Source organism: Apium graveolens, chromosome 4 (assembly GCF_009905375.1).
Source record: "Apium graveolens cultivar Ventura chromosome 4, ASM990537v1, whole genome shotgun sequence".
In the NCBI taxonomy this organism is placed as follows: Eukaryota; Viridiplantae; Streptophyta; class Magnoliopsida; order Apiales; family Apiaceae; genus Apium; species Apium graveolens.
In genome coordinates, this window is record NC_133650.1 from 256,873,664 (window position 1) to 256,944,973 (window position 71,310).

The 71,310-nt window shown below is 36.0% G+C and overlaps 6 protein-coding genes and 1 non-coding gene across 11 annotated transcripts; 2 read left to right on the top strand and 5 right to left on the bottom strand.

The window, feature by feature from the left end:
• The first annotated feature begins 27,819 nt into the window (after positions 1-27,819).
• Positions 27,820-29,965, top strand: LOC141720847 (UPF0496 protein At1g20180-like). 3 transcript variants are annotated; one of them, XM_074523489.1, is made up of 3 exons: positions 27,823-28,252; positions 28,447-28,548; positions 28,700-29,965. In XM_074523489.1, the coding sequence occupies exon 3, from the start codon at positions 28,702-28,704 to the stop codon at positions 29,815-29,817; it is 1,116 nt and encodes a 371-aa protein (XP_074379590.1). In that variant the 5' UTR covers positions 27,823-28,252; positions 28,447-28,548; positions 28,700-28,701; the 3' UTR covers positions 29,818-29,965. The 3 variants fall into 3 exon arrangements, with proteins under 3 accessions (XP_074379591.1, XP_074379590.1, XP_074379589.1); XM_074523490.1 differs by lacking the exon at positions 28,447-28,548 and having other exon boundaries at positions 27,820-28,252; positions 28,710-29,965; XM_074523488.1 differs by lacking the exon at positions 28,447-28,548 and having other exon boundaries at positions 27,827-28,252.
• Positions 29,966-30,157: 192 nt separating this feature from the next.
• LOC141720848 (uncharacterized) lies at positions 30,158-33,408 on the bottom strand. Its single transcript, XM_074523492.1, has 6 exons — positions 33,177-33,408; positions 33,022-33,070; positions 31,910-32,036; positions 31,675-31,748; positions 31,463-31,535; positions 30,158-30,594 (listed from the first exon to the last, which is right to left on the bottom strand). The coding sequence occupies exons 1-6, from the start codon at positions 33,313-33,315 to the stop codon at positions 30,457-30,459; spliced, it is 600 nt and encodes a 199-aa protein (XP_074379593.1). The 5' UTR covers positions 33,316-33,408; the 3' UTR covers positions 30,158-30,456.
• Positions 33,409-33,712: 304 nt separating this feature from the next.
• LOC141717110 (peroxidase 64) lies at positions 33,713-35,327 on the bottom strand. The gene is made up of 4 exons (XM_074519223.1): positions 35,065-35,327; positions 34,793-34,981; positions 34,445-34,607; positions 33,713-34,332 (listed from the first exon to the last, which is right to left on the bottom strand). Exons 1-4 carry the CDS (start codon positions 35,266-35,268, stop codon positions 33,938-33,940), a joined length of 951 nt encoding a protein of 316 aa, XP_074375324.1. The 5' UTR covers positions 35,269-35,327; the 3' UTR covers positions 33,713-33,937.
• Positions 35,328-35,974: 647 nt separating this feature from the next.
• LOC141720850 (expansin-A11-like) lies at positions 35,975-41,194 on the bottom strand. Its single transcript, XM_074523495.1, has 4 exons — positions 39,152-41,194; positions 37,224-37,382; positions 36,797-37,118; positions 35,975-36,689 (listed from the first exon to the last, which is right to left on the bottom strand). The coding sequence occupies exons 2-4, from the start codon at positions 37,360-37,362 to the stop codon at positions 36,383-36,385; spliced, it is 768 nt and encodes a 255-aa protein (XP_074379596.1). The 5' UTR covers positions 37,363-37,382; positions 39,152-41,194; the 3' UTR covers positions 35,975-36,382.
• A 139-nt stretch (positions 41,195-41,333) lies between these two features.
• On the bottom strand, positions 41,334-44,493 carry LOC141720849 (monooxygenase 2-like). Of its 2 annotated transcripts, none has more exons than XM_074523493.1 (6): positions 44,243-44,493; positions 43,338-43,484; positions 43,182-43,250; positions 42,787-42,952; positions 42,349-42,580; positions 41,334-42,257 (listed from the first exon to the last, which is right to left on the bottom strand). In XM_074523493.1, exons 1-6 carry the CDS (start codon positions 44,320-44,322, stop codon positions 41,692-41,694), a joined length of 1,260 nt encoding a protein of 419 aa, XP_074379594.1. In that variant the 5' UTR covers positions 44,323-44,493; the 3' UTR covers positions 41,334-41,691. The 2 variants fall into 2 exon arrangements, with proteins under 2 accessions (XP_074379594.1, XP_074379595.1); XM_074523494.1 differs by having other exon boundaries at positions 44,139-44,276.
• A 1,178-nt stretch (positions 44,494-45,671) lies between these two features.
• LOC141720851 (uncharacterized) lies at positions 45,672-50,806 on the bottom strand. 2 transcript variants are annotated; one of them, XM_074523496.1, is made up of 9 exons: positions 50,642-50,806; positions 50,373-50,498; positions 49,927-50,007; positions 49,731-49,819; positions 49,493-49,567; positions 48,998-49,059; positions 48,850-48,918; positions 47,833-48,138; positions 45,672-46,073 (listed from the first exon to the last, which is right to left on the bottom strand). In XM_074523496.1, the coding sequence occupies exons 2-9, from the start codon at positions 50,496-50,498 to the stop codon at positions 45,982-45,984; spliced, it is 900 nt and encodes a 299-aa protein (XP_074379597.1). In that variant the 5' UTR covers positions 50,642-50,806; the 3' UTR covers positions 45,672-45,981. The 2 variants fall into 2 exon arrangements, with proteins under 2 accessions (XP_074379597.1, XP_074379598.1); XM_074523497.1 differs by having other exon boundaries at positions 47,833-48,123; positions 50,642-50,802.
• Positions 50,807-68,072: 17,266 nt separating this feature from the next.
• Positions 68,073-68,183, top strand: LOC141722007 (small nucleolar RNA R71). The gene has a single exon (XR_012575045.1). It is a non-coding gene; the product is annotated as a small nucleolar RNA R71 (small nucleolar RNA).
• The last annotated feature ends 3,127 nt before the right edge of the window (positions 68,184-71,310 follow it).

A 71,310-nucleotide genomic window follows, 5' to 3' on the forward strand; every position in this document is an offset into this window, starting at 1 on the left:
TACATTTCGCTGTAATTACTCTGATTATGCATATTCTTTTATTCTTGTTCCTATAATTCGATTGCTCTCTTGAGCAAATACCCATACTTTCGGGTTATTTGCGAACCCTGAATTGGGATGTTTTGAATTCAAAATGATTTGACATCAAAACACTCTACGGGCTGGATAGTGATATTTTGGGGATTGAGTTTTACTTAATCCTGAGGACCGGGATGACTGGTGCCTCGAGATGGGTCGTAATGCCTGGGGACCCGACTAGATCTATATATTGAGATATAGATCTGCATTATATTCTGACTGATCAGCAGAATATAGATGCGAACTAATGTCCAGTCTAATTTGTTGTTGATCGCCATTAACGGCATTCTCTCTCGAATGGTTTTATGATTCCAAAATCGGACAAAACCCTAATTCAGGAGATGAATCGGGGAATCGCTTGTCATTTTTGGATTTTAGTTAAAGGCTGGTGACAGCCAACATTTATTCGCTCAAATTACTCGGATAAATAGAAGTGTTTTAAGATTTTGTCCGGAAGTTTTTCTTTTGATATTAATGCTTTAAACTCAAATTATATACTTGCTGGGCATTTTTGGCTCACTCTTGCTTTGTAAATTCTTATTTCTGCCAGAAACAGATAACGATAAAAGTGAATAGCTTTGATAGACAGCAAAAGTTAGAGAAAGTTCCGCTGCGAGAGGTTGAAGGTGTTAGAAGAATGCAACAAGAGCATTAGTCCAAAGGTATCTACACTTGTATTTTAGTTATTGTAAGGTGTAAAGGGTTAGATTCTTGTTTCATACCATAACCTGTAAACGATCCGGATTAAAGGGTTTAATTGAATATTCTTTTGTTTTATGTAAAGATTGTTTTCGTGACACCAAATCTTGACCCCGGATTTGGGTTGTTACAAGTTGGTATCAGAGTTGCAGGTTATTGGTCACTGAAATAAGAATAGGTGAGAGTAAGATAGGAATGATAGGTCATACAGGATAGGAAAAACCCTAGGCATACTCAGGTTAAGTTGAGTTGAGTGTGAATTAGGGTTAGCAGATCTGGTCTGGAGTTGGTAAGATAAGATTGCTGAGAAAGTGTAAGGCGAATGTCGCAACGCTATAGGTATATTGAATTCTTAGATCCAACAGTATGAAGGATCGACAGATCGACGAAGATTGGGTATGCTACCCAACTTTTCATGCGGTTTTGAGAAAAATGCGATTGATTCTTGTGAGAACTTGTGAAAGGCATGTTAGGTGAATTTTGGTATGATCTAACTTAGAATTAGGTAGTAGGATGAGCTTCACGCCGAAGGCAACCAGTTGATGGAAGCTGATGAAGCACCAACGTTGCATATTTTGAAGGCATCATCATTACATGAAGATTTTTATCACATACCGGACGCTGAGCGAGGAATTATATCTACCTTTCTAGATAAAGGTAAGATTAGCAAGAAGATGCGACCATATTTATAGACAGAACATCGAATCACGTGCATGGTTGTAAGCATAACGTCAAGGACGACGACAAGAATATGAAAGACAATGGCAGACGTCAGCGTTGGGTCCGAGTTAGGAATAAAATGGCATATAACAGTGAATGGAGTTTCGTCGGCTAATAAGTGCATGTATAATCCAAGGAAAAGTGGAAGAAGTACCAAAGTGGAGAGACCTTATATGGGCATTCTTTTAATTAGACATTTTATTGGTAAACCATAAAAATAGCAAGTAATGTATATAGTAATGACGATCAAATATTTGATTTCCAAAACTTTAAAATGAGATTTCGGAAAAGATTTTCTTAATCAAGTTTCAGAAGATTTTTGCATGAAATGAGTTTTACAAATTGATTGTCAAATTACTATTTATGTTCTTATTATTATAAACAGAAAATGATCTAAAAAGAAGAATGGAATTAGACTCAGTGTTGTTATTCGAAGGGCCAAGTAGACCCACCCGCAGGGAGAAGGTTTAAAGTTTTCTGTGAAAAAATAAAAGTAAATGTTGTTTAATAAAATCAATAATTGAATCAACATATTATTTACCCAATTTATAAAATTATTAAAATTTAATGAAATTCGTGATTCGAATGGACGAAGGATGATTGAAGGAAATGGCAGAATCTTCTAGATGGTAGAAGAGGAATCATATTTTATCGACGGAATTGAGGCGTTGCGTAGTCGATGGATATTTTACACGACATAAATGAAATCTGAAGTCATGATTTTAAATTTCGGAACGACGCGATTAAGATCAAATTATTGAAGCATTTGGTGTGAAGGTATTTCCAGGCATCATTTCGAAGCAATAAGGTAACCTAAATCGTGAACCTGTATCCGAACGATCCTGAAGGCAGATGTAGGCGAAGCATGGAAGGTGATCGACACTGACATCCTTTCTTCTAATACGATAGTATACGTTTTTCTTGATTCTTAAATGCGACTGGAAGCAATGATTGTAAATTTTATAAGGACGCGATATGATCGAATTGTTAAAGCTTTGGATATGGAGGCATTCCCAGAAGACATTCCGAAGTTATAACGTGACCTAAACGGTGAATCTCTCATCCGAATGGTCCCTAGAGGCATACGTAAATGGAGCGTGGATGGTGACCAATGGTGATCTACAATGTTATTCTTTTTCAAATACGATAGCATATGTTCTTCTGGATTCTTGAATACGTATGAGGTTCTTCTGTTGATAAATCATATGAGGCGAAAACGGAAGAAAAATTCTTGTATTCCATCTGAATTATTTCTCTTCTCAAAATTTTGATTCCTGATTGAGACAACAGTGTTATGATATGACGCTTTGTCGAAATGACGAAGAGTCGGGTGGGACGCCACCTAATCATATGTGTTGTATACTATATAGTATGAAAGACTGGCCATCTTGAGTACGAATATGGTTGTCTCATTCTTCACTAATTTTTATTCCTTCAATTTATTAACTTACAGATTTTTCCAACTGTTTGTTGTATTTTTATTCCCTATCCTTCTTTTCATTCAAAATTATATTCATAAACTCTCTTCTTGCATCGAGTCTGTTCTCTGATGATTACGAAAGAAATAGAATAGTCCCGTGCGACAGGTAGAATTATGTGTCGAAGAAGAATATGATTGCAAGCCGATAAATGGGGGACATTTGCAAGCAAAGAAGAATGGATACCCCGACAACGCGGTCGTGGCAAGGACATCAAATCTGACAGTTGTTCGTGTTATGAGGATCTCATAAGTACAGTAGAGTACGTTAACGTGATGCACTTCAAATCAGAAGATTTTGACGAAAAATAAAATTGTTAGTGAATCGTAATGAATAAATTAGTTGTAAAAATAAGGAAGCAAAGTTGTGTGCATCAGACGAAGTAAACGAGTATCGGGACGACGATCAAAGATCAAGGAAATTCTGAAAGATGACTCAGGCAGGCGGTTAATACACGAGGCATCCCTTCGTCATGAAAAGATATTAGTCGTGAAAAATTCAAGATGGAAGAAATCTTAAATGAAATTGAACTTCGAACGTGTTCTTCAAGAAGTTGTGAAGTTCTCTAACTTGCGTAAATAAGTGATGGTGAATGTAATGCTCATACCCGGGTCAGTGATGAAAGTTTGATACGGAAATATAAGTGGAAATGAAGAAATGGTTATTCGACTATGGAGTCTTTTAAGAAATAACGAGATAACGATTAAGTTTCCATCAGATTACGACGATAATAATGAAAATCGTGCGTGGTTATTAAAAGATGAACATATTAGTTAATAAAATTGAATGTGTATTGTCCAAGATAGATGATTGTTGTGATTGGTTGGCGGATGCGGCATAATTCTTAAAATTAATTGTACCCAATTGGTAATGACAAGAAATAAGTTAAAAGAATCGCAAAGTAAAATCCTTGAAAAACAACAAAATAAATTTTAAAGTTCACTAATAACATTTTGTAATATCCTGAAAGAACTGAGAAAGGTATGGTTATATTAGTCATTGTTGATGTAAAACCCAATTATAATTAAAAGATATATGTTATGCCAATTAATAGTACATATGCCGATCAAAACGATATAACCTGAATTGTGTTGAATGGATGAATTGGTTGATGGAAATGGACGGATATGATTGTGGATGATTTGGTTGATTGATGGTGTCGGCTTGAGTCCGACTGGTAGTCAATGGTGTAGGGGGAAGTGCTTCCCAAATTTTCAGAAATTACCCTATAGTTAAAGACAAAGAAGTATATTGTCGTTCTCGTCAGTACTCCAAATAATTGCAATCTTGGTTCTTGAGAAAGTTGTTATGACCAAACCGACTTTATATAATTGGTCTTTGATTCCAGATAGCTAGTCAGCATTTGGTTTAAGTGATCAGCTAAAGGAGTTAATTGATCAACTTTACCAACTAATGGTTAGTTAAATGGAGATCGATTCCAATTAGATTGAGTCAAGCTCTAACATAATTTCCAGCTCCGAAATCAAAGCAATAAGAAATTTGGAAATAGTAATGGCGTTAACGTAAATTGAAGGCTTAGTTCAATTAGTGTGATGTTACTGTGATCAGGTGCAAGGTGTGATCCAAAAGAATACGCTCTTGTCGATGAGTAAGAGGAACAGGAAGTTACTGGTACACGCTAGTAGGAAGAACATTTTTAAGAACTGAAGGTTCAAAATAAAGTAAAGGGATTATATCATCTGCAATAGCGTTCCAGGAAGAACTTGGATGTATACCCATATCGAATGATGAATTAATGAAAGATTTGAATATACACTTCTTTTGAACGGCGATTGAATGGAAGTTGCTATAGAATAATGGAAAGCTCGCAAATTCAAGCACCCAATAAAAGACGGAGATTGATGAAGTCCGCATGTGAACTCAGGAAAAAGAGATGATGGTCAATGAAGAGAAGTCAAACACACGATATGTGATACGTCAATCAAGGCTAAGGAAATATCTACCGAGGAAATTCGATAACTCTGTTAGTAAGAATTTAAATAGTACAAATAAAAGCCTTCATTCCAGTGTGAACTTCAGAAATGACCTATCCAATAATAAACAGAGTAATATTACTAAGAAAAAGAAATTCGTTATGTATGAAAAAGATAATGAATAATGAGAATGAAGAACTAATCAAGACAAGAAGTGGAATCAAAAGGATGATAAAGAAATTTTATAAAATAATCCAGAAAATATGCAAGTTGGGAACGTCGGTTGTGCCAGGACTATTAGGAGAATGAGGTGAAACGTCGATAGTTGGAGATAGGAATTCATTCCAAAAATGCGTGTAAACAGGGATGATTAAACAAAGGTATTGATGGAGAACTACTAGAGAAGAACGTTGTAATGAATCTCATGTCAGAATTCTTTAAAATTAAAATAAAGTCTCGGGGGTTCGAACGAATGATTTACCAAGGGTACCTCAGGGAATGAGGTAAGAATTTCTCGTCGGTTACTGCACAGAGTCAAGCTAGTGTGAAAAGCCCTGTATCGTCTAACTTAATAGGGATGAAATAATAAGTGAAGGAAAACTTCAGAAATGTGGAATGAAAGAATAATGAAATAAAGAATATTTTGCACTGTGCACAAAAGCGATTATGGAAAAAAAAAGAGAATGGAGGTAGGAAGTTATGCTTCGATTATCAGAAATTGTAAGTCTGAAGATTAAGTGAACACAATGTACCAGGAGTATTGGGATAGTGTGATTGTATTTATTGATAACATCCTCGCTAATTCAAGGACTAAGGAAGACCAAGTTGAACGCCTGAAGATATGCTTGCGAAGAATTGAAAAATAGCAGCTGCATTTTCAGCTTCAAAGATATGAATTCTGGTTATAATTGATAATGAGCTCCAGTGTATGGTTAAATACCAAACCGGAAAGGTCCATTTAGGAACAGATGTTTCAAATAGAAAGAAAAGAATGAATACCATTAAGATTGTGGGGAAATGGCTAAAATAATTGAAAAAGTTGGAAATTGAAGAATAGGTTTTGATCCGTCTTCTGGGTTATGCTGATACTTACTTTGTTGTTGAATATCAAAGGTGGTATTAATACAGATGATTGATGTTGACTTCAGTATGGGATGTTGTGAGCATCAAAGTTCGTATTGATATCTAATTTGATATGACAACAAAATGAGTATTAATACCAAAAGACCGGGTTTTGAATAAAGTTCTAATTCATTCCTTTCCAAATTAATGTACTTTCTTTCAGATAGTAAGAGATTCTCGCTCAATGAATATATTTGATAGTGATTGAAGGAAATTGGAGTAAACCACAAAGTGGTAAGTTAAATGCAATTGTCGAGATTTTTATTTCTAGACGTAGAACATTCTGAAGCATCAGACGTTATGAGCTCGGGATATCAGGCACGGACGGATAGAAAATACAAGGGACCGATTAAAGATTCTCGAATCTGATTAGAAAATGAGTATAGGCCAGACTAACCAAACAGAAGAGGACATGAGTAGTAGAGTAGAACAGTCAATGAAAATAGAAAGTTCATGAACACGAATCATTGGAATTAGATAGAAAAGAAGATTAGTGTGAATTAAGTTAGTCCTTTGAGGCAATGAGATAAATAGAATGATGGTAAATGAGTTGGTCTTGTGGTCACAGGTATAGCAAGATCATAAAACATTCATGTGTGTATGACCATGAAAAATAATTTAGCCCTATAGATATATACGGAATGGAAATTTGAATTAGGTTGCATGAGCAACTGATGGATGTTGATATTGGCAGAAGACTGTTGAGTAGTGGTGAAAATGATGAGTTTTGGAAAATTTTAAGTAAGAAACTCGAGATGTATCAGTGTATGTTCCTCAGCGTGATTCTGAGGACAGAATCCTTTTAAGGGGGGGAGGATGTAACGCCTGGGAAATATTATGTATTTATTTTTATCAATAAATAATTATTATGTGATTTATGTGAATTTTTGTGTATTATTTGATAATTGATATTAATATTTGGATGTTTATTTCTGATAAAAATAAGATATTTTAATTTTTAATTATCCAGAATTAAATGTAGATAATTTCAGTATTTTTCTGGTAATTTTTGGATTACCACATGATTTTATAAGGATTTATAAAATTAATAATGATTATTTTACATAATTATAAAATTAATTTTTAGAATTAGAAATCGTCCCACTTCAATCGTTTTTACGTTTTTACAACCCGAACCTCTTCCGAAAACTCCTTCCAAACCTAATTTGATAATTCTGAACACTTTCCGTGTTTTGGCTTTTTCGATCCGGGGTACGGTTTGACCTGTACGAGTCTCGGTGTAAATTTTCCATACCCAAATCATTTTATATATCGATAAGAATCCATACTCTCAAAAGACGAGACATTATTATCTTATTTTCGTATAAATTATTTTATAGGAAGCTTTGTTTTGATAATTATCTAAATTTGGTATTAAAATTATATCATCTTTTCAGTTACTTAGCGGCTAAGTAACCTATTTTCGGATCTGAAATGTTCATATAATTATTGAATTATTAAACAAATAAAATATGTAACGATTCTGTCAGCTATGTGTCGATGTGATATTAATTATTTGTGATTTGTTGAACGCGAAGATTAATTTTATAATTAATTATCGAGCTGTATGAATTTAATTCATTTTTTAGTGATTTTATTGAATATTTATTCTTAAAATGCTAAAATTGTTTCTAAAATTATTTTTATTATTTTACAATTTTATTTATTATTTTTAGGGGTTTATAAATTTAAAAATCAATATTTTAGTCATTATTTATCTCTAAGCAATTTTCTGATTTTATTGTAAAAATCAATTCCAGAATGCTTCAAAAATGATGTTAAAACTTTAAAATTTTTACGATAATTAGTTTGAATTATCTCGGGAATTTTGAATTTGTTCTGACAAATTTTGGGCAGGTGTTACTCGTAAATTAATCTATTGGAACCGTAAATGGCAGTACGAATCGGGATAATAACGAAAAGAAAAAAAAATAATAAATAAAATCCTAAATCTACCCCTGCACCCCCCCCACCTCATTCGGCCTCACCCCTCTTCTAAATCTCTCTTCTCTCTCGGCTCCCATCCCTCCCTCTCTCTCACATCCCTCGAATTCGTCTCTCTCTCTCTCTCTTTAATTCTCACATCTCTCTAATTTCTTTTCTCTCACTCTGTATATCTCCTTCGCTCGTTTCTCTTCCCACTTCCGGTTTTCTTCCTTTCCGGCGAGTGGCGCCGCCTGTCCTTTCCGGGACGCTATATTTTCCGGTGATAACTCCATCCTGGTTTCTATTGTCCATATATATATACATATATATAAGTTTGTATATCTGTGTGATGTGTGTGGGTTACTGTGTGTGTGAACTGTGTGTGCGTGTGTGCGATGTGTGTAGTGGCGCGTGAGGCGCGTGGAAGCTGTGCCCTGTGTTGTTCAGTTGCTGTGTTGCTTGGTTCTGTTAATTCTTATTCGAACTTTTGATTATTTTGCAGGAAAAATTATTTGATTAATATTTGTGAAAATAAAATAAAAAAAATTCGTGCGGCACATTTTTATAATTAATCGGTGAGATTCGTGTTGGACGCCCGTTGTAAACGGGAACCCGCGAATTTTACCGCCGTCGGCGATGAGCCTCAGCGAGCCGACGGGGGACGGTGATGATTTTTATCTGAGTCCTACGAATAAAAATATAAAAATACGAATAAAAAAAATTAATAACTGAATTGTATCGGTGATTGGGATTGCGAATGGTGGTTGGTTGTTGTTTGATTGGATTGTTGTTGTGGATTTGACGTCGGGATGTTCGACGGGTAGGCCGATAAATAAAGGAGACGCTGCCCGATTTTTGAGAAATTAATTCCGTAAAATACGGGAACGTAACATATAATTATCGAAGACATCAAATAACTATATATATAGTTATAATATACGAACTTAATTACAGTTGAGACATAAAAATTTATAAATAATCGATTACCAGTTTTTCAAAACAACAAGTATGCGTATTTTCCGAAAATTAATACCGAACCGAGTTTCGAGGATGTGAACCATAATTGCTATGTGTGTTTCAATAATACATATAAATATAAGTTGAATTATGAAATCGTATGGGTAGAATAGGATTGTGGTGTTATGTTAAGCAAGATGATTATCTGAATTAGGGTATTTCAACCCTGTAGGTCTTATTCGGAAGACCCGAGACGTGACGTTGGACTAGGAATGATCTAGTGATTAGACGTTGGGATCAATGAAGTTCCAATCGAAGAACCTGAGTGTCGGGATCGAATCCAGAATGGAATAGTAGTTTGACGATAAAGCCAAACGTTCAAGTCGAACCAAAGTCAACTAGTAATAGCGATAAAAGCTTATTGAGACAAGTATTCTGGATTTTTCTTTTAAATACTGCAAGTATTCTTGAATTTTCTTTTCAATACTGCAAATATTTATTCGCTCCTATTCTAAGTTCAAAATAGTTAACTGTTTTACATTTCGCTGTAATTACTCTGATTATGCATGTTCTTTTATTCTTGTTCCTATAATTTGATTGCTCTCTTGAGCAAATACCCATTCCTTCGGGTTATTTGCGAACCCTGAATTGGGATGTTTTGAATTCAAAATGATTTGACATCAAAACACTCTACGGGCTGGATAGTGATATTTTGGGGATTGAATTTTACTTAATCCTGAGGACCGGGATGACTGGTGCCTCGAGATGGGCCGTAATGCCTGGGGACCCGACTAGATCTATATATTGATATATAGATTTACATTATATTCTAAATGATCAGCAGAATATAGATGTGAACTAGTGTCCAGTCTAATTTGTTGTTGATCGCCTATTAGGAATATGTGTTTTAGTTTGATGATAAGTTAAACAAAACACTTAAGTAGAACTCTAGTGTTTGTAGCCTCAACGGATAAGACCATCTTGGCTATCCGTTGAAGGAGTAGCTTTACTTAGCAATAAGTTTAGTATTGTAGCACATTTCATTCTCTGGATTCAAGTTGTAATTCTTAGATGTTGTAGGAAATTATCAGTCATGTTGACTACTAGTGGATATGCAAATAGGAGGGCTAATTGTAAATATTTCATGCCTTGTAATTTTGTATAAGTGAAGAAGCATCAACTGATATTGAAGACCTTCAACGGATAAGAAACAAAGCTTCAACAGATGTCTCTAAAGCTTCAACGGATAATATCCATCAACGGATAAGTGCTTCAACGGATAAAGACTTCAACTGCTAATGCATCAACAGATAAAGCTTCAACGGATTAAGCCTCAACGGATAAGGCATCAATAGATGAAAGCTTCAACGGATGCTTAGTTCAATAGCAGTTAATAGTGACAATTCATAAGCTGACAGAGGCACATGGGTTAACAGAGACAAACTGGAATGTGGCAGCCTCTAGGAGGAATCAAGAAAATGCAGCATTTCCATTCTGGTGCAAACAAGGGAGTATTCAAAGATTAACAGCTAAACCTAAATTGCATTGGATAGAGAAATGAAGAAGAAACATGTGAAGAGCCTTTTAATTGTATTTTACAGTTTTGTCTTCACTTGTAAACTTGGTGATATATAAACCAAGTAGCAACTAGTAATTATATGTGAATTTTCTAGAGCTGTTTAGAAAAATCCAGAGAGAAAATTATCTAGTTTGTACTAGGAAGCAGCTGTGGTTTAATTCTTTGAATCACAGATTTTCTGAAATAACACATCTCTGGTGGAACAACAAATCCACCAGAAAAGTTTTTAAGTTCTCTGTGTTCTTTACATTTGTGTTTGAATATATATATGTCTGCATTAGCTTCAAGCAATTCACACATATTTGCTCACTAAAACACTTAGCATTAGAAACTGCTCAAAACTTGAAAAAGTTTTGAGATTTACATTCAACCCCCCTTCTGTAAATCTCATTGTTAGTCCACTGGGAATAACAATTGGTATCAGAGCAAGCTCTTTACATACAAAGAGTTTAAAGATCTATTATGCTAACATCATGAGTGCACAGAAGAATCCTCCTACTAGGAAGGATATTGGAATAAAGATTCCAGTCCTGGAAAAAGATAACTATCATCACTGGAAAGTGAAGATGCATTTACATCTTCTTTCTCAAGATGAAAGCTACATCAACTCTATTGAAAATGGTCCTCACATCCCTTACAAAGTGGCCACAGCTGCTACTGCAACAGTTGTTGTTGGACAGTCCATTCACAAGCCAAAAGCAGAATGAACTATTGAAGACATAGAAGAAATCCGCAAGGACAAGAAAGCCATGAACATTTTGTTTAATGGCTTAGATCAAGATATGTTTGATAATGTCATCAATAGTCAAATTGCAAATGAAGTTTGGGATACTGTACAAATCATATGTGAAGGTACTGAGCAGGTTAGAGAGAACAAGATGCAGCTTCTTATTCAACAGTATGAATATTTTCACTTTGAAGAAGGAGAATCATTAAATAATACCTTTAACAGATTTCAGAAACTGTTAAATGGATTGAAGCTGTATGGTAGAGTGTACCAAGTCAAGGATTCCAACTTAAAATTTCTGAGGTCTCTACCAAAGGAATGGAAGCCTATGACTGTCTCTCTAAGAAATTCTCAAGATTATAAGAACTTCACACTTGAAAGATTATATGGAATTTTGAAGACTTATGAACTTGAAATGGAGCAGGATGAGTTGCTGGAAAAGGGAAAGAGAAAAGGAGGAACAGTTGCACTTGTAGCTAACAGTGAGAAAATTGAAGCCAGGAATGAGGAGAAGACAATGAAACACAAGCAAATCAGAATCAAGCAAGGGTAAAGAGCAAGTAGCTGAGGATGAAGACAATTCCAGTCAGGATGACTCTGATGATGTTGATGAACATCAGGCTTTTCTGTCCAGGAGGTTTGCAAAGATGAAGTTTAGGAAAAATACAAAATTCACTAAGCCAAACAAAAACATGGTGGACAAATCCAAGTTCAAATGTTATAACTGTGGCATTAGTGGACACTTTGCAAGTGAGTGTAGGAAGCTAACCTCTGATAAGAAGAAATTTAAGCAAGTCGATTACAAAAAGAAGTATTTTGATTTGCTCAAACAAAAGGAAAGAGCTTTTCTCACTCAAGATGATTGGGCAGCAGATGGAGTCAATGAAGATGATGATATGGAATACGTCAACCTAGCCCTGATGGCTAATTCTGATGAAAATGAAACTAGTTCATCAAGCAACCAGGTAATTACTACTGATCTCTCTCAGCTTTCTAAAAATGAATGTAATGAAGCCATAAATGATATGTTCAATGAATTATATCATTTGCGAGTTTCCCTTAAATCACTAGCCAAAGAAAACACTAGGATCAAAGAGAATAATGTGTTTTTAAGTGATAGGAATGCTGTGTTAGTGGACCAGGTAATTGAGCTTGAAAAGATTAAACTTAAATGCTTGACTGTTGAGAGTGAACTAGAAGAAGCTGTTAAGAAAGTAGAAATTCTTTCTAAACACTTAGAGAGTGAGCAAGAGGTAATCAAGGCCTGGAAAACATCTAGGGATGTTAGTGTTTAGATTTCCAAGGTTCAGGGAATTGAATCATTCTGTGAGGATGCCTAGAAGAAAAACAAAAAGGAGTTAGAATTAATTGATGGATTGTCAACAGATGTGGAATCAACGGATGATGAAAGTTATCCGTTGAAGGAAGAAAAAGAGCATCCGTTGAAGGCTCATCAATTAAAATAGGCAAGTAATTTTAAAAATAAAAATCTCAATAAGAAGGATGGTTCAACTTTTAAGAACTTTGTCAAAGAAGGAGCTAGCACATCCAAAGATGCCAGTAAGGTGAATATAGGACACATGACTTTAGATCAGCTGAAAAATAGGCTTAAGTTGGTTGAGGATAAAAAGGAAACTAAAAGAAAATCTAAAAGAAATGGGAAGGTAGGGATTAATAAATATAACAATTACACACCTGATAGGTATGCTCCTAGAAAAAGCTGTGTGCATTGTAAAAGTGTTAATCATCTATCTGATAATTGCAAATCTGTTAAGAATGCTCCCATGCCTTCAAATCCCTCCATGCCTAACATGTCTATGTCACCTCTGCATGCCATGCCTGTTATGTCTCATCAGAATCCCCATGCACATTTTGCAAACATGCCATATATTAACAATCCTTATTTTACTGCATTCAGTATGCCTCAAATGCCATACAATATGCCTATGTGGAATAACATGTTTGCACAATCTATGCCTTATCAAATTCAGTCAAATGTGCTAAATGATTCTGTGACTAACCCTACACTTCAACCAACTACATCTGAGACCAAGGTTGACCCAAAGTTACCTAAGTCAAAAGATGCAGGAGGAATGAAGTCTAGGAAAAAGACTAACAAGGCTGGACCCAAGGAAACTTGGGTACCAAAATCAACTTGATTGATTTTGTTGTGTGCAGGGAAAAAGAAGGAATCTATGGTACTTGGACAGTGGCTGTTCAAGACACATGACAGGAGATTTCACCCTGCTCACAGAGTTTAAGGAGAGAGCTGGCCCTAGCATAACCTTTGAAGATGACAGCAAAGGATTCACTATGGGATATGGCTTGATTTCAAAAGAAAATGTCATCATTGATGAAGTTGCATTGGTTGATGGTCTCAAATACAAATTATTGAGCATCAGTCAACTATGTGACAGAGGGAATATTGTTTCCTTCAATTCTGAAGCCTGTATTGTCACAAGTAAGAAGGACAATAAAGTGGTTCTAACTGGAGTTAAAAAAGGGAATGTGTATTTAGCTGACTTCAACTCTACAGATGCAGAATCTATCACTTGTCTTTTCAGCAAAGCAAGTCCAGTTGAAAGTTGGCTATGGCACAAGAAGCTGTCCCACTTGAATTTCAAGACAATGAATGATCTAGTCAAAAAGGACTTAGTTAGAGGAATGCCTCTAGTAGAATTCACAAGGGATGGACTGTGTGATGCTTGTCAGAAAGGAAAGCAAAAGAAAGTATCATTCAGTAAGAAGCTTGAATCTGCAATTAATGAACCATTACAACTGCTACATATGGATCTTTTTGGACCAGTCAATGTATTGTCAATTTCAAGGAAAAGATATTGCCTAGTGATTGTAGATGATTTCTTAAAGTTTTCATTGGTTTATTTTCTTGGATCAAAGGATGAAGCTAGTGAAATCATTATCAATCATATCAAGCAAGTCAACAATCATCCTGATTTCAAAGTAAGGAATATTAGGAGTGACAATGGAACTGAGTTCAAGAATTCAACCATGAAGTTGTTCTGTGAAGAAAATGGGATCATGCATGAGTTCTCAGCTCCAAGGACCCCACAACAAAATGGTGTGGTGGAAAGGAAGAACAGATCACTAATTGAAGCTGCAAGGACAATGCTTGAAGAGTCAAAACTCCCAACTTACTTTTGGGATGAGGCTGTTAATTGTGCATGTTACACTCAGAATATTTCTCTAATCAATCAGGCAAAAGGCATGACTCCCTATCAATTATTCAAGAGAAGAAAACCAACTTTAAACTTTTTGCATGTCTTTGGTTGCAAATGTTACATCTTAAGGAATCAATATGATCATAAAGGGAAGTTTGATGCAAAGGCTGATGAAGGAATATTTGTTGGTTATTCTGCTGGAAAATCATATAGGGTCTACAATCTAAGAACCAACATTGTCATGGAATTTGTGCATGTTGTGTTTGATGATAAAAAGATTGATGGACTAACAAATGAGGGACATCATGATGGACTCAAATTTGACAATATTGAGATATATTGTGATGATAGTGAAGATGAGAATGATGAAGAAGGCATCTCAAGAAGAATTCAAAATCTGCCTTTGGATAATGCACAGAATGCTGCATCCGTTGAAAGTCATAATTCAGCTTCCGTTGAAAGAAGCAATGCAGCATCCGTTGAAAGACAAAGCGCATCATCTGTTGAAGTTCATAATGAAGCATCCGTTGATCACAGTCTGTCAACGGATAATCAATTCACTTCATCAGTTGATAGAGCTCCCAATTCCTTTCAAAAGATCAGCAACTCAGGGGGAGTTTCAACCAATCAACATTCTATCACACATCATGACAATACTGAGGCAACCTCATCTAGAGCTAACCTACCACCTCAAAGGAAATGGACCAAGAATCACCCTTTTGAACTGATCATTGGTGATGCTACATCTAAAGTGCAAACTAGAAGGGCTACTCAAGATGAATGTCTGTATAGTAGCTTTCTATCACAGGAGGAACCTAAGAGAGTAGAAGAAGCTCTATTGGATCCAGATTGGATTTTAGCAATGCAAGAGGAGCTAAACCAATTTGAGAGGAACAAAGTATGGAAGCTGGTACCCAAGCCAAAGAACAAGAGTTCTATTGACACAAAATGGGTATTCAGAAACAAGATGGATGAAAATGGCATTGTCATAAGGAATAAAGCCAGATTGGTTGCTAAAGGCTATTCTCAACAAGAGGGAATAGATTTTGATGAGACATTTGCTCCAGTTGCCAGACTTGAAGCCATCAGAATCTTTCTAGCCTATGCAGCCCATGCCAATTTCAAAGTCTATCAAATGGATGTCAAGAGTGCATTTCTAAATGGGGAATTGGAGGAAGGAGTTTATGTAAACCAGTGTTCCAGAAATCGCTAAGCGTGCCAGGGCGGTGAGGGTATCTTCGAGAGATTAATCGGCAAGTCGGAGATTAATCGGACCGATTAATCGGAACATTAATCGGAAGAATATAAATATTATTTTTAATTTTTATAATTATATAATGATCAATATGTCAAATATTTGTTTGAAAAAAGAAATTAGAATGATATTAAATAATATCTACACATTTGACATGCGTTATGTACTAATTATTGAGTTTACAATATTAACTATATTTTAATTCACACTTTTAAATTAATTATAATATGTTAATTTTATATTTTAAGTGAGAAAGTAAATATATTTGATTACTTGTTACTTATTACCAATACTTTATATTAGAAATCGACATGATATTGTGTGAAATTATGAAATTAATGAATTAAATTATTAAAAGGTAAAAAAATATTTTTTTTAATTATTTTCCGCCTAGACCGCCTAGGACCGATTTTTGACCGCCTAGCCCGCCTAATCCCGATTTTGACCCGATTTTTTGAAAAAACACCTAAATCACCGCCTAGGTCCGAGTCGGGGCGTTTTACCACCGCCTAGACCGATTTTTAGAACACTGATGTAAACCAACCTCCAGGATTTGAAGATCCAAACTTTCCAGACTATGTGTATTATCTGTTGAAAGCACTCTATGGACTAAAGCAAGCACCTAGAGCCTGGTATGAGACTTTGTCAAAATTTCTTCTAGATAATCACTTCACAAGAGGTACTGTTGACAAAACTCTTTTCTTTAGAAATGTTAATGGCTCTAAAATACTTGTTCAAATTTATGTAGATGATATTATATTTGGATCTACAGATGATAAGCTTTGTAAAAAGTTTGCTAAGTTAATGCAAAGTAAATATGAAATGAGCACGATGGGAGAGCTAACTTATTTTCTTGGTTTACAAGTTAAACAAGTTAGTGGTGGAATTTTCATTAGACAAACTAAATACATTTATGATCTTTTAAAGAAGTTTGACTTAATGGACTGTTCACCTGCAAAAACCCCCATGGCCACTGCCACCAAGCTTGAACTAAACAAGGCTGAAAAGTCTGTGGACATTTTAAGTTATAGAGGCATGGTTGGCTCACTTTTATATTTAACTGCTAGTAGACCTGATATAATGTTTTCTACATGTCTCTGTGCTAGATTTCAAGCTGACCCTAAAGAATCTCACTTAGTGGTTATTAAAAGAATCTTCAGATATCTCAAAGGGACTCCAAATCTAGGAATTTGGTACCCTAGAGAGTCTGGTTTTGATCTAATTGGCTACTCAGATGCAGATTATGCAGGCTGCAAAATAGACAGGAAAATCACAACTGGCACCTGTCAATTTCTAGGGAACAAGCTTGTGTCATGGTTCAGCAAGAAGCAAAATTCTGTTTCTACATCAACAGCTGAAGCTGAGTACATTGCTGCTGGTAGTTGCTGTGCACAGATGCTATGGATGAGGAATCAACTATTTGACTATGGACTAACTGTTGAGAAAATTCCTATATTCTGTGACAACACAAGTGCCATTACCATTACTGAAAATCCAGTGCAGCACTCAAGAACCAAGTACATTGACATCAAGTACCACTTCATTAGGGAGCATGTGATGAAAGGTACAGTGGAACTTCATTTTGTTCCAAGTGAAAAGCAGATTGCAGACATATTTACCAAGCCACTTGATGAATCAACATTCACAAGATTAGTAAGTGAGATAGGTATGCTTAATTATTCATAAATTTATGTCCTCTTTATAATCTGCCCTGAAGCCTGAAATGAATTTGCTGCAAGAACAAAGTTGGCTTTAAGTAAAAATTATTCTATCAATGGATATTCCCTATCCGTTGAAAGCCAAAATTGTTCTATCAACGGATATTCATTATCCGTTGAAAGACAAATACATTTCTGGTAATTTTATCCCTCAACGGATAAAATAGTGTTGATCATCAACGGATAACTATTTACCTTATCCGTTGAAGTGTCACATCAGTTACTTTAACTGAGTCACAGCCGTTGATTCTTTTACTCAACCGTTGATACAGATATACACTGTTGTATATATTTGTATTAAAGGCAGTTTTCAGAATTTCTATAGTTTTCTTTATTCTTAAACGGCTGTAATTTATTTAAAAGTATCATTTAATCATTTTATTTACGTTTTAATTCAAGAAAGTATAAAAGCCCATTGAATTTTTATTTTCACTTTACGCTTTCTTGCAATTTTTATTCTCCTTCTCTCCCAAAACTCTCAAGTTTTTCTCTGCAACCTCTACTCACAACAATGGCACCAGTAGTCAAAATTATGTCTCAGTCTAGATTTGTTTATGAAAAGAACAATTTTGTAGCCTTGGTTGAAAAGAATGAAGCCCATACTGACTATCACAAGATGATGGACTTCATCAAAAACTGCAAACTAAGCTATGCAATGCTAGACAACTGCAGAGTTCAACTCCACAGATATGACTATTGCCTTCTCTCTCAAAGGTAAGGATTATTGCATTAACTATGATGATATACAGTCTTGCTTTAAGTTGCCTGAGAATAATGCCATGACACCACACACTGATCAAGATGTATCTGCTAGGTTAGATTCCATAGGCTATGCTTTTGATTTTGCTAGCTTAGGTAGTATTAGAAGGAAGGGCCTTAGAAAAGAATGGAGTTTTCTTGGAGATGCCTTTATCAAGGTTTTCTCTGGGAAGATTAGCAATTTTGATGCCATAACTTCATCTCTTGTTAATATGCTCTATATGCTAGTTTCTGATAGGTACTTTAATTTTAGCAACTATGTCATGCTAGAATTAGGTTCCAAGTTAGGTAACAAAGCTAATAGACCACATAACATCTACTATGCTAGATTCTTTATGTTATTGGCTAACCATGTTGCTGAAGGACTGGTTATATCTAATGAGAGCAATAAACTCAAATGCTGGGCACAAGAGAAAAGGGTCCTTGCAGACCTTTTGAGAATCAACCTCAACAGCCAGGTGCCATTGGTATATTTGCCAATCATGAATGCACCACAGGTAAGTGAGGTAACCACTTCAATAACTCCTACTGTTTCCAACCCCACTGTTTCTTTGCCTTCTAGTGTGGCAATGGAATTTGTGTCTCTGTCCAAACAGGTTCCTACCAAAGCCACCAAAACTAAAATTTCAAAACACAAGTCAAAGAAAACCACCTCTGTTGTTTCTCAAAAGACAACAGTTGTAACAACTACCATAAACCCTGAAGGGAGTGAACAGGGTGTGAGTGGTGAGGGGAGGGGTGAACATCAAGAAACCCCCCAGGATAAGGTGGGAGAGGTGAGTGGTACCCCAGTCAGCCAAGCCACAGTCTCTCAAAAGACTGTGATGGTTCAAAAGGAGACAAACACATCCCTAGTTGCATCCTCCCAAAAGGATGCAGCTATTGAAAATAGTCCCCAACCAGGGACACAGAACAAAAGAGGGAGGGACACTGAAGCCACACATTCACCAATCAAAGCCTTTTCAAGGAAGAAGAAGGCCAATACCCTAGTTTCCACACAGGGGGCACACACAGCACAGATACATCCACATGTATCTTTGCCTTCTCAAATTCAGCTTGATGTGACTCCAGCAAATGTGGAGTCACAACCCCATTCTCTCATAATAGAAACACATCAATCATCAAACTCTCCATCACCCTCTCTGGATGTGGATATGATATTCACATCAATTCCTGATTCTCCCTCCTTAAAACTCAGGGAGGAGCCCCACTCAAAACCTGATGATCATCATCTTTTAGATGATTTGTTGGATCATCAGCCAATTCTTTCAGATATAGTTGAAGAATTTGTGTCACCTCACTTAAAATCAATTCACACAGATTCAACAATTATGTCACTTTCAATATCTACATCTTTTCCTTCTTCAACGGATATCTCTCATCCGTTGACAAGTGGTTGTTCTTCGACGGATAAGCTTAACAGCAGTTATCCGTTGATATCATCAGTTTCCACTTCAACGGATACTCCCTATCCGTTGATGGTCTCTACTCAAATAACAGAAACAATTCCAACTGTAGAGGACATGGTTACTGTACAATCACTTTTAGGTTTGAGGGAAGGGAGTGATAATTTGAGTGAGAGGCTGGGTTGCTCCCAGGCAAAAGGAGAGGTTGAGAATCACCATATGCATGCTATTTCTTCCAGCATGGCAAAAGTGAGTGAGGGGAGTGCCACCTTAGAAGGTGAGGGTGAGGGTGTGAGGGTGTGTGTGAGCTAGGGGGAGCCCCTGATGCAAGAAAATAGAGAAAATGAGAGAAAGGCAGGTACAGAAGCTATAAGGGTGGATCCAGCCATTGCTAGTGAGTCAATGATAGTGGATGATGCTGAAAAGGAAAGACAATTTCAGCAACATTACAAAGCTGTAATTGATAACATTTCCTTGGATGCTGACACTTTTACTCACCCTATTCCAGCCTATCAATTGTTGGCTGCTCATGGCAATGTGGAGGCAGAATAGACTTTGAACATTGTACACACTTCAGAATCTCTTCTCAAAGACAAAGCTGCTGTTGACAGGCTGCCTTCTCAAGCTGGTGAGCCATCTGAAGAATTTGGAGTAAATTCTAATGATGATGACTCTAATTCTTTGGATGAGAGCATGAACTTAGGGGGAGTAGCAGGCCCAAGTTCTGTTCCAGATCTACCTGATTGGGCATGGGCAAAGGCATCTACACCAGGAGAATTTGGTGTAACTTTGGTCAGGCAAGTAATGACTATTCAGAAGGCCCTTCAGGAGACTACACATGCTGGTACCAAGGCATTTCTTCAAGCTCATCTGGAGTCTCTGCATCTCTTGCAGTTGCAGCATTTCTAACAGAATCTAAGTATGGATGAACTCAAGCAGGACATTGCTGATCTGAAATCCTACAATGCTGAGAAGTTGGATTCAGTCATGCCTTATGGTACTATGCAAGATTTGTTGGGGAGACTGAGGAAAGAATCTAATGCTGACAAGAGGCTGGCCAGATTGGAAAACAGAGTTCAGATCATTGAAGACTCTATGGTCACCATTCTTTAGAATCAACAAACTCAGACAAATCTACTAATGCAGCTGGCAAAAGCACAAGGCTTGACCCCTACCCTTGATGATAACAAAAAGGGGGAGAATAAAAGGGAAGGGGAAGGAGAGCCATCAACAACAGTTCAAATATCTCAAGTGCTAGTTCCTGCCATCACCACTTCTCCACCTATTCAAATCAAAGGAAAGCTTGATGGAATTGATCTAATCCAGATAGCAGCAGCTGAATTGCAAGTCAAAGAGCAAAGGAGGAAAATTGATGAAAAGGTGCAACACATTTTTGGTTCTACAGCTTCTAAATCACAATCTGTGAAGCATAGCACAAAGGTGGAATCAATTATTATGGAGCTCAAGCCAGTAAGGAGGAATAAGGTTGGAGAGACTTCTGCCAAGAATATGAAACCTATGGTTCTCAAGCCCAATAACAGATCCAATAAGGACTCTACAAAGAATCCTTTAAGTCTTGCTCAGATGAAAGAAGTGGATTTTCCTCTTCCAAAGCCTGATGAAGACAAGGTTTTGGGTGGAAGTATCATAAAGCACAAAGAGACCATGGATGTGGTAGAAAGGATGAACATGGCTATTATCTTTAGAGAGGGAAAGAGCATTTGTGTGATGCAAGGACATCCCAAATTCTCTATAGCCAAGAGGGAAGAAGCCAGAAGGTTGAAGGAAGAAGCCAAAAAGCTAAAGGCTGACAAAAGAGCACAAGCAAAGCTTGAAAAACAGCTAAAATCAAGTCAAGCTGAAGAAAAGAAAGAAATTGAAGACAAGAGTGAAGATGTAGGTATGGGGGACATGTTTAGTGATGATGAGGGAGAAAGAAGTAAGGAAAGAGAGGAATGGCAGAAAGGGAACAGAAAGAAGGCCAATACAAAAAGAAAGATGGTAGATGAGACTGAAGAAACCCAATCAAAATCCAAACCACTACCTTCTATTCCTGAACCCATTGTGCCTGACCCCTTCATTAATATTCATGGTAAAACAATCACTCCTAAGGAGGAACCAATTGATTGGGACACCATCAAATTGCCCACCTTCTTAACCACTTCTCCACCCTCAAAGAAACTAGAAAAGAAAAATCAAATCAACACCTCCTCCAACCTCAATCAAATTCACTCAGAAGCCTAAGCCACAAGCCTCTAAGGATGATTATGTTCACATTTGTGACATAAAGGAATTTTCAGACATTGAACTCTATCTGGATGAGCTGGAGGAAGTAAGGGGAATAGATTCCTACAGACAGCTACCAGAAAGACTAATGTTCAATTACAAAGGAAGTGGGGAAAGAACTTGGCCTCTCTACAGGATTCTGAATGAAGGCTACTCTACCTTGGTTAGAGTCTACTCAGCCATAAAAAGGGATTCTGGCTTTACCAGGACTGCCAAGACTGAGATTCTCAACAAGATTGCCAACATAAGGAAGACTTGGTGGGAGCCCAATGCCTTGCCTAGAACATTACTCATTCAAGAAAGAGGAATTACAATTCATAAATCACCTCATTGGTTGATGGAGTTCAGAGACAACAAAGGAGTCAGAAGATTTTTCAGACTTGAAGATCAGCTCAAGATTGCCAGTAATGAAACTCTCAAGGATATGCAATCTAAGTTGGACATCAATGAAGAAGATGAAGCTGAGTTCTACAGACAACTTCAACTTCAAATAGAGGAGAATGACAGGAGGCTAGGAAAGAAAACAAGGGATCAAAGGAAAAGAAATTAATCTGCTCAGGCTAAAGGAGCACCCTTGGAAATAATGTAATTCTTCAATTCCATCTCAGCATACACATTTTTGCAGCACTTTTGAATTTCTGCTTTATTACAGTTAATATGTTTGTCAAGTGTTTTGTTATCATCAAGCTAAACCCAAATTTATGCCTACAGTTCTAGTAGACATAAATAGGGGGAGATTGTTAGGAATATGTGTATTAGTTTGATGATAAGTTAAACAAAACACTTAAGTAGAAATCTAGTTTTTGTAGCCTCATCGGATAAGACCATCTTGGCTATCCGTTGAAGGAGTAGCTTTACTTAGCAATAAGTTTAGTATTGTAGCACATTTCATTCTCTGGATTCAAGTTATAATTCTTAAATGTTGTAGGAAATTATCAGTCATGTTGACTACTAGTGGATATGCAAATAGGAGGGCTAATTATAAATATTTCATGCCTTGTAATTTTGTATAAGTGAAGAAGTATCAACTGATATTGAAGACCTTCAACGGATAAGAAACAAAGCTTCAACAGATGTCTCTAAAGCTTCAACAGAGAATATCCATCAACGGATAAGTGCTTCAACGGATAAAGACTTCAACTGCTAATGCATCAACGGATAAAGCTTCAACGGATAAAGCATCAACGGATAAGGCATCAACGGATGAAAGCTTCAATGGATGCTTAGTTCAATAGCAGTTGATAGTGACAATTCATAAGCTGACAGAGGCACATGGGTTGACAGAGACAAACTGGAATGTGGCAGCCTCTAGGAGGAATCAAGAAAATGCAGCATTTCCATTCTGGTGCAAACAAGGGAGTATTCAAAGATTAACAGCTAAACCTAAATTGCATTGGATAGAGAAATGAAGAAGAAACATGTGAAGAGCCTTTTAATTGTATTTTACAGTTTTGTCTTCACTTATAAACTTGGTGATATATAAACCAAGTAGCAACTAGTAATTATATGTAAATTTTCTAGAGCTGTTTAGAAAAATCCAGAGAGAAAATCATCTAGTTTGTACTAGGAAGCAGCTGTGATTTAATTCTTTGAATCATAGATTTTCTGAAATAACACATCTCTGGTGGAACAACAAATCCACCAGAAAAGTTTTTAAGTTCTCTGTGTTCTTTACATTTGTGTTTGAATATATATCTGTCTGCATTAGCTTCAAATAATTCACACACATTTGCTCACTAAAACACTTAACCTTAAAAACTGCTCAAAACTTGAAAAAGTTTTGAGATTTACATTCAACCCCCCTTCTGTAAATCTCATTGTTAGTCCACTGGGAATAACATCACCATTAATGGCATTCTCTCTCGAATGGTTTTATGATTCCAAAACCGGACAAAACCCTAATTCAGGAGATGAATCGGGGAATCGCTTGTCATTTTTGGATTTTAGTTAAAGGCTGGTGACAGCCAACGTTTATTCGCTCAACTTACTCAGATAAATATAAGTGTTTTAAGATTTTGTCCGGAAGTTTTTCTTTTGATATTAATGCTTTAAACTCAAATTATATACTTGCTGGGCATTTTTGGCTCACTCTTGCTTTGTAAATTCTTATTTCTGCCAGAAACAGATAACGATAAAAGTGAATAGCTTTGATAGACAGCAAAAGTTAGAGAAAGTTCCGCTGCGAGAGGTTGAAGGTGTTAGAAGAATGCAACAAGAGCATTAGTCCAAAGGTATCTACACTTGTATTTTAGTTATTGTGAGGTGTAAAGGGTTAGTTCTTGTTTCATACCAAAACCTGTAAACGATCCGGATTAAAGGGGTTAATTGAATATTCTTTTGTTTTATGTAAAGATTGTTTTCGTGACACCAAATATTGACCCCAGATTTGGGTTGTTACATTTGGCCACCTGTGTTTTTCCGGTGACTATTGTGATATGATTGTTGTGTTGCGTTTGTCTTATTTCCTGGTTTGTTTCACTTCGCAATCGTGTTGTTGTGCTACCCGATTTTTGTTGTGTTACTGTTGTGATAAGTGGCATTTTATACCACTTAGAGCGTCTCATAGCGGCTTGAATTGGTGTCTTGAACTCGAGTATTTTGTGTATTTGACGCGTTTTCTAGTGTTTTTGTATTTCAGGGTATAACTTGCTTTGATAGGTGGTTTTCATTGAATAAAGCTTAAGGAAGTGCTTGAAATCAGTCTAGGGGTGATGAGCGAAGAAATCAGCAAAAACAGAAGCAATTCAAGGAATTTTCCAGAAGGGTTGCAGGCGCCCGCGTGCTAGTAGCAGGCGACCGCCTGCTAGCAGGCGCCCGCGTGGGGGATGCAGGCGGCCGCCTGTGGGCGAAAATTCATATTCTGGATTTTATTAATTCGAGTCCAATCGGGCTTCTGTTAGCGCTGGTTCTCTTGGGCTATTATATAAACCTTATGGGAAGACGTTTACTTCAGAATAGAGGAGATAATCAAGAGCAAAGGCAAGAAGATTGAGAAGACCGTTTTAGCACGCAACAACGAAGAAGAGGAAGAATACGTTTATCTTGTGATTCTTTTAATTCGTTGTAACAGTGGATGCTAGTTTTCTTTATACTTTGAACCTTAATACTCTTGTGACGTACTTCATTATTTATTAAGTATTTTTAATTTTTATATCGTTGTGTTATTATCATGCTTTCATATGAACCCATGATAAAGATGAGTTCTATTATGGGCTAATCGTGATCATGGGATCCTAGCGGATTTACTATGGATTTCTTTAGTTAATTGTTTATTACCTTGGTATGTGGTGATTGTATGATATCTAGCATAGGTTGTGCTTATCCGTCTTATGTGCGTCACGAACATGTAAGATAACATGTTAATCTCTTGTGAAGCGACAGTGAATCTTGAGATTTAGAACTTGTCATGCTAGCATAGGTTCATGTATTGTATGCATGATTAGTGGGTAACTCTAACCGTTTTACTTGCCCTGTGTAATCATCATGAATAACTTGCGCTTAAATCGTTATGTTGTCAAATTATGTAGACATATAGGACTCAACATAATTGATATCTATTCAACTTCTATCTTAATTGTGGATGCTTGGTAGAATGGTATTCGTACAACGAAAGTTGGCGTTTATCAGTTTCGTGTTGTTCGATTAATATCATCATCATTACATGCTAAGGGTAATAACAATAAATATTGAATGAAGTAGTAATGAAGTCAGGATCTCATGTGTGTTTAATATTGTTAATTTAAGTGTTTAATTCTCATAGTAATTATTATTTAACCAACCTTAATTGTTATTGTCTTGACATTGATGAGTAAGTGTTAATTAGATATAATTAATCAGAGTCTCTGTGAGAACGAACTAGAAATCATTCTATATTACTTGCGAACGCGTATACTTGCGTAAATTATTTAGCGCATGCTTTGTGCCTAACATGTTAGTTGTTGAATTTGGTAATTCAATTATCCTCTTTCTTTGGGAATTCGAATTATCGATTTGATTTTTGGTGAAACAACCCTATCCATTAAGTCTTCCAGAATCTTCCAAACCGCCAAGTACAAATCCCTTTCAATTGTGTATAATCATCGCTTACATGGAGTTAAAAATTTGGGTTTAGATTGGGAAGAAATTGATAAATCGCTTTGCTGTAATTAGAGTCCAGTCTCCTCGGACCCAGATTTCTTCTAACATTTGCGTATTTCAATTTGTTTCACTTTCCTAAATCCTACTTGCCCACTTTCCTAATTAACACCCCTTTTCATTTTCTTCGAGATGTTTGATTGATATAGTTTTCAAACGACAATATATATGTGTATGAAACCGCTTTGGCCGCTCTTCATGCCTCCATTTATTCAATTCACTGGTTTTTCTGTTCTGACAAGTTTCTCCACATCCTGTCCAAACTTGGAAGACCCTTTCTGATGCATGATTCTTTATTTGGGGCTTTTGATTTCTATGTAACTATATCAAATTGAAGATAGGGGAAACTCTCTAGCGCGCTATTCACGTAACCGCCATCTTCATCTTCAACTTTTCTTTTCTTGCACTACTTATTACAAGATCAAGATCAAGGAGGAAACAACTTTCTTTCGAGCGGTTATTTTTTGTATTTACCAATCACACATGTATACGTACTTGTTCATCATTACCCATTTTGAAATGGATTTTCAAACTTCTTACCCGATTGGTTGCAACTTGCCGGGGACCAAGCAACAAACAATAAATAATTAGGTAAGTCCCATGTGAATTATACCATGGGCTGAGGTTTGTTCGACTTTTTTCAATTTAAGTGATCAAATTTTTTGTTTGAAGTGAGTATTAATTCTTGCGTAGATGTTATATCATTCTTTTCACTTTTTACATATTTTTAACACGCACACACAAGCCGGGGGTCTTTCGGGAAACAGCCTCTTCATTTTTCGGAATGAGGGGAAGGCTGCGTACATCTTACTCTCCCCAGACCCTGCGTTAAGCGGGATATACCGGGTATGTTTGGTTTGGTTTGATTTCATCCGACGGTAGTATATCTCAAACTTTTATAGTTTTAGTGATTCATTCAATTTATCTTATTTGTTAATGTTATAGTTAATATAATATTTTTAAATTTTTTTTAAATGTAAACATTTTCAAATAATAAATATTTAAAATTGTAATTTTTAATAAATAATTACTAATTATTTTTTCAAACCTCTTAAACCGCACCGTATTTACGCGATGCTGTTAATGATTCGCGTGGTGCGATTTTTGTTTGACAACAACCCAACTCACACATACGGTCTGGTTTGTGATTTTAGCTCAAATCGAATCACACCGCATCGCGAACATCACTATATTTAACTATAATATTAAAATATAACTTATACAAATAAAATAAAATTTTAAATTATATTTAACGGCTCTCATTCTATTAGGTTTAAAATCTAAAGGTTGTGATTATTGTATTAAACTGACAACCATTTAACGAAACAAATATTCCTTGTTTTACTTACAAAAATATAATTTTAATATTATAATATACTCCTTCCAACTCGTTTACGTGTCTTATTTTAACTTGTTTTTTGTCAAATTAATCAAATTTTGACCGCAAATTGTATTTAATATATAATTAAATAATTATATTATTATAAACTATTTTTTTAATATAGTCGAAGAATACTCATTAGCATCTGTTTAAAGTAAATATTTTGTCTATCCTAAAAATATGTTATTTGATTTTTGAAAAATAGTAGGGGTACTAAACTAGTTGACAAAATAGTTATAAAATGATATGTGTTAATTTTTTATTGGTTAAATGTAAATGAGCCCCATACATTTACACACCAATTAAATTATGTTATAGTGGCACATCACTCATGTTATCTCATTTTTTAACAATTTTCTTTATCTATTCTGTATTCTCTAGTATTATTCTTAATTTTTCAGAATAATTTTTAAATTTGTTTTAACTACCCGGTTAAAATTTAGTGGATTTGACCTCATGGTCAAAATTAACACAAATACATGATACATGACATGGAGGGAGCAGTAATGCGTGAACACAGTAAATACGATTAAGCGGCCCCTTAATTACACGCGGCTAGAATGAATGGATAGAAGTGAAATTTGTAAATGGAGTGCAAGGTGATAATACTTGATTGATAAGATATACTTGCCGAGAAGCTATAATAATTTTACATGTGAGGCCAACAATTAACGCCACTGTATACGTTACCTTGTATCTAAAGACATAAAAATCTACATGTATCTAATCCAATTTGAGGCGTCGAATGCAGCCAGCTGTAAATTGCTTCTATACGTGGATCTCTGTATATAAACCCTTTGCACCTCAGCTTATGATTACTCCTTCAATCAAACTTATTCTTCATTTCCTCAAGTCAAGTTTCATAAGCATGGGGATTTGGTTCAAGTTAATGAAGCATTCTTTTATATGTTCAGGTATCTTCTTCTTTCCTTGTTGCTTCCAAAATTTTCAATTTATCATCGTTTTACTGTAATAGTGTAGATATAACATAAAACGGCCCCGCAACCGAATGCATACGTTAATCCGAAAAAACTAACAATTTAGTATACATTATGTTTGACTTGTGTATATAAAGACTTTAAATTCTGTTATCGTTATCGATGCACAGGTGGGATATTACAATAGAGTTTCTAAACTAAGGTGCACGGTTAGGGGTCCTAAACTCACTCGTGTAAAATATGTGTGTTCTATTTGTGGTGTTCGTATGGGGGTTAGATACACAACCATTTCTCAATTATTTTGAAAATTCTAGCATTTCACATCTCACATATCATGTATTTTGATTAATTGTATCTTGTTTGATAACGGATCGATCGCTTTGTGTTAGAGCCTTATTTGCATGTAATTTCTGATATTATCAGGTATGTGTAGAAAACAAAGTGAAGATAAGAAGAAGCTAAATGTAAATGAGGAGTACAAGGAAGCTTTCAGAACGCAATCTTATGCTGATATCTGCACTAAAATTCAGGGCCAGATGGATATAAAAAACGTAGACAACACATCAGCAGCATCTCCTTCTTCTTCACGTTCGTCGTCTTCTGCAATCCCTCTGTTCCTTCATCTCTCCGATGATCTACTAGAACCTCGACCTCAGAAATTAGATGACATAATCAAAGGCTATGATCTACACCCTCTTCTCATTGATTACTTTAAATTAACTGCGGAATCATGCCATTTGTGTGAGCTTCTACTCCACAGCATCCATCAAGCAAGGGCTAATCATGGTATGATCGCAAGAGTTATCAAGCTAGGCAAAAGGGCTCGAGAAGATCATGATCAATATTGCAAAGCTATTATTTCAGAGCTTGCTTCTTTTGCATTGAAGAAGAATCCTTTATCAAGCCTTCCCTCACTTCAGTTCAGAGATAACAAGGATAGCAGGAACATTTTGCTGCACAGACTTATGATGCAGTGTAAGAAAATCACAAGGAGGATAAAAATGAGAAACTTTCTCAAGAAAATAGTAGGGTGTTCGATTGTTGTTGCCTACACAGCACTAACAATTGCTATATTAGTTCTCGCTTTTCATGCCATGGTAGGAATTGTAGCTACTCCAGCATTGCTTGCATCTTTTTTAGGATCTAATACAGTGAACAAGAGGATTAGAGCAATTAGGAATGAGAAAACAGAGGTTTTGTTCAAGGGGAATTCGGCTAAAAGGATCCTGGCACAACTTGATGTTGCAGCAAAAGGGGTTTTCATATTGATAAATGATTTTAACACGATGAGCCAGCTTGTGAAGACACTAAATGATGAGATTGAACACAGAAAATCCATTGCCAACATGTGTGTTAGAAATGGTAAGATTGAGTTGCTTAAGAAGGTTGTAAAGGAGTTTCGTGTTGAAGAAAAATGCTTCTTGGAGCAGCTAGAAGAGCTTGAAGATCATATCTACCTGTGCTTTCTCACCATTAATAGATCAAGAAGATTAGTGGTAGAAGAGCTGATGCGTGGTGTTGCACAATCAAATTGTAAATAATTTGATTATAGAATTCTATTTTTAGCCTGTAGTTCATGTGGGGCATTTTTAATGTTTAAAGATTATTATGACAAGAAACTGTATCATATTCAAACAGTTTTGTATGTTTATATGCCTCCTGGTATGTTGGAGACACTTGGAACTTCTATTTGATTCTTCTGAGTAATGAATTAAATCTGTAAGTTTTTGAAAAAAAAACATGGTAATAAATGAAGCAGTTCACCTCAGATTAAGTATTCAATTCTGTGAGTTTTTGAACCACCTCGCCCTGTATGGTTCATCAATCATCATGCAGGGTCACTCAGTTCCAATGAAAAGCAACATAATTAAACATCCGTCATCAGCAAGTGATTTATTATTTATTACAACCAAAAAAATTGAATTTCTTACATTGTATCAAAAAACTCATTTGATGCAGGGTAACAAGAAAACTAAATGTGATCAAAATTCAACAGCCTTTAACATGATTTTCCTAATTAAACAATATCCCTGTATTAGGTCTCCCCATTCACGCACCCCAGCTGCTCAAGCCATCGAATCATTTATGGAATTTAAAAGAAATTTCCTCGACCCTTTAGACGCTGGATGCTGCTCTCCGGTTACTCCAGTTGGAGTTTATATCTAGTGAAGCATGTATAACTAGGAGATAGACGACCCTTGGGTAATACAATCAACTCTCAACTTCGTGTACTCTTCAGATGTGAGCAAAGAAGCCTTGGCCTTTAACCAATCTGCGGGTCTTGGCATTATAATAGCAACATATCCTTCTCTGTCGGCCTGCAACTCATCAGACCAAACAATGCAAATGAGATAAGGATTAAAAAATAACTACCAGAACACGTATTATTAATTATCGACATATAGGTATGCACTATGCAGTTGCGCATATAGAAGAGTGGTGTTCAGATGAAGGTTGCAAAGCTGAAATGACACACCACCTCTAAGAGGAGTATGCAATAAGCTGAGAAGCGTGTAAGCTGCATCCAGATCTGCGGGGCATAAACTAGCTAGCGGATACCCCTCTTCTCTTGGTAAAAAAGTTCAAATTTCAGTGCAGGAGTGCGTGTGTGTGAGAGAGAGTATTTAAATCCTGTAATTGACCTTTACCAAAAAAAACAATCAAAGATCGGTTTCCTTCTCCACATTTTGAAAAAGTTACACAGTATGTTGAAGATTTTATAATTAATTAAAATATGCGGTAGGTACAAGAAGAAGGATAGCAAAATATGTTATTCAATCCTCATTTATGAGTGTGACTAGCATTATTCCCTTTTCTTTCAAGATTTTATTAGTAAATAAGGGTTTAGTAGCTAAGCACTAGCCACTATGGCTCTAATCTAACGAAGCTCCATCCTTAGACAGCTAGATGAACAACTGGTAATAGTAAGAACTCCGCATATCTGATAGGATATAGCCTGATAGCAGCCCCGTCATGAAAAAGGGTTCATCCAAAAATACTAACACCCACATAAATTGCTGTTTAAGAAATTTTATCGCCAAAAGGCCCAAACTTATGTTTCTGAATTAATAAATACACATGTGGAGTAAGAAACCTTCATAGTAATTTAATTTAGGGAATAGGGACTATGATGACTATTAGATGTACAATCTTAAAGCAAATAGATAGACATAAAATTTAACTTACTGATGAATTAAGCAATTCTGGTTGCTTCATTAACTGCTCATTAACTTCTAATAGAGAACCCTTTACACAACATCTGTCAAAATATACTAATGTCAATTCAGCCAAGAAATTAAAAGGATTAAAAAGGTACAGAGGCATTGTAGACAAAGGTTTTTCACAAAGCCAAAAAAATATAAGAAGTCGGAGAGCAAACATAGAAGACAAAACTCTACCTCACAATGTATGACGTTTCATCACTTGTCAATACTTTGCATAACGCTGTATTAGGCTCGAAATGCTGTGCATTCTGCAGCAAACAAAAAATTAATTGATATTAGCTTGAAAAACAAAACAGAGTAGTGTACATTATAAATCTGCAGTACTACCACTCCCTAGTTCAATTCTGCAGCCCTACTTAAAAAAATTGAATACTTGTTTTAAAAATAAAATCAAAAAGCTATACAGTACCTTCTTACGTTTTCCAGTGACCTTAATTCCGCTGCGATCAGACTTGCCTACATTGAAATCAACCGATGTAATGCCTCCTTCATCCTTAAAGGCAATGTGAGTTGAAGCCAATCCAATAACACACAAACTGCTCAAAATACAGTCATATTACAAAAGCTAAGTTTTTTATTGAACATTGATTGACAAAACACAATTATATATATGGGTAAAAAGGTATCTAAGCTCCATTTAGGAATTTCCCCAAAGTTAATTAGATAAAAATACATAGTTGGAGTCTGATAAATACTGTGATGCCCAGAAACCATAGAATGCGTTCAGAGAGTGAATGCTTATGCAGAAAATAATCCCATATGGATATTCTCAAGTACCCTATCTTATTAGATACTGATGGAATGGTGACTAAGTGACATAATGCAAATCCAACAACCATGTGTACAATTGAGAATATTATTTTTATTAGTTTGAGAGACAGATTTTATGCACAACATTGTCCATATATGAGCCGAAGGAGTGATGGATGAAATATTTAAACCTGTTTATCTTTGTAACCTTGGTTTCTCAGTCACGATAACTTTCAGTGGTTAATGAAGTTCTTCCATATATCATCTCAGATTTGATTAAATTATGTCTCCAATATTAAAATTAAAAACGTCTCTCATATCCTTGTGTTCATTAAATTCATAACCAAATCCATCAGTCCTAATGTGTTGAAACTTCTGATTTCTCACCAATTGATAAAAATCTAAAACAAACATACCACAGTTGGATTTGCATCATGTAGTTAGAATATCTCGATCAATGTTGGATTAGCATATTGTCATTTCAATATTTGAGTAATGGGAGAATGTTCCCAAGCAATTTTCTACCAGCATCGGGAAAACGGGAAAGAACCCGCCCTTCCTATCAATACCTACTTAATACAATGTCTCTAAAATGTGTGTCATTTCCAATAATCTTCAGCATCCACATTGACTCTCGTAATTAACTAGTAATTTATAAGTCAATACTATTAATTTCCTAATTAACTTTTGGCGAATTTCCTAAAAATAACCTTTACACAGATAAATTATACAAAATTATTATATATAAATACAGGCTCAAAATCATGGTACCCGTTGGCATGGCGATGAACATACTGATCGTGGCCTGGTTTGATAAAATCTGTAATATCAGAAACCAAACAGTCACGTAGAGTTTAATAATAGGCAATCACGTTCGTGTTTCGTGTAAGAAAAGAAGTTAAATATAAGAAAAAGTAGGGAATTACCGGGAGCAAAATAGGTGACAAAATTAGTTTGGACAGCTGAAGGAGGATTAAGAGGGAGAGTGGCGACATCTGGCACGAGAAGCTTCTTTAACTCTTCTTCTTCATCGGTTAGTTTATGTGTTTCAAGCTCCGAGTTCATTCTTGTCGGCGCCGATATTTAGAGTACGTTTACGGCGGCGAGTACTACCTTACAAAGTTTAGTAGGCTTAGGAGAATAGCCCAATGGGCTTTTTGTTTCTTTTTCTTTTTTAGGCCTGATGAACTGTGTCATTGATTATTGTAAAGGATTTTTTGTGGCCCAAAGACTTGCATATTTATTGACTTCATAAATTTTTGTTATGTATTTCATTTTAGGGGTTTATAGGGCACACAATACGAAAATCTATACATATTGACAATTTAGATTGGGCGTTTTTTGAATTCAAATTAATCTAAATTTATACATTTTTTTAATAATTATTGTATGCTAGTGGCCACAAAAACCATTTCATTTTTACGCAAAGGATGTGCATTTGAATGTCTCAGTTTTTGCAACAATAAGTGTTGTATAGCATTGCATATTAAAGTTTGACCATCCACAGTAAAAAAAAAAATCAAATACATTTCTCCACATTTTTGTGAATTGTATTATGAAATCAAATCAAATGAAAACCGGAAAGAAATTCGAACATTTACAAATTATGAAACAAAACAAACGGAGATCTCCAAAAACAAACAAAATAATTATGAAGGTTCATATTTGATTTTGTTAATCAAATATACTAATTGACCACCCTACAGTTGAGCCTCACTTCTTGGCCACCAGTGATGCTACTCATTTTGATCATGGACTTGACAAATGCTCTTTCGAATTCTTCTTTGGAGCTAGCAAAGCTTGAAACCAGTCCTTTTGTTTTTCCTTCAGTAAGTAAAGCTTGATCTGATGAGAACAAGCTCTTTCCCTGAACAAGTAATTTGTAGTACATGTTGTCGAATGAAGATGTCGTGGAATCTAAGGTTGCACCTGCATTTTTCACCTTGTTATGCATAGGGCAAACGTTTCTAAGGCTGGCTGCGAATGAGAGTCGCATGGACGGATCAACGTCGTGTTTAGCATCAAAGTTGTGGATCCTATTCTGGAAGGATGAGCAATGAGAGAATCCGAGGGTATGACCTCCTACATAATGCAAGTTCATGTACATGTTACTACTAAGTATTGACAATTGTAATGCAAGTAAAACAATAAAGTTATTGGCAGGGTTTCTGAGAGTTGTGCTTTACGTGATTACCTGAAAGTGCTACTAGATCATGCAAAGAAAGTCCTCTCTGAGAGAAGCTCTGTTGCAGCTGGGATATGTTGAATGTTGGAGCTGGTAATTGCCTTGTTTCACTTGCAATTGAGATTCTTCCATCTTTTCTTCCTTTCGGCACTTCCCAAGTAGGCCCTCCAGACTATCAAATAACATATTCTTACAGTTTCAGAACATATATATTTCCATTTATATCTATCCTATAACTAGACATTTAAACAAAATGATTCCTTGTGAAATACAATTGTCACTAATGAGTTGTAGTTGTATTATTTAAACGAAGCAAAAATAAGTTGGAACTTATTAAAAAAAGAAATGGCAACTGACCAGAGCAACAGCATCTCTTGCTGTCAGAGCAAGTATATCAGCACAGGAGACAACACCAGGGCACAAAGCCTCCAATTCCATTTTTGCATTGTCAATTACATAAAATGCATGCAATGAAATATTTGGAGGTCCATCTTTCTCCGCTTTGTTCTTCTTAGTTGAATCAAGAAGCACAGAAGCATCGCAGCCCTACATCAGTTACAACCTTTATGAGTCTAGCAGACTTGAAATAATCAAACAATAAATTTTAAAAAATAAAGAAATAGTTTTACTCTAATGAAGCAATCATGGAACTGCATTCGAAGGAGTGCTGCGGGAACTGTTTTATCGTTCATCATTGCCTTCTTGACAGCATTCGTAATGACCATTTCAGCGTGTGGGCACGTCTGATCATAGTAGTTAGGACTCAATGCAGAACATAACGAAAAGAAAAGAGAAGCAAAGGCTAGAACAGAAATGCTTGCTCTGAATGCCATTATAAAACCTTAATATAAAAATGTGATATTTGCTTCGTCTGCCAATGGATGAAGAGACTTAAAGAAATTGTAGTATTTGTAGAGGATCCAAAGACAGAGTAGAAGGGGTTTGAATGGAGTTGACATCAGAGTTGGTTGCCAAGTGCAACTAAATTTGGTAAATTAGGACACTTCAGAGCTGATACCTTTCCATCTAATCCTGCTTATTGTTTAGGTGATAACTAACTAAGCAAGGAACTATACTAGTAATCAATGGCCTTCCTTTAAAGTGATGGACTGACCCTACAAAGTACAAGAAGATTAAGAAATGTCTTTGATGGATAGGGTTCAACTACTGAACTTACTGTCTTTCATATTATAATGGCTTGTTTTAATATTCAGAGAATCCATTGCAACTGCATGAGAGGGCTTGCTTCAAATTCCATAATGTAATCTTAAAGGATGTTCACAAATTGCTGAGATACCCCATGCATATATATGTTAAATTCTAATAGTATATCTGTATATGTATATGAGTAGAAGTTTGGCTAGCTACCTTGTTGCCTGTAGTAGTTAATTATTTTTATACCTGCTTCAAAATATAAATAATTGAAGGCTCAGATTTGAATTACATTTTCCATAAACTAAAGGTTTAAAAGCTCAAATTAACTACAGCTAGTTAAACCCCATTTAACAATGTATGAACAAATAAATTTTGAAGAGTTACTAAAAAAGAAAAAGGAAACAGATTTTATATATTCAAACTAATCAAACAAGTATATATATTACATGTTCTTCTTACAAGCAATGAGGAAGAAGCTGGGGAAGAATAACTATTTGACTGCTATGTATGAAGCATAGTCATGCTTCTTATTAATGAGTAACAAAGTGTGTAAAATTTGATATACAGAGTAAATTCAGTAGCGGTGAAGATTATTTTGAAATATTTGGCCGTCCTAATTCAGAAACATAACAAGAACTTGAAGAATCGAGTTCATGGGCACTCCAGACATCCTGATCTTTGTCCGTAGACCTCGTATTTTGTAAAAGAAATACAAGAAATGGCGGGCTGCTTAAATAAAATAATGAGCACACCCCTGCCTGAGAAACCCTGAACTCTTTACCCACCTTCACTCTAAAACTTCACACTGCTTGAAAATGTCTGGCCAAATCGCCAACCGGATGATACAACATTGCTAAAAATCTTGGTCACTCCATCAGTAGTGGTGACTCTGAAAGACAAAGCTTGGCCATTGAGGTATGAATTGGACTGCCAATTTGCTCCCCAATTTCTCGACATTGACATCCAGTTGGTCCTTGTGCCCTTGATTTGCACTGATTTTATTGATCCAGCTCCACCGACATTGCTTATTAAAACAAGTTCAAAGTAGTCCCTCCCATTGATAGTAAATCTAACACCGCCACGCTTAACACATGGAACCCTGAATCCAAAAATGAAGCAACCAACACAGTTATGTATACTAGTCTCCTGACACAAACTATCTAATACAGAATTGAAGAAAATTCAAACTCTAATCTTTATCTATACCTTTGGTAAATTACGGGAACAATTCCACCTCGATAGATACCAATCTTTTGCCAAGCGGGTTGAGCCATATCAAAATGCTTGAGTGGAGGATTGCACCAGCCTCCATCATTATTAGGCAATGCATAGTTTGGAGGGCAGAAGTTTGTAGCAGTAATAGTAACAGATACTCCTCTAATACACCATTGAGGGCTCGCTTTATAATCACATATAATTTTGTAACATTGTCCGCATGATGCTCCATCGTTAAAAAGAGCAGTGCTTAGAGCAGCAGTCCGAGTTCCATATCCAGTCGAGTACAAGTTACCATAACCACAAGCACCACCTGTTTCAATTCAAATCTCAGTCTTTCATCGTCTGATTCCATTCCTAGTTATCAGCACTTGGACAAAAAATTGAAAAAAAAGAGTTACTATTAAGTTTTACATACCCATTGTTCCTGAAGCGTCGCTACCTCCATAAAATGTAGCATGAGCTCTTGACCATCCTGAAGCCACAAACGCGTCGACATGGATGAGAAAACAAGTAGTAGCTAGAAACGCCAATGCAAGAACTCCAGTATTTGCCATTTCTTCAAGTAGACGAGAAGCTAAGGACAGAGGAAGAAGATTAGATGAGGTTCAGGAATTGATGTAATATGTACTTACACCGATTTGGTGGCTTTTATAGGACTAAACTTCTGCAACGCAATAAGCTTACATATGAGCTTTACAATTAGGATTCTATTTTTTAATTACATTATGATTGTTAGTCTGAAGAAAATTCCATATGAATCTCATTTCAATTATTTCCACGTTCTCTTAGAAACGAATCAATCAAACATCACCCACGTGGTTCCTCCTCCATAACAGGCGTAAATAAATCATACCCATCAACCAAATTGTTCATTAGGGGTTGACTGATAAATAAACTTGTGCTTATATTATCTAATACGAAGCCTGCATGACTAACATACCTATGTCATACATTACTCAATCTAAGTTCATTATTAGCAGCAAAATTCATGTCGAGTTTTTGCAGTCAGGATTCTATCGTCGACGGACATATTTCTCTCCAATTTTTGCAAGAATGGTCATGACTTGTTAGCATACAACATTTTTGGTACCCGTTTCGATTGTGTAATTTGCGCTTTAAAGTCCATTCAGAGTAACATCTACAAGGAAATGGAGTAAACAAAGGTGTAGGTGGAAGAGATACAAATTGTCAACTTGAATGTTTAATATGTATGTTTTGACAGCATATATGCTGGAATGATTGATAAGAAGGCGAAAGGTACAACTTATTGTAAGGTATGCCGTGCACCGGCTCATCATTTGTGTTGACTATTCCTTCCTCATTTTCCGGTGTATAGCTAAAGAAGAAGCAAAGCATCGCTTTTTTCTTCATACTACCTACTTTAACAAATTACCCAAATACCCACCAAAATTATGATGGACAATTGTAATAAACATTTAGGCATTTTGCATTGTGCCTGAGGCTGAGATATGGAAGTGTTCAGATCATACATGTCAATCATTTTCTGTTGGTTTCTTTTATCTCATCACTTCAAGGTTCTTAAAGAGCAAGCTTTTTTATATCAGCTCAATGATATAATACCAAGTGACATTGACAAGGCTCAAACTACAAGCACACTCACACAGGGCAAGCAGAAGATTATGCACTTTTATCCATGCTATCTTTCTTCAAGTTATACAATAATCTTAATACACATTTCTACCTGACATTAGAAACCCACTTCAAATGTCTGCAGAGAGAAGATTCTAAAATCAAACAGACAACATGGCTACCTGACATTAGAAATGTCATGCACTTCAACCCATAGAATATCTTTCTTGAAACACATTTCTGGAACTTACAACAGAAATCTACCACACCGGTGGGTGCTGGCTAACTTGCCTTCATATGTATATCATACTTCGTGATATGAATTAGATCCTCCACGGATTATATAAAAAAAATAACTGCATAGATCAGAAACCCAGTTCAAATGTCTGCACAGAGAGAGTCTTAAATCAAACGGACAACATGGCTGCCTAACGAATAAATGCACCGTTATATCACAATTCTTAAAGCAAGTACTATTAACTTAATAAAGCATGGCTCATTCCTGATGTTCTTGATTACAAAAGCTTAAAGAGACAAATTACTAATATAAAGACTATGCTGCCCTCCTAGTACATGAATAAGATAAATTGCAGGACTGGACAAAGAGGAAGGACCATTGCTTAGGATTAGAGATTCAGGTGTAGACAATTGCAGAAAGACTTCAGGATTTCTAAGGCATCATTCTTTAATTTCATCAAGTAAACCCAAGTCATTCTAGTATGATCATCAAGAATAGTGAGAAAGTATTTGTACCTTTCTCTGGTGCAGACTTTATATGGACCCCAGGTGTCAATGTGGATAAGTGAGAAAGCCTTAGCTACATGAGAAGAGCTGACAGAAAATGGTAGCTTAGTGAACTTTGCAAGAGGGCATGTGACACACACTTTTGTTGACTCCAGTAGGTAAGGCTTGATCTCTGGTATGTGGATGAGCTTTGAAATAGGTGCATGACCTAGCCTGTTATGCCAAAGAGTTGTCAATTATGAGCTTTTCTTTATCTTGGCACTATAGCATGTGTCATCAGGAATAGCTGATTGAGTTTGAGTTGACACCAGATAGTAGAGTCCCCCTTCTTCTTGACCAACAGCTTTAATTTCTTTTGTGACAGCATCAGCAATGACACAAGAGTTTGGCTGAAAGCTAACTGCATAATTGTTGTCTTTGGTGAGCTTTTGAATTGATAGGAGATTGTGTTGAAAGTTGGGCACAAACAACACATTTTTCAACTCAAGTCCAGACAACTGAACAGTGCCAATGTGTGTAATGTTTGATGTTCCTCCAGTGGGAAAGTGTATTTTGTAATTAGCAGGGGCCAGTCTGGGATTTTGAAGATTAGAAAGAGAGCTAGTCATGTGGTATGTGGCTCCAGAGTCCAAGATCCATTGATTGGATTTAGCAGCAGTGAAACAACAACTTATCATGCCAGAAAAACAATGTTCCATTTCATCATCAGTTATTGATTCCTTTTGATTTGTGGAAGAGCCTCCAGGTAATAGCTTGAAGAGTTGTTCTAGTTGTTGAGGTGTAAAAGTAATGTTGGGCTGCTCAGTTTTGTCTATGGGTCCTTGTGCAACATTAGCCATTTTTTGAGGTTTTGAGCTATTTCACCTAGGTCCTGAAGTGTGAGATCTAAAGTTTGGGTTTGGTTTTTTGTGTTTGAGGTGCCATTTTGGGTAACCTATCACTGACCAACATCTATCATTTGTATGGCCTTTGGTATTACAAGCAGTGCATAAATAAGGCTTATCAGACTTACTATACATAGCAGACATTTCAACATCAAGGGTTTCATTGACAGCTAAGACATCTCTCTGAGATTTTTCTTGTTGTATACCAGCACATGCTACTTCGACAGTGGGGAGAGAAGCCATCATAAGAAGTTGACTTCTCTGTGGGCTATATTTATCATTCAGACCATTTAAAAATTGGAAAAGCTTGGTTTCTTCTTTTTGTTTTTCAATAGTTGATAACAGAGTACTGACTTCAGGTGTCACAGTGGTTATTTTGGGCAATAGATTTATAGAGTCAAGCTCTTCCCACAGGCTACTAAGGTTGGTGAAGTATTCAGCTACACACATATTATATTGTTTCATTTCATAAAGATCTCTACTGATTTTATACTTTATAGAGCCATGAGTAAGAGCAAATCTTTTGTCAAGTTGAGCCCAAATATCACATGCAGAGTTAATGAAAAGAATAGATTTCTTAATCTTTCAGAAACATTATTGTGAATCCAAAAAATTACCAGATTATTGCAGGTGTCCCACTGCACTTCAATTGTTTCATCATCAGTGCTTCTCCTTACTGAACCATCCACAAAGCCCAGTTTTCTTTTTGAGGAGAGCTGTATTTCAAAAGACCTCTACCAGGATCTGTAATTAGATGCACCTTCCAGTTTGGGCACACTAATAGATAAAGGCCCATCAGATGGGTGTAAAAATAGAGGATTCTGCATATCAGCAAATGTGAATCTCCCTCCTGTTGCTATACTTGAGTAATTTGCAGATTACAGAAGCTCAATTTATACAGGCAACAGTCAAACACAAAATTTTGAAAAAGAGCTAATGTAAATCAGGAAAAGTATCCTTTTTAAAGAACAAAGAATCACAGGTTATTCATGCTTGCTCTGATACCATGTTAACTTAATAAAGCATGATAAAAGATGGTAAAAGCTGAGATGTTGGGAACAACAAGATATTATCTCATTCCTGATGTTCTTGATTACAAAAGCTTAAAGAGACAATACAATGCCCTTAGCACTATATAACATAATCAGGACTCATCCCCTTGTCCATTACTCTAACAAACTACTAATATAAAGACTATGCTGCCCTCCTAGTACATGAATAAGATAAATTGCAGGACCGGATAAAGAGGAAGGACCACTACTTAGGATTAGAGATTCAGGTGTAGATAAAAAAGGTGGTCCACCAAGAACAGCAAGATCATACTGGCTAGTTTTATTGTGCTGAAAAATAAGTAAATATGTTCATTAAGCACGTGCACAGATGCATTATGCTTAATGAGTTGATAATCAGGATATTAACTGCAATAAGTACAATGTGTTTACAATTGTATATATCTAATGCTACAAGTCCACAACATACATTATTACTGTTACAAACAAATCTAATGTTACGGTGCATCCCACTCTAGAATAGAGTCAATAGGCTATCAGAGATAAGATATCCGCAGACCTTACCTTCACTTGTAGCGGCAGAGATCTTGTTCCGATAAACACCTTAACATAATTAATCAGTCCACCTTTCTTTTAAGTAATTCGAAACCTAATCTTAGGCTATGACAAGTTTTCCACAGTCATAGTTTGCCAATCTTAAGAAAGCATCAGCAGTGTATTTGGCCAGCCATTTTTCTCTCAAAAAGCTTATAATCTTCCCCTCACTTTGTTGTATATATCCTGACAAAAATGCAGTACTAACAAGATTGAAACTTCTCCATCTCCTGTCTTTTTCATACTTCTCCAGACCCTGTTTAATCCTTCCATATTCTTCTTCTTCATTCACCTCTCCGTTATCTAATTTTGGTTTTCCCAATATAGCCTCTCCGAGACACCTAGCAAGAACAACAGCATCTTCTAGCGATGAACACCCGCCTTGACCAATATCAGGAGTCATTGGATGAAGTGCATCACCGGCTACACAAACATTGTCTTTTGTAATGTTTCCCATCAACAAGTTCCATGGCAATCTGAACTTCAGCTCAGCACATGAGATACGGCTAAGTTCAGTTCTTTCCACCACATCCAAAGCGTTTCTAGGAGCAGTAGCAATCTTCCCAAGAACAAATTGTTTCATTCTTATAGGATCTTCTTCAAAGGCTTTCTCATCTGAAATGTTGGCTGGAACAAAATTCAAGATGTTTAAATGATATGGTAAACCTGATTAACAAAATCTTAAATCTATAATAAGTGAATTTTTCAATGGTCTTACTGTTTTTAGGGCAGGGAGTGAAAGTGCAAAACCAATAAACACACTTTACATCACAAGGAAGAAAACCAAATCGAACTCCATTTCCAAAGTGGACATAGATCTTTGGCTCAAAACCATGACAATCTGAGAACTCGGATAAACCCCTGATTGCTGATCGCCCAGAACTCACGGGTTCCTGAAGAGCCAACTCTTTCGCAACCACAGATTTAACTCCATCACACCCTATCAACACCTTTAATTGAAAGAATATATGAGGTTTTTAGCTTTTGGTCTATCCTTTTTTTAGCATTAGGACAGAGGTGAATCACCACATAAATCGTTATAGAGAGAACAGCAAACAATTGGCAAGAAAAATTAGACTCGCAATTGCAGCAAGTCAATTTTTAAGCTGTAAAGACATATTGAAAAGTAGCAAGTTTTTCTAGGAACATAGTATACCTTAGTTTTAAGAATTGCACCATCAGCCAGGTGGATCAATTTGAAGTGTCCAGATTTTTCAATGCAAATGACTTTGGAAGAGAACCTTACAGACCCCTGTGGTAGCGCTTCAAGCATGGTTTCCAGCAAGTCTTTTCTTTTCACACAGCGACCTTCATGGTTGGCACTGCATCAGAATTTTAGCTCCGAACTTTATATAGGACTCTCTCTAAGCATTCAAGTATTGTAAAAAAAAATGCACAAAACAATAGATTGCCATATGTGAATGGTTCGTGCTGATGCCTATCATCAAGCTCAAAATTCTTATTAATTCCAGATTACATACAGCACAATGAACATATATATACAACTTGCACGTAACCAGAGAAAAGGGAATGGAAAGAGAAAGTACTCACTATTTTCCGGTGGCATCTAATGTCGATTCTGAAGGTGGAAGATCTGAATCAAGGGAAGCTACTGTAAACCTACACCAAATATCAATACAACAAATCTGAGCCTAATCGCAAGATAGAAATGCATGTGGAAAGAGAAGCACAAAAAACAGACTTTACCCTTGCATCTGAAGAGATCGCTTTCGAAGGGAATCGCCAACGCCAACTGCATCCAATGCCCTCCAAGCATTGGTCCATAAAGTCAGAGCAAATCCTGTTATTCTCAAACTATCCCAAGACTCCAAGACTATGCTCCGCAAACCCATCCTATAAAATTTTCAGTTATCAATACTAGCAGTAAATAAAAAGGAGAATACATGCTTATGGTTAAAAAGTACAGGATCCATTCACTTCTACCAACAACTCAAGATTTTGGTAGAGACATAAGATAGATCAAAGTTAAGGTATGGAGAAAATTGGTTGTCTTTGAGCAAGTCCAGTGCATAGCAAAACTAGATTGATAAAACGAATTCTCCTGTGCATAGCTACAGATAACTAACAAGAATTCATATTTTGATTATTAGTTGTAGACGTAGAATCTTAGATGGTTATACCATTGTTGCTACATCATTTTCCAACTAAAAACACAAAATCAGGGAAATATCCACATGAACGTAGAAATAACTATTAGCATTTTAGCATCGGCACTTAAGTAAAAGTCCTATTTTAGCATCAAAAACCACTATTTTGTGCCAAAAGATTGAAAGTCGTATTTTTCTTACGGCACTTGCTCTAACATATCAGATGTCTGGAGTTTGAATCCTCCTACTACTAATATGCTCAACTACATTTGTTTGTCTATAGTTCCTAGGTGAGATAATGTACAGCGGAACTGGCGACAATGATTCAGTAACTTTTTTTATAGAGATCCCTCAACACTGATGTCATTAGTCACCAAAGAGGATGAGATAAACAAAGTACCTGTGAAGTCCAAGACAAGTGACAATGATTCAGTAACTTTTTTTATAGAGATCCCTCAACACTGATGTCATTAGTCACCAAAGAGGATGAGATAAACAAAGTACCTGTGAAGTCCAAGACAAGTGGTGAAACCTGCTATGCCACCACCCACTATAACAATATCATGTTCTTGAATCTCCTCCATATGTTCAAGCCTGCTGGAGAATATTACATATACAGCTCTTGCAGAAGATGAACTTGGTCAGTGGTGTTTATACTTATACATGTAATATAACACCACGACCACCTCTCTTCAAGATAGCTTTAATTTTGGCACAATCATTCATTTTTGTTCCATTAAAGATTGGCGGCTAAGTGTGAGACTGATGACGCATGCATATACGCTAATAGCAGCCACCCAACCCCGCTCTCACTAATTTTCTACTTACAGTTATTGCACATGTACATTTTACTGATTTTTACTGAAAAAAGCGATAATAGTGTAAGGATATTACTACATAATACACCTTTGTGTCCTGAAGACCTGAACGCCTGATATTCATTTCTTAACATAATTTAACGAGTTATCTGCACTTGTCAACCTGTCACTTTCATTTAAAATTAAAATAATATATCTATTTTATAAAATATAATTTTCAATTTTTAATATCAAATATAACATGCATCATTTCACAAATTTCAGTATAAAATTGGAATCAAGATGTTACTATTAATAACTAAAATTTTAAATAAATAAAAATATTTATTTTAATGCATTTTTTACATGAAATAAAATTATAACTATTTTCTATTAGTAATACTCTAAATTAATCATAATGCTAAATACTTAAAATATATTTATCAAGCAAATTATATATATTTATATATTAATATATCCTTAAAATATATATTAATCATAAAGTTTCTAAATATATCTATATTTTAAATTTTTAAAAATTATATTGAATAAAATATAAAATAAGTGACATTAATATTATTTTTAAAATTTGAAATCCTAACTTTTAGTTAATTTTAAAAAAAAATTGTTATTTAAATATTTTGCTGAATATCAATTTTACCCTACATAATATAAATATTTTAAAAAAAATGATTAAAGGAAGCGTATTGTATTTAATATCAAAAATTAGGAATTGTAAACTGTATTTCTGAAAATAAAAATAAGTATATAATTTTATTATTAAATGAAAGGAAGGGGTTGCAAAATGTAAATAACTCTAATTTAATATACTTAAAAAAAGAGGGGAAACATCAAAAAATAGCTACAGTTACAGACCTACAGGACACGATATATATTTTCTGGAAAATATATCAACAACGACCATTACTTTTGCTTCAAACGGTTCAGCTCACGACTGTCTGGAACTACGTTTACAAATTGTTCATTTCCTCTTGCCCATCACTCTAGTATATAAATCCCACTCGACCACACTAGACAGGCTGCAAACCAATTCATTCAATCTTTGCTGCTCTGACATCAATTGCGGACGGAACATTGAACAATATAAATCCAGATGATTTGGGAAACAACACTGATTACAGATTAACCAATGACCATTTGAACCACAAACACCACGCCCAATATAGTTACAGTTAACTGTTAATAACTTTAACTTAATTCTACAAAAAAAGGACATGGTAAAAATTACAGAAAGCCCACACATAGACTGCATCAAGCTTCTAAAGGTAGTCTACAATGTTACAGATAGTTGTCCTGCGGTTAATTTAGTAACTAAAGGAACAATAAAAAACAGTCAACTAAAACACAGGAATTAAGAAAAGGAACATCTACCCAGCACATGATATAACAAACTGTGCAATGCACTCAACAAGCTGGAGAAAGCAGCTACTCGTCACCCCCGGCCGCATAAATTGGCCCATTGGAGCTGTATCCACGACCTCTCCCACGATATCCCCTTCCACGACCACGTCCACGGCCTGCAGCAAAACCTTATTACAATTAGCGTTCATGTAAACACAGAGAAATTTAAAGCAAAGTAAATCAAATCGGCATTGATGATCATAACAGGACTGAGCACATCACAATCAGCAATCATGAAAACACCGAGCAGTTATGTTGGACCTAGGACCAAGGGCCTGGAAGAAAGAAAAAAGGCCCAAAAAAGACTTGGTGAGATAGTTATGTAACATTTGTTTAAAGACTTGGTGAGATTTTTTTTTTTTGATCTTGCAAATATACAGTTTCCTTAATTTTTATCATTTTTTACACACCTACTCTCATTTATGCTCTAGTTTTATTCAGGTACCCGCATTATCCCTAATATCCAGGTTGCAAAGACTCAAGCAACAAAAGCGCAAATCTAAAGATATTGCTCGAACTAGGAGGGGGACAAATGTTGGACCTAGGACCAAGGGCCTGGAAGAAAGAAGAAAGGCCCAAAAAAGACGAAGTGAGATAGTTATGTAACATCTGTTTAAAGGCCCAAGAGGCCCATTTTGTAACAAGCAGCCCAATTGGGACTCTCTATAAATATAAAGGAACAACCTCATTTGAGGGGGTTGACTAATTAAGTAAAGAAAATACCTCCTTAAAGGTTAGACTTAGATATTAATAATATTTGAGGCATATCAAGTTATAAGATCAATGCATCACCTGCTACGTGCTTTCTTAAGTATCACTAGCATATGGAGTATGGACTCATATGATGGGTAATGGTCCTAATGGATTATGGTCTATAATAAGTTGACTTTAGGAAAAAAATTAACTGAGTTAAATTATAGTTTAGAGAAACATCATTATGTTTGCTCATCTCTTATATCCCGTCCATTACCGATTTAAACCCGTATATTTAGATTACCTGTGCAAACGATCCATGATAAGCTCAACAAATAAACTAGTAACTCAACCCAAATGGTCACTTTTGATACTCACATAAAGACTGAGCAACTCAAAGCAAAGCCACATCACAACTTATAATAATTACAACATCAAGCAGTTACAGGGTGAATCTATGACGTGGTCCATGCTTTTCTATGTACCCCCAGAAATGCTCATTATGGAAGATCGAAAAAAAATTGGAAAGGGTCAAAGCTGTGCTGGTTAGGGGAGAGATATATACATAACAGAATGCCAGGAAGAATAAATTTATTGTTCATCCCTTTAAAGTCCCACATCATCCATTTAACCCCAAACATCTGCATTTATCGTGTAATTAGGTCCCTCGAAAAGCTCGTTTAAGTAACCAGAACAGTCCAATCCAATATATTACAGGTGATTGGATGTTTGATTGTTGAACCATACCAGTTACCAACTCATAGAACTAAAGAGTTAACAGAAGAAATGACTCGGAAGGCAGTACAACAAGCATAATTTTTTTATATACATATTTTTATAACATTCCATTGTATTCTGTATGTCAAAACAAGAGATTGCAATTGCATTGAGGTCCTCTACTAAACCATGAGTTCCTAGGTAGCAAACATTTTTTTTCAAAATATTCATTGTAACCAAAAGCATCCCTACAAATTCTTCCAAACAATGTGACTACAGAAAGTAGTCAATACCATTGGTTCAGTTTTACTATATAAAATACAACTTATTATCAGTAAGAATCAAAGAGAACTCGGTTTAATTTTGTAACCAAGCTATGCATATTTCTGACAGGGAGCAATCAAGTAGGACATGAATCAGCAAATATCAGAGACTTCGGTAGTTCTATAATTTTAAAAAATTTACCTCTCCCCTCAACAGGTGGTGCTTCTTGATCGTATCCATCAGCATCATGTTGAACATCCATCTGAGGCCCACCATATCCTCCCCTTCCACGTCCCCTGAAATTACGACCTCTCCCTCTTCTTCTACCCTCAACAGGTGGTGCTTCTTGATCATAACCATAAGCATCATGTTGAACATCCATCTGAGGCCCACCATATCCTCCCCTTCCACGTCCCCGAAAATTACGACCTCTCCCTCTTCCTCTACCCCTGGAATAGCCCCGAGGACGATCCCAACCTCCATCCTCTAACTCTGAAAAGCCAATTCCTACTTAGAATTCCACAATTACTTCACACAATATCTGAAATGCTAAATAGTAAATAAACAAATAAATAGCTGCTTCTCCAAATCCCTAAATAAGAGTTTATAAAAAACCATTTCAGTGACCCTTGGGGTGGTAATGTCTTGTAAGCAAATTCTGGTCCACAGAACTTGTCTTAATATCAACATTTGCTTAACTAATATAAGCAAAATGAACAACAAAGCAAGACACGTCTGCAACATGGGACGTCAGATAAAGAACATAAAAGACCTTAACATATATATACATAGTACATGTTATACAATAACAGTAGGCCGTCTCTACTTGTTTCTGCACTGCACTAGTTGATTACTCGTGGACTAAAAAATTGTGATGCAGAGAGCATTCAACAGTACAAGTTCTAGCAGTTTTTTTACTATCGTTAAATGACTTAAAACCCCAACACCCAAAATTCGAAGCAAAGAGCAGATCAACATTAAAATATCTACACTTTCTATTGACGGGTACAGTAATATACACCCTGTCACATCCCCTCCCCAATCTAGGTCCGAGGTCTGGTATAGATTATAAAGAACTCAAGCACTACCGAGGCACCACATGTTTTTTTTATTGAAATTAAGAGTGCATAAACATATTTCCTTTAATTTGCTAAGAATTACTGCAAAAGGAAACTGAACATAATAACATGTAGAGGCAAAACAAAATCAAAATCATACCAGATGCAGCTCTTTGCCTCCCTCTCCCCCTGCCACCACGACCTCTGCCTTGATTGGTAGGTGAACCATCTGCACAATCACATGTTAACAAATGCTGCTCTTTCAACAAATGTAGGTATTTTATATACATTTCAAAGGACATCTTTACCTCCTTCATAATCAAACTCCGGGGAAGCCTTGACCTGGTCAACAGGTAGTGGAGACTGGTACCTGTAAAAAATTAATAACTAAGAGTAAGTAAACCAGTAAAGGAAGGGCGCAATATTGAGAAGCCTTCTTAACTTATTTGACTATCAATCTATCATCTGCATGAGCTTGTTATGAAGATATCTTTCTTACAAAGGGAAAAGAAGTAGATGGTGGAGAATATAGGATATATATCTAGACAATAACATAACCTGGAAGGTTCTTAGGAATTACTTATCATCAATTAATATGTAGAGTGATAACACACACATTCAGGGATATTTATAAGAATTGATCACACAGCATCAATGGAAATAAGTTTTAGCACTCACAGAGATTCACAACTTCAAAGAGTAGAGAAACAAACATCAACCAACACGCAAGAAACATTATAATGGAGCGCATTAATAACAGGGTTTGGTATTTTTAGGTAATAGAATAGGATAAATAAACTTACCCTGCGGCTGATGTATCTAGCTCTTCTTTTGAAAGTGTGATTGTGATCATTGAAACATGCCTTGTTGTTTCCAGACTGCACCATCGAACAAATATCATTGTCAAATAAATTTTACTTTATAAAAACAATTCCAATCATTTATGATGTCAAACCATCTTTATGCTGAACCAGATACCTAAAAAGAAAACTTCTAAAAAAATTTCAGCCAAAATTCTAGTTTAATATCAAAATATCTTACGGTAGGAGTCCTTCTTCTAAGGGTTCCCATGTATCTGTTATATCAGTGGATCCAATAGATGTAACTTGATGGAGGCCGGCAATTCTCCTCTGCATAGTAAGTACAAATACCATAACAAATAAGTTCATTTGTTACAAAAATTAAAAACATGTTAAAACCATATATAACCTTATATCTTAAGCAACAAAGAAAAAACCTTAATTAACTCCACAATCGTGACAGTCTTGTTGATGGCCCTTCCCATCGCTTTGAACACAATTACTGAAGAGCCTTTTTCCTACAACGGAAGTAAAATAACTAAACCTTAGTAATTTTCAACATCTTCCATTTAACTTATGTTCAAACTCTCAAAAGACGAGGTCATTGTGAAAATAGCCTCTACTCCTCTATAATTGATTACTTGTACCATTTTTAACGAGAGGGATAACAATTAACACAGCAGACAGACATAAAACATCATACAATGTAGACGTCTAATTGCATTTCAATTAAATTCACCACACCACATTTCATTTCACTATAACAATACTAACAAGTAGTCATAAACCAAAACATTTCAAGAAACAAGTTTGAGTTCTACCAATAATGCTGCAATTCCTACAAATCGAGGAAAACAAACAAACAATGAAAGCGCGAAGAAACCTGAAGCATAGTCATAGCATAAGTAATATAACTGCGCATCCTGCCCTGACTGGTAATCCGAATTTCATTCTCATCAATCGGAGTGGTCTCTTGTCTAGGTTTCTCCACCTTCTGGTACCGATCCATCTACAAAATCATACTCCAAAACATAAATAACATTTCTATCCGTTCAATTTAAATAAAAAAGAGTTAGGGTTTTAGAGTTCATTTTAAGCGGTAAATTGTACATAACAAATTAATTAAATAAAAAAGGTGAAGTTCGAAAGTACCTTAATTAAGCAGCGATTGAGTGAGGCTCTTCGTTGTTGTTGTTGGTTTTGGATGGGTGTAAATGAAATTGCAGTTGCAGTTGCAGTTAGGAGGCTGTGTGTTTATATTGCCCTAAATAATAGCAACTTCCAGCCCTATCCGGTCCAAACCTAGTTCAACCGGTTTTCTGTTTTTTTCGAGTTTGTGTTTACAACGGTTGTATTAATCGTGTCCTAAATCTTAAATTATATTCTCGCTCTCTTTTAAAATTAATAATAACTTCATTCACACTTTACGAATGTTTCCAACAAATAAAATCTGGGTCTTTGCTTGCTTCACTGTGTTTGGAATTTGGATTATCTCATTCATAGAACCTCAAATTCCAAAAAAAAATATATTGAATTTTTAATTTCTTTATAAGATATTTATATATCCATATTCCAGTTGTCATATTTTAAGTTTTTCAATATCAATATTTCGGTTCATTTTTTGGATATTGAAATAGATTTTATGTAAATTGAGATTTCATATCAGAACATTTAAAAACAAATCCTAAAATTTCTTTTTTACTTTATAAAAGTAAATTTTGTAATTTAGGAAATACTATATACATATATATATATATTAATTTTTGAAATTTTAAAATGAAAATTAAAATAATTTCCTTATTCGCATCCGCCAACATTTTTTAAAGGTAAATAATCACATTAATAATGACACATGTACAAAAGTAATCGAAATTAAACAAACACGTAAGTTAAATCAAATCCGGGCTCCTTTAATAAAATTTAAACATTGAACTGATCTCAGGTGTATCTCACGCGTGAAATATCTTCCGTTTGTATTGTTAAGATATAATTTTTTCTAAAAGTTAACTAACAATGATTATGAATATTTAATTATCTCTACATATTGGTAAAGTGAACTTCGACCTGTAATCAGAATTCAAAACTTATTCTAATATTATGATTATTTATATTCCTTATCTTCATTTCTTTCTGATTTCTGTTTAGACGTTGTATTATTTACCTGTCATATTCTAGAGTTGAGTTATTACATCTAATGTTCATACAGCTTCGCAATCTCACCAATAATATCTTATTCACGTCTCTTATCAAACTATATTCAAATGTTGAACATGTACACTGCATAACGGAAGTTGTTATGTTTAGATAAAAAATAATTATAGAAATTGAATTTATTTTAAAACACGTATACATATATATATAAATAAAATAGGGGTTATTGCAGACACGCTATATTGTCAAATTGTAGCCTTGTGTTAGAACGAAAACCCGCGATAATATTCAGTCAAGTATACACGATCGCAAGTAATATATAATTATTTTTAGTTCATTCCCACAGAAACTGATTTAGATTAATTTCAATCAATGCACTTATGCAACAATGGTATGTTATTATTCAATACTAGGATGATAACAAGTTGAGATTGTTTATAACTACGAGATTATACTAACTAATATTAGCTAAGAGAATTAAGATTGATTTACTTATAAAATACAAACATGGGATTCTAACTTCATTACTACTTCATTGAATAGCCTTTTGTTCTTAACCTTAGCATGCAATGGTGATGACAACTAATCAGATAACACGAAACTAGTAAACGCCAACTTTCGTTGCACGAATACCCTACTACCAGACATCCACAAAAGAGATAGAAGCTGAATAGATACCAATTATATTGAGACCTTTATGTCTATAGAATTTGACAACATAACGGTTTAATGCACAACTTATCTATCATGATTACATAGGGCAAGTAAGATGGTTAAAATTACCTATGAATCATGCATAAAAAATACATGAACCTATGCTAGCATGGCAAGTTCTAAACCCCTACATTCACTTTCGCTTCAATAGAGATTAACACACTATCTTATAAGTTCGCGACGCTCGTAAGACGAATAAGCACAACCAATACTAGGATATCATACAATCACCACACACCAAGGTATCCAAACATATTAACTATTAAAATCCATAAGTAAATCCGCTTGAACCCCACGATAACGATTAGCCCATAATTGAACTCATCATCATCGTGGGTTCTGATGAAAGCATGGTATAATAAACTAAGTCTTTATAAACTGAATAATAATCAAAGTACGTTAAACAAGAGTATTAGGTTCAACAAATAAGAAAACTAGCATCCAAGATTACAACAGAAAACAAAGAATCACAAGAATAAACTAGATCTTCTTCGCCTTGGTTGTATTTGTGCTCCTAGGTCTTCTCGATGTCTTCTCCTTAAGCTCCGTTTTGAAAAACATCTTTAAGTTGTCTTTATATAGCAGCCCAAATCAGCAAAGAAGTCCAAAAATCAATCTTCTATTCAAAACAAGATTCTTCAATTTTCGACCCGACGCGGCCGCGCGCTGTCCCAGCGCGGGCGCACTGACTTTCAGCTTCTCTGGCGCGGCCGCACACTATCACAGTGCGGGCGCGCTGACCTTTTGGAAAAACTTCTGATTTTTACTTTATTTGTTGGTTCTTGATGGCGATCCCCGAGCAAACATCCCTAGCACCTTCCTAACACCAATTTAGCACCAAAGCAATGATAAATCTCCTTGATCCCTTATTTATGCCTGAAATGCAAAACACTACAAAAACGAATGGCACAAATGTCACTTAACACACCCCCAAACTTGAACCGATGCTTGTCCTCAAACATAAACAGACTCAAAGAACAAGAAATAAAAATGCATGAATGCAACTACATGAATGCAACGATCCTCTCAGAATAACTAAACCAACCAATAAGCAACATCTCAATAAATGCAGCTATTCGCACAAAGATCAATTAAATCCCGCAACTCAACTCACAAGCCAGAAACGTGCGTGTAGGCAAATGCTTAACAGATATACTATCACAACTAGATCAATAATCAATGACTCACTACGCACCAAGGCAATCACAAGGTTATAAATAGAATAAATGCTAAACTCAAAATGACTGAAAATATTTCAATTTTATTGGAGTATTACATGGATTCATGCTTTTATTCATAACACATAACAACACAAATATGCTTATTTGACCGTGCAATGAGTGAGGTCCACAAAAGACTTATGCAATAATACCCATGTAGCGAGCGTTAGGTTAGTGGATCCCACAATATAAAAGACTTAGATCACTAGGCACAAAGTCCCCTAAGAACTTAATAACTCGAGTATTAATGAGCCCCCTCGTGGTCAATTATGCATCAACACATATATTTTTTCCCATTTTTTTCTCTTTTTTCTCTTTTTCCTATTTTTATTCTCTTTTTTTCAATTTCTGAACGAGTGCGTTTCGCTCCATCTCGTTCAACCCTAGACTACTCATATAAATATGAGCTGGCTACTAGCCATTTGACAACTAGCCACAATAACTAGCAATGAAATCCAATATTTTTCTCCAATTTTTAAATATCCATGTTATTTTACCATTAAGAGAATATCCTAATTTCTAAATATAAACAAATGATTAAACCTTGACAAACAATCACACCATGACCATGATCTAGCACGCAAGCAACCTATAAGACTTAGTGAAATTTCATTGCTTCTAGCATGCAAATCAACTCGATAAGACTTAACATCACTATACACGACATCACTACACTAGCATCAATATCACAAATCAATCAGAAAAGCAAACTCAGGATCATGTTATAATGCACATGCAACTAAATGCAACATATTAATATGTAAAATAAAATAAAAAAAACTACATATGCAACTATATGAACTAAACTATCATGAATATGCAAACTATATGGACTCAAACAAACATATTCCTTAACTACCACCCCCAAACTTAAAATATTCACTGTCCTCAGTGAAGGTAATAGTAAGGAATCAGGCATACCTACTCGGAATCAGGATCATCACCCTCAATGGGTGGAGTGTCAGGAGTTTCAAGAGTGTCAGGAGGCGGGTACACAGAGTCCTCACCGAAAACTGACCACTGGATATCAACTCTTGTGGCTCTGAATGCAGTCCCCAATGCATGGGTGAGATCATGTGCAAACCTACTATGGATTTCATGTATCGCATCAATCCTCCTCATTAAGCGCCTATATTGCGCTGAACCCAAACCAGCACCGCTCTCATCTACTTCCTGTTGTAGCTGCTGTGAATGACCGGCCTCGCCCAACTGAGCTTTCTATGCTGCTCTGCTCGCCTGAGTCGTACCACCAGCATATCCCTGAGGTGCTGGCTGTCCACCTGGCAAGTGGTCATATGAATAAATGAGCCCCTTATCATCATCCTTTCCCCCTACCACTCCTGCATAACAGCTATCGTCGAACTATCAATCGGGGCACTAGACAACTACAGCTGCTCGTGTGCGGGCCAATAAACTCCAACAGCCACACAGCTTTATCACAATCGATGCATACGGAATAGAACCCGTAATGCTCCCTCGCAGAAACCTCAATATACCCTGATAAATCACAAATCCTAAGTCCACATAATCTCCCTGGAGAATACCCCACAACAGCTTTTCCCGGTCCACCGTAACATCATGCACATGTGATGAAGGCATAATGTTAGCACAAATAAAAGAGTTCCAGGCATGGGCATACCTGTTCATGCACGAGGCAGGGAAAGTGGCATACTCGTTCGTGCACTTCTTAAACTTCCAATGAGTCTCAAGACACACAACGTAGCAACAATCAAGTCCAAATTAAAATCTTCGCCGGTCTTCGTCACCCAATCATCCTGACTCGGCTGTCTCTCGGGCTGTTTATCACCCGATGAATGGCTTCAGCACTGTAATCCATCGTCAACCCCCTCACCACAATAAAACCATTCTTATTCGCCTTCGCATTCGCGTAAAACTCGCGAACCACACTCATGGGCACAGTAGCAGATGTCTCGCAAAATGCGACCCAACCCATCTCTAGAATCATCTCAAGCAATTTACCATCCCTCCCCGATGGTAGAAATCCTTTCTCCTTGGCTATCGGCTTCGACAGCAACCTCGTATACTCCGCTTCAGCCTCTGGAGTAGAAAACCTGGGCCTCACACCCCCATTACTTGAAGAATCGGTGGTGATGCTGCTAACTTGGGTTCATTGTCTCTTGGGTGCCATTGAATTCGAATAAGTTTGAGAGAAAAGATGTGTTTAAAAGAGATTTGGAGTTTTGAGAATTGAGAAGTGATGGAGAAGATTGTGTATAAGTGTGTGTGTGTGTGTGTATATAGAGTTTAGAGATTAGAATTAGTTTCAGAAAAGATGTGGGAATTGATTATTGGAATAATGGGGTGATTGAAACTGATTTGGAGAGGGAAATATGGAAGGTGGGAGAGGGAAATTCGGTTGGAATATGATTTTGCAATGGATTCCCGATTTTATGCCCCTTTTTTAAGTTACAAGGAGCCAATGCGGCCGCCCCTTTTTGGAGTTTTCTTCTTGTTTTCTTCTTCCTCTATCTACTATTGTACAACAAACTTGGGTTGCCTCCCAAGAAGCGCTTGGTTTACATCGTTAGCTTTACGTAGAATACCCGAGATCAAGTTGACAATAAAACGACACTAACCACCTGACGGTTGGCCGTATCTCCATAGTAATGCTTCAACCTCTGTCCATTCACCTTGAATGCTTGGCCTGGATCAATCTCAAAAATCTCCACCGCTCCATGTGAAAACACAGTTTTGATAACAAACGACCTTGACCACCTCAACTTCAATTTTCCAGGAAAAAAATGGAGACGAGAGTTGAACAAAAGAACTTGTTTCCCCGACACAAATGATTTGATCAGTAGACCCCTATCGTGCCACCTCTTGACTTTCTCCTTATACATTTGTTGTTCTCATACGCTTGAAGTCGAAACTCATCGAGTTCATTCAATTGAAGCATTCTTTTCTTTCCAGTTGCATCCATATCAAGGTTCAATTTCTTCAAATCCCAATACGCTTTATGCTCTAACTCCACTGGCAAATGATATCCCTTACCATAAACCAATTGAAACGGTGACATGCCTAGCGGAGTCTTGTATGCTGTTTGATAAGCCCAAATAGCTTCATCATGCTTCAAAGACCAATCCTTCCTTGATGGACATACAACTTTCTCAAGAATTCGTTTGATCTCTCTGTTAGATACCTCAGCTTGACCATTAGTCTGAGGATGGTAGGTTGTAGCAATGCGATGATTCATATTATATCGCTGCATCATAGCAGTGAACTTGCGATTGCAGAAATGCGATCCTTCGTCACTGATTATGACTCTTGGAGTCCCAAATCTTGTGAATATCTGTTTGTGAAGAAAATTAAGCACTACCTTTGCATCATTTATCGGCAAAGCCTTGACTTCAACCCATTTCGAGACATAATCAACCGCCAACAAGATATACTGATTATTGCAAAATGATACAAATGGCCCCTGAAGTCAATTCCCCAAACATCGAAGACCTCAACCTTGATAAGCACATTAAGAGGCATCTCATCCCTCTTGGACATATTACCAATGCGCTGGCCTCGTTCACATTTCAAAACAAACTGATGCACATCCTTAAACAAGGTAGGCCAGAAGAATCCCGCTTGAAGGATATGAGTTCTTGTCTTCTCTCCACCATAGTGGCCTCCAGAAACAGTCGAATAAAAGTTTCGCAAGATACCCCCCGTCTCATTGTAAAGAATACATCTCCTGATAATTTGGTCAGCTCCTTAGCTAAACAAAAATGGCTCATCCCACATGTACCACTTCACCTCATGAAAAAACTTCTACTTTGAGTAGAAGACAAGTCTAGAGGCATAATATTGCTCACAAGGTAGTTCATAATGTCTGCGAACTACGGTTCCTCCTCTTGCACCCCAAACAGCTACTCATCGGGAAAAGACTCTTTTATCAATATCTTATCCGGTGAAGTCGCGCTTGGATCTTCTAAATGAGAAAGATGATCAGCGACTTGATTCTCAGTACCTTTCCTGTCCTTGATCTCTAATTCAAACTCCTGTAGTAAAAGAACCCATCAAATCAATCTAGGCTTTGAATTCTTCTTCGAGACGAGATAGCGAATCACAGCGTGATCAATGAAAACTGTCACCTTCGTCCCATGCAAATAAGATCGAAACTTTTCAAAACCGTAGACAATGGCCAATAGTTCTTTCTCAGTAGTAGTATAGTTCAGTTGAGCACCATTGAGGGTCTTACTAGTATAGTAGACCACATGAAATATATTGTTCTTCCTCTGCCCAAGAACTGCTCCAACTGCATAGTCACTTGCATCGCACATTGTTAGTCGCTAAACACGCGCTAAAATTCACGCAAGTATACGCGTTCGCAAGTAGTATAAGATATAAATCAGATTCATTCCCATAGAGACTGTTTTAGGTTAACTTCAATTTATGCACTTATGAAACAATGATATGGCTATTATTCAATGCTAAGATGAATAACAAATTGAGATTATTTTATAACTAAGACTTAAACTAACAATTATAACTAAGAGAATAAATATGGTTGAATTAATATATATGACAAACATGGGATTCTAACTTCATTAAATATTTCATTCAATAGTATTTTCATTCTTAATCCTAGCATGTAATGGTGATAATACTAATCAGATAACATGAAACTGATAAACGCCAACTTTCGTTGCACGAATATTAGACTACCAAACATCCACAAAAGGGATAGAAGCTGAATAGACACCAATTATATTGAGACCCTATATATCTATAGAATTTAACAACATAATGGTTTAATGAATAAGTTATCTATCATGATTACATAGGGCAAGTAAGATGGTTAAAATTACCTACAAATCATGCATAACAAATACATGAACCTATGCTAGCATGACAAGTTCTAAACCTATATATTCATTGTCGCTTCAATAGAGATTAACACGTTATCTTAAATGTTAGTTACGCACATAAGACGAATAAGCACAACCAATACTAGGTTATCATACAATCACCACACACTAAGGTATCGAAATAATTTAACTAAATAAATCCATAAATAAATCCGCTAGAACCCCACAATAACGATTAGCCCATAATTAGACTAATTATCAACGTGGGTTCCGATGAAAGCATGGTATAATAAACGTAGTCTTTATAAATGAATAATAAACAAAGTATAACACAAGAATATAGGCTCAAGAATAAGAAAACTAGCATCCAACGTTACAACTTAAACAAAGAATCACAAGTTAAAACTAGGTCTTCTTCGCCTTGGTTGAATTGTGCTAAAACGGTCTTCTTTACTCCTTCTCCTTGTGCTCTGATGTATATCTTCTGAAAAAAGAGCTTAATTATATATATATATATATATATATATTGTTGGGTTTTAAGCACATAAACGCAACGGAAACATTAATTAAAATCGTGAAAAATCAGAATTTTTGAAACCCACCATAGGATCCATGCGAAAAATAGATATTTAATTCGTAGATCAGATTGTTTACCTTAAGAAGCTTTACAAATTGGTTGAATAATGGAGATCCAAAGCTTGTTCAATCACCACGCATCCTGCTCTCGCGATCTATGCTCTATCGGTATCCACACGAATGCTTGAACTCAGGGATTGGATGTGTACAAGCACAAACCCGTTTCTTCTCTCTTGGTGGCTAGGGTTTTTTGTAAAAGTCTTTTTGCTTACAAAATCAGCCACACAAGAGATATTATATAGAGAGTATAATAAGAATTATAACTCTTAATTAATTAGAAGTTATTATTAATTGGAAATTCCTATGTGTATTATAATTAAGTCTCACTTAATTATTTAACAAATAAATTTCATAATTAATATTAGTAAATTTGAATATCATTATTTATCTAATTAATTAAGTCAAACTTAATTAATATTATAAATAATTCAAATTACTTTAATTTAATTTAAATCCAATTTAAATTAAATAATACTTCAAGCATTCTTTGTGTGTGACCCTATAGGTTATTATTACATTGGCAACGAAATTTAAGTCTAATTTAAAATCGTAAACAATGAGCGGCATCTAGTAATACATCATTGCTACCCAAGTAATAATAATTGAATCGGTGATCGATTAAACCTTTTGTGAATAATGTACAATGTAATATAATCCCTTTAATCAAATATTATAGATTCAACTAGAGGCATGTAATGTGTCATCCTCATCAGTGTTTAATCCAGGTTTCCTTGATCAATGAGTAGACTATCATATCAAATCTACATTTGAGCGTGGCCACACATTTCATAGTCTAGCTCATACAAGAGGCCAATAATATCACTCCTAAAATATGAGGGTTAAATCCCATCAAGATAATTCGTATTTCTAATACGATTCATAATATACCCAATGTCCACTTTTATCATTATCCGGTCAAGGATAACTTTCAATGGAATCAATGTATATTAATTCTCGTATAGAAATATAATGACTTCAGGCCTAAGGACCATTACATCATTATCACTGTGAGAATTACTTATGACACAACAGATATGTAGAATCTCACATTGGGTCTGTCCAGCACCATGTACATATACATATGCCTGTGCCTTTTACTTTAGTATCATCATACCTATGATCAATGAGATGTGATCATCAGTCAACAAACACACCGGTCTTAATGCATTATTATTGTCCCTTAATAATAATACTCGACTAGGGACCTTTAGGAATATTGATACTATTATCATAATCTCATTTCTAAGTCACGTACTTAGAGATATAGAATTGCACATCATATTCCAAGGATATTTATTAATCTAACATTTATATCGCAGTAAATTAAGAATTAATAAATTATAAAGGGAATAATCGATAGAACATAAACATTAATAATCCTTATGTCTTAAACTAAAACATCATAGTGTTGTCTCAATGACACAAACACTAACATATATAGCAGCCCCATGCAGAGTAGAAGTCTTCTGGATCAAAATCAGAGTAGAAACAGGATTCTTTAAATTCAAACTGGCACAGCCGCACGCTTGACCAGCGCAGTCGCGCGCTTGACCAGCGCGGGCTCGCTGAGTTTCTGGACTTTAGGCGCGGGCACGCGCTATCACAGCGCGGTCGCGCTGACCTCCTGCATAAAAATCCGACTTCTTCATTTTCCTTGCTGATTTGAGCCGACTTTCTAAGAGCTTTTATTCCACACCACCTTAACATCAAATTAGCATCAAAATAATGATAATTCACCTGATTACCTAGATAATGCCTGAAAATGCAAAAACACTAGAAAACACATTAAAATACTAACAACTTGAGTACAATTGCACCAATTCAAAGCTTTACGGAGCGTAAAAAAGTGTCATAAATTCTACTCAACACACATCATCTCAAAGGGTTCATTCCAATCAGGCGCAGTTATGACAGGTGCCGTGATCGAACTCTTCTTTAAGATCTCAAAAGCAGCTCGACATTCATTATCAAACTTGAAAGGGACATCTTTCTCCAAAAGATTGCACAAGGGTTTAGAGATTTAGAGAAGTCCTTGATAAAACGCCGATAGAAACCCGCATGGCCAAGATAGTTGCGAACTCCCTTAACAGAAATTGGTGGATGAAGGTTTTCAATGACCCCCACCTTGGATTTATCCACCTCAAGACCTATACTAGAGACCTTGTGCCCAAGAATGATGCCCTGTTGTGACGACCGAGAATTTTGCGACGTAATTAAGTGAATAAAGTGTGATTTATATAAAGTGATTATAATTATGTGTTTAAGTGATTGGTTAATTGTCTTTACTGTATATTAGAAGCTGGAAGCGTAGATAGATGCGTTCCAATTTAAAGAGTCAGCTTAGGAATTAAGCTGTGTTGTCGGTCCGTCAGGTAGAACGGAACCCGTCCTAAAAAGGGGATTAAAGTGTTTAAAATATGAATTATGTTTTATTATGAATAATGAAATGCTTGAGTAAAGTAATGCGATCTAGTGACGTGTTGGTCGAGAATGATATTGCAAAGCGTAAATGAAACGCTAAACGTCGGGTCGTCAGGCTAAACGTGACTCGGTACGCGTAGAAAGGAATAATATTAAAGAAGGACTAATTTTTATGATCAGACATGAGTTGTGATGTGTTCATATGTGTGCTTGCTTGTCTATATGCATGATTACGTGATCTGTTAATATTTTTATGGATTTAAGGGAATTATTTAAATTAAATAAAGTTTATTTTACCTTCGCACATTTTTATAAAATTATCTGAGTAAGATAAAGGCATCAGATTTGTTATGTTATCTTCAAAATAGTCCTAGAGACTTTCTAAAAATGATGGACATATCTATTTGGCGATCGTTGCATTTTAAATTGATTTTTATGTACTAAAATGCTATTATTAACACAAACTTGTAAAAATCGTATGAAATCAACCATGCGCTCAAAATCTTATTATGAGTAATGGTTGGAAAGCTAATTTCGAGATCTACGTCTTAAAATTGTCATTCGCAATAATTTTTGACTTTCCGAGAGGGATATGTTCAATATTCGATTTATATCTTATTTGAGTAAAAAGAGAAGGTAAATCAATCAAAAAGGGGGATTAGTGAATTACCAAATTACCCATGCCCCCTTATTATATATAAACTCATTCTCTTCCTCTTTCTTTCTTTTCCACCCGGCCACTTCTTTCTTTTTCTCCCATTTTCTCATTCTTCTCTCTCTCTTTTTCTCTCTCTCACTCTCGAAGTCTCTCTCTATTTTCCTCTCGTTACATCTCTCTTCTTCACTTGATTTTTATGGATTCCTCCATAGAATTTCATCCTTGTACCATATAAAAGCTTTGATCCACTTGCATGTGTAGTTTGGTACTTGCATACGGATGTGTGTGTGTGTAGGTTCGGCCTTGCCGAGTTCTTATTTTATAGAATCAAGATGATGTGAATTTGTGGTGATCATGTCTTGCATGTGTTTGTTGTTGTGATTTTTAGGTATAATCGGAGGTTTTATGGTGGGATACCCTCGAATGAGGGCACCACTGTGAAGCTACCGCCACCGGTGATGAACTCCGGTGAACCGGTGGTGAGTGCTGATGTAAACACTGAGCTCTACTACACCAAATACTTATTTTTGATTGTTGCGTGTGTTATTCTTAAAAAACCCGAATGGTTTTGATCTTTAAAGTTATGGATTTGATTTTTGTTGAATAAAGTGATTATGGATTGTTATTAGAATGGCTAATGGTTTAAAAGAAGTGAAATTGTTATTGCATGATAATTTTTGGTTCGGCATTTGTACTAATAAAAAGGGAATTAGATTTTTGTGACTTGATTCTTAGTGTAAACTAAGCTTAATTGGTGAGAATGTGATTGCATGTTGGTTTAAAAGAAGAATTAGTGATGCATGTCATTGTTTGGTCCTTAAATTGTGATTTAAAACTTTGCATGTCAAGATTGATCTTTGCATGTGTGTTTTCTTGAAAACCCGAATGAGTCTTATGGTTAAAAAGAGAGTTAAGTTGATTTTGTGAATTTACATGCTAATTATATTAGTTGCTAGTGATAATTAAAAGGGAGAACTTGGTTGCATGTCAATGATTGGATGGTGCTTGTGTTTGAATTTTGATAATTGAAGAAGGTGTTGATTTTTGATTCTTAATGTGATTATGATTTGGTTTTTGGATTAAAAAGAATGAAGCTTAATTGCGTAAGAGACTCTTGTAATTTGCATGTTACCAAAAGAGGTTTATTTATGTTTGATTATGTATGATTGAAATTGAGTACACTTGGTTGTGTTTTTGTGTTTATAGCCGAATGGAATATAAGTATAAAAGCGATTGATTTGGTTCCATTACCTTGCTAAGTGATTGCATGTGAAATTCTAGGAGATATGTGATTTATTTGTTTGTTGGATGGTTGTTGTGGTTCGAATTAAGGAGTAAAAGAAAAAGGGAATTAAGTTGTTTGATATTAAAGAACTATAAGTTAAAGTTATGGTCGTAAAGAATTAGTTGTGAATAAATCATGTACTCGTATGAGTTATAATAGTGTGATTTGAAGAATAATTAAGGTTAAGCAAGTATAAGTTGATTGTTGAGTATATAAAGATATAAAGGCTATGAGAAAGGAATGTGTTATGTGCTCTGTGCATATGTGTATAAGCTATACTCGTATATTGAGTCAAGAGTATAATCGAGCTATCGTATTGAGTGATCGTTCCGGGAACGAGAGTTGAGAAACTGATTAAGGTTTTGGTTTTTATTGTAGATTCAGAGCGTGAGGGCATTCAGACTAGGAAAGGGAAGGGTATACTAGGTGGCAGTAGTTCAACCTTCAGTAAAGCGAATTCAAGCAAGTAACTCTCATTACTTGTGTAAATGGTTATAAAGAGAATATTGTTCATGCCATATAGAGTATTGAACTGTTAAAATGATGAACCCCTGTTATTGATTTGAGATACCCTGTCTTGATCTTGTGGAACTGTTATTGATAGGCTTATTGATTCAACCCTTTTGGTAAGCTATCTTTCCTATTCAAATTATTTGTTATACCATGAACTGTTGTAAACCCTATAAGTACCTTTACGAACCTCTTGTAATGATGCTATAATCCTTGATTCACGATATTCCCTATTGATCCTTGAAACAGTTTTGATTCTTCTAATTTAAGTACCTTGTTATTATTGATTCAAGATCCCTAGAATTGCATCTTGCTTATCCTTGATTCATTTCCTTAACTTTGATTTCTTGAAATTGGATTTAAGAATGAGTTTCGACTTGAAAGAGTCCGAATGATTTCATATTCTTGGTAATGATAAAATGAATTTAGAAAACCTATCTTTTTCCAACTCAAGGTTTTCCAAACGAATTCCTGATGGATTGGATTGGACGTAAGAGGCTAGTGGGACTAGTCCAGTCATTGTAAGAGGCTAGCGGGGCTAGTCTAGTTTAAGGCTGAATTATGCCATTTGGTACCTTAAAGACCGGATGGAGGTCGGTACGGGCTGATCACCCGTATTATAATGGAATGAAAGATAAAGTGGTCCAATCAAGGGTTCTATATTGATTATTTTAAAAGGAATTGAAATTCCCTACTCAGTAATTGATTCTTTGAAAATGAAAATGGTTTATATTGCTTTGAAAAGAGTTGATTGTGATATTGTGAAGCCTATAACTTGTGAACCCTAATTTTTATTCTGTTGATCATATAATTGATTCCATATAATGAAAAGATTGTCGCTTTCTTTTTTTTGAAAGATCTGTTTTGATCATTTAATGAATTGTGATGAATGTCGGCTTTCACCCTACTTTGAGCCTTGTTCTTTGAAAGCCCCAAATTTTCCTTCATAACCCTTTCTTAACCCGAAAGATAAAAATCTGCCACCTAGAACTGATAAAGTAGAATGCCCTGAGTTTGGTAAAGTATATTATGGATTTTATATCGTAGAACTGCTTTAATAGTTACTTGCTGAGTTTTATACTCATATGTTTTGTTTTAATCTAACCATGGCAGTTAAGCAAGAAGATGGCCAGGCTTAGGCGCACTGCTCGTAAGAGCGTACCTAGTGGTCCCTATCGTGTTGAGGGCTTCCGGTTGCCAGAGCAGGTAGTAGTGTTTTTGAGTGAGAAAGCGTTTAGCCAGAGAGTTATAAAGACACAATGGGTTATCTGTCAGTTCCAAGCCGGGATCGACTGTGTATATTTGATATTATTTTGGGGTTGTAAGTAATATTTTATGATTGGTAGTTGTAATCTTGTCTCATAATTTATTATGTTTGATCCTGTTAGTAGCTAATCGGGGTTTATGCTTATTTAATTAGTAGATTAAAGGTGTGTGGGTCCTCATTTCCTAACCCCGAGATTGAGGGCGTCACACTTATTGCACCATAAAGTGACATTTCTCCTAGTTGAGAACCAGATTAGTCTCAACACACCTTTTAAGAATGGCGCCAAGATTTTGCAAGCACTCGTCAAAAGAATCACCGAACACAGAGAAATCGTCCATGAACACCTCCACATTCTGACCAATCATGTCAGAGAAAATGGCCAGCATACATCTCTAAAATGTGGCAGGTGTACCACACAACCCAAAAGAAACTCTTCTGAAGGCAAAAATACCAAATGGAATAGTGAATGTAGTCTTTTCCTGATCTTCTGGAGCGATACAAATCTGATTATAACCCGAATAGCCATCCAGAAGACAATAGTACTCATGCACAACCAACCTGTCAAGCATCTGATCAATAAAAGGAAGAAGGAAGTTATCCTTCCTTGTGGCTTTGTTCAGCTTCCTGTAATCCATGAAAACTCTCCACCCCGTGACTGTTCGAGTAGGAATGAGCTCATCCTTCTCATTAGCAACAACTGTGGTGCCTCCGTTCTTCGATACACACGGAACTAAGCTCACCCAAGAACTGTCAGAAATAGGATAGATGATCCCTACATCTAGCCACTTAAGAGTTTCCTTCTTCACAACCTCTTTCATTGTCAGATTTAGCCTTCTCTGCTGCTCAACAGTTGGCTTTCTACCTTCCTCTAGCGGAATTTTATGTATGCAATAAGAAGGGTTGATTCCCTTGATATCTGCTATAGTCCATCTAATTGCCGATTTGAACTCTCTCAGAATCCTCAAGAGCTTTTCCTCATCACTACCTAAAATGTCAGATACAATAATAACAAGCAAAGTAGATGCATTACCTAAAAATGCATACCTTAAGTATTCAGGCCATGGTTTAAGCTCGAGTGTAGGAGCTTCCTCAATAGATGGCTTGAGGCGCTTTGGAAAAATTTTCAGCTCTTCCAATCCAAGAGATTCAAACGGCATATCCAGCCTTCGCTTCCAAGGAGAAGCATTCAAATACTGCAACTGTTCATCATTTTCATCGTCTTCACTATTTGAATTCCCCAACAAGGCTTTTTCTAAGGCATCAGACCTTAGCATTTGATCAAGTTCTGAAGTAACCACAAAATCGACCAACTCCACTTTTAAGCACTCCTCATTATCAGTAGGGAATTTCATGGCATTGAATACGTTAAAAGTCACATCCTGATCCAGTACTCGCATAATGAGCTCACCCTTCTACACATCAATCAAGGTTCAACCCGTAGCCAAGAATGGTCTTCCCAAGATTATGGGTATCTTCTTATCCTCCTCGAAATCAAGAATTACAAAATCAGTCGGAAAGATGAGTTTGTCCACTTTGACTAAGACATCCTCCACAATGCATCGTGGATATGTAATAGAACGACCGGCCAACTACAAGGACATATAAGTAGGCTTTGGATCAGGTAAGTCTCACTTCTTGAAGATCGACAAAGGCATCATATAGCATCATATTGATGCTAGCTCCCAAGTCACATAAGCATTTTTCGAATAAAACTTTTCCGATGGTGCAAGGAATAGTGAAGCTTCCAGGATCTTTAAGTTTCAGAGGCAACTTCTGTTGCAGCACAACACTGCATTCCTCCGTTAGAGCAACGGTCTCTAAGTCATCGAGCTTCACTTTCCGAGAGAGAATACCTTTCATAAACTTTGCATAGCTAGGCATCTGTTCAAGAGCTTCAGCGAAAGGTATGTTGATATGAAGTTTCTTGAACACCTCCAGAAACTTAGCAAACTGCATATCCAACTTTTGCTTCTGCAACCTTTTAGGATAAGGAGGTGGAGGATAGACCTGTTTCTCCCCTGTATTACCCTCAAGAGGAATGTGTTCCACAGTTTTCTTCCTTGGTTCCACTTCTGCTTCCTTCTACACTTTTTCTTCAGCCACATCTTCAGATTCTAGAACTTGAGCTTTATATTGGCTTGCAACCTTCCCAGACCTCAATGTAATTGCCTTAACCTACTCTTTTGCTTCCTTCTTTCCTGGCACTTCTGTGTCACTAGGGAGGGTACCAGGTTGTCGATTCAGCAAGGCATTGGAAATCTGCCCAATTTGATTTTCCAAGGTCTTAATAGAAATTGCTTGGCTCTTGCACATGAGCCTCAACTCCTCCAATTCAGATTTTTCATTATATTGTTGTAGTTGGAGTTGTTGTCTTGGTGCATATTGCGGTTGCTGAAAACGAGGAGGGTTGTATTGCTTTGCTGCTGGTAAGGCTGTTGCACCGCATTCTGAGTGTTGCTCCAGCTGAAGTTAGGATGATTGCGGTTGTTGGGATAATAGGTGGCTGGAACTGGTTACTGCGACCTCTGAAAGTTGCTCACGAACTAAGCTTATTCACTAGAAATAGCACACTGCTCTGTATCATGAGTACCAGCACAAAGCTCACAGACTCTAGTGATCTTATTAACTCCATAATTAGCCAAAGAATCCACCTTCATCGTCAAAGTCTTAAGCTGAGCAGCTATAACAGTAGCTGCATCTACCTCTAGAATTCCCGCTACTTTGCCTTGAGTCAGTCTCTGAGAAGGGTTCTGGTATTCATTAGCATCCATCAGTTCAATCAAATCGTAAGCTTCATCGTAACTCTTAGCCCATAAGGCTCCACCTGATGTTGCATCAAACATGGGTCTAGTTGTCGCACCCAACCCATTATAAAAGCAGTTAATGATCATCCAGTCAGGCATTTCATGATGATGACACTTTCTAAGTATCTCCTTATAATTAACGATCCCAAGCTTCACACAAAGATTCTCCCGATTGCTGCGCAAATTTAGTAAGATCATTCCTGATTGCAGCTATCTTTACCATAGGGAAGAATTTAGTGAGAAACTTCTGAGCAAGATCTTCCCACTTGGTGATAGAGCCTGGTGGTAGAGAATGCAACCAACACTTAGCTTTATCCCTCAGAGAGAATGGGAAAAGCCTCAACTTAATAGCATCTTCAGAGACATTGTTGAATTTGAAAGTGTCGCAGATCTCGATGAAATCTCTAATATGCATATTGGGATCTTCCGTCGGAGAACCCCCAAACTGGACCAAGTTCTGCACCATCTGAATCGTGCTAGCCTTGATTTCAAAAGTGTTAGCCGTGATGGTTGGTCTGACAATGCTAGACTGAATATCATTGATCTTCAGCTGAGAGTAGTCAATCAAAGCCTTTGTATTTGCTTCTGGTTCACCCATTGCAACAAAAGCTTCTGTTAGGAATATGTTGTGAACTTGATGATAAGTTAAACAAAATACCTTAGTAGATTTAACTTAGTGAAATTTTTAGCACTCGACGGATGATCAAATATAGTCCCGACGGATGACAAATTGACATCCATCAAGTGAGTAGCTTATGTAATAAATAAGAACTATATCACATTTCTACAAACAACATGTATTAGTCAAGTAGATTACTTAGGGTTCTGTAAGTCATGTTGACTACTAGATTGATATGCAGAATAGGTTGATTAATTGTAGATATGAGATGTCTTGTAATTCTGTATAAGTGAAATAGAGTCAAGTGGCAAATAGACTCCCGACGGATGATCTACAAGACTCCGACGGATGATCAACAAAGCTCCCGACGGATGACAAGCATAGTCCCGACGAATGATCAAATTCAAATAGGTGTTGACAGTGATAAAACAGTCACATGCGTTGGATGTTTGCAAAAGGAATGTGGCAGCCTGTTAAACAGGAATTTGAGAACAAAGAAGCATTACCATTTCCATGCAATTGTGAAGGTATTCAAAGATGCTGGAATAGAGTAGTGAAGCAGCATGGAATTAGACTAGATATGTTTTGTTTTATTATCTTGTCTTATTGTCATGTAAACTTGGTGATATATAAACCAAGTGTAGCAAGTAGAACAATTAACTAAGCAAGCTTATTTTCAGAGAAACATATCAAGTTGTATTCTGTAAGCATTTCTCTGTAGTTTAGTTGTTTAAAACTTGTAAGCAGCTGTGAGCTATTCAAAGCTTCACAGAGTTCTCAATTAGATATATATATATATATGGTGGATACTTTCAAATCCACCAGAAAGTTTTAACAGCTTTTGTTTTTATTACTTAGTGTTTTGATTTCTCTCACTCTTTTATTCCGCACCATTGCTAATCAAACACTGTTATATTTATCAAGTTAGAACATTCTTTAAATTTGAAAAAGTAGCCAGAATTACATTCAACCACCCTTTTGTAGTTCTTGTTCTATTGTTAGGGAATAACAATTGGTATCAGAGCAAGCTCTTGAAGAACAAAGAGTATAAAGATCACAACAAATAACAAAATGAACAAAAAAGATGTTGGAGTGAAGATTCCATTTCTGGACAAAGACAACTATCACCACTGGAAGGTGAAGATGCACCTACATTTTCTTTTTCAAGATGAGGCCTATGTGGACTGCATAGAGAGAGGTCCTAATGTACCGATGAGAGCTGCAACTGGAAATGAACCATTTGTTCCACTACCTAGGCATGAATGGTCAGATCCTGACATTGAACAAGTCAGGAAGGACAAGAAGGCCATGAATATATTATTTAATGGAGTTGATGGTGATATGTTTGATAACATCATTAACTGTAAAACAGCCAAAGAGGTTTGGGATACAATCCAGATTATTTGTGATGGTACTGAGCAAGTAAGGGACAACAAGATGCAGTTACTGATTCAGCAATATGAGCATTTCTACTATGAAGAAAGTGTAATAACCCCAATTTTTGGAAAATTTTTGAAACCCTTATGAATAGTGTTTTTGCTGAATGAGAAAACTTTTCATGCCACACTATGTAGGGGTTCTGATATGGATATTCTGAGATTTTATTAGTACTTTATATGGGATATAAGTGTATGTAAAGATCGTCAGAATCCAAATCCGAACACTTTGATTTTTCCCGGAAATCCACAAGATACGGAGAGAATTGAGTATAAGGTAACAGGATAAAAAGGATTTAAATTAAAGGATTATAAGAGAGGATCATAAAAGGAATACAATGTATTGAGAAAGGTTAAGGGAACCTAAGTAATAAGATCCCGGGTATGATCCTTCAAACGATAAATGAAAACGAAAGTTAAGCGAACCGTATAACAGATCAGCGGTCATTAGGCAAACAATTAGGAAGTTAAGCAAAGGGATTAGAGGAAGTGATGTCACTCAACCAATGAGAAGAGGACAAGGAAGGGAGGATGACATAGCAATGTGATGTAAGCATGACATAGGGAAGGAGGAGATGTGGTGGAATATTAACCACACAAAACCAAGGGCAACTAGGTAATTCACTAAAGCAAACAACAAAAATCAACCAACCAAGCAAATCATTTCATTTTCATCAAACAAAACACAAAATTCTCTCTTCTTCTTCCTCATGCTCTCGGGTGGTTTCTTAAGAAATGGAAAGTCCAAGCTCCTCCACTTGTTATTTTCCAAGGTAATTATCCTAGCTCCTCCTAGTTAAGTTACATACTTCCTATAAGTTTAAGCTTCTAATTCCAAGCCAATCTTTTTCTATAAATCATCAAAGAAGATGGTGAATAGTGTTTTCAAGAACTAAAATTTGTGTTCTTGAAGTTTTGTTTAGATTAAGCTTGGTTAAGGGCTTTAAAGGTGATTCTAAGCCATCCTCTTGATTCTCCACTCTCCAAGGAAGGTATAAACTACAAACCCTAGCTTTAGTTTTGAGTATTTAGGAATGGTTATGAGTAGTATAGTATATGTGAAGCATGAAACTTGTTTGTTAAGAGTTTGGGTTGGAATGGTGGTGATTGATTTGTTGAAATCTTAAGATTTGGTTAAAGAATGTAGTATAGTTTAAATTCAAGTTTTAGGAGTAAGTAAATGGATTATAATGAGTTGGTTTGGGGCTGTTGTAATGTATTTTGGATGGATTTTGGATTGGGTTATGAATTGGGGTTGGATTGTGGTTGTTTTGAGTTGG

Bases quoted from the DNA above. Each gene is read 5' to 3' on its own strand.
- LOC141720847 (XM_074523488.1), top strand. From the start codon at position 28,084: ATGCAGCCAGCTGTAAATTGCTTCTATACGTGGATCTCTGTATATAAA. The intron at 28,253-28,699 runs GTATCTTCTTCT...TGATATTATCAG, and splicing joins GCATTCTTTTATATGTTCAG to GTATGTGTAGAAAACAAAGT.
- LOC141720848 (XM_074523492.1), bottom strand. From the start codon at position 33,315: ATGAACTCGGAGCTTGAAACACATAAACTAACCGATGAAGAAGAAGAG. The intron at 31,536-31,674 runs GTAGAGTTTTGT...ATATTTTGACAG, and splicing joins GAAACGTCATACATTGTGAG to ATGTTGTGTAAAGGGTTCTC. The intron at 30,595-31,462 runs GTAAGTTAAATT...GATGAGTTGCAG, and splicing joins CAGAATTGCTTAATTCATCA to GCCGACAGAGAAGGATATGT.
- LOC141717110 (XM_074519223.1), bottom strand. From the start codon at position 35,268: ATGGCATTCAGAGCAAGCATTTCTGTTCTAGCCTTTGCTTCTCTTTTC. The intron at 34,982-35,064 runs GTAAAACTATTT...TAACTGATGTAG, and splicing joins TCCATGATTGCTTCATTAGA to GGCTGCGATGCTTCTGTGCT. The intron at 34,333-34,444 runs GTAATCACGTAA...TGCATTATGTAG, and splicing joins TGATCTAGTAGCACTTTCAG to GAGGTCATACCCTCGGATTC.
- LOC141720850 (XM_074523495.1), bottom strand. From the start codon at position 37,362: ATGGCAAATACTGGAGTTCTTGCATTGGCGTTTCTAGCTACTACTTGT. The intron at 37,119-37,223 runs GTATGTAAAACT...GAATTGAAACAG, and splicing joins CGACGCTTCAGGAACAATGG to GTGGTGCTTGTGGTTATGGT. The intron at 36,690-36,796 runs GTATAGATAAAG...TTTTGGATTCAG, and splicing joins GTTCCCGTAATTTACCAAAG to GGTTCCATGTGTTAAGCGTG.
- LOC141720849 (XM_074523493.1), bottom strand. From the start codon at position 44,322: ATGGAGGAGATTCAAGAACATGATATTGTTATAGTGGGTGGTGGCATA. The intron at 42,953-43,181 runs GTGAGTACTTTC...ATTCTGATGCAG, and splicing joins TTAGATGCCACCGGAAAATA to TGCCAACCATGAAGGTCGCT. The intron at 42,581-42,786 runs GTATACTATGTT...TTTCAATTAAAG, and splicing joins GTGCAATTCTTAAAACTAAG to GTGTTGATAGGGTGTGATGG.
- LOC141720851 (XM_074523496.1), bottom strand. From the start codon at position 50,498: ATGGATCGGTACCAGAAGGTGGAGAAACCTAGACAAGAGACCACTCCG. The intron at 49,568-49,730 runs GTAAGATATTTT...TCGATGGTGCAG, and splicing joins TTAGAAGAAGGACTCCTACC to TCTGGAAACAACAAGGCATG. The intron at 46,074-47,832 runs GTAAATTTTTTA...GTTTTGCTGCAG, and splicing joins ACCACCTGTTGAGGGGAGAG to GCCGTGGACGTGGTCGTGGA.